The sequence below is a fragment of the Callospermophilus lateralis genome, chromosome 1, assembly GCF_048772815.1.
Source record: "Callospermophilus lateralis isolate mCalLat2 chromosome 1, mCalLat2.hap1, whole genome shotgun sequence".
NCBI lineage: Eukaryota > Metazoa > Chordata > Mammalia > Rodentia > Sciuridae > Callospermophilus > Callospermophilus lateralis.
Genome location: NC_135305.1, coordinates 33,549,358 through 33,621,446, shown reverse-complemented (window position 1 = coordinate 33,621,446; position 72,089 = coordinate 33,549,358). Strand labels below are relative to the sequence as shown.

Sequence of the window (72,089 nt, the reverse complement as noted above, 5' to 3'; positions counted from 1 at the left end):
GTTCTCTTAATTTGCTTTTCCTCCTCAAACCCTCACCCTCAATTGCTAGTAAAGCTAAGCATCTCTTTACATACCCATTAGCTCTTCGGATTTTTCATTTTGTGCTTTACTTCTCTAGCCACAAATTTGGGGTTCTTTATTTCCATTTTTAAAATGTCTTGGATATCTTTGTTATTATAGTTTTAGAGCTAGCATATATTTTCTTCAAATGACCTCTTTGACAGCTTTATCTTGGTGCTCTTCATTGAACAAAAATCTTTAATTTTTTTAGTTTGTGGCAGTATTATTTGTGCTTTGATTCAAGAACAAAATCGTCTGGATGAAATTAGAAAATATTCCTTTACATTGTATTTTTATCAGCATCATGATTTTACCTCCCACTTCTTGGTCTTCAATTCATTTGGAGTTCACTGTTATGTATGTTGTAAAGTAGAGGATTACTTTGTTATTCTCTGTATGGAAAGCCAGCTTAGACAGTATCATCTATTACAATTCTATGTTTCTTTTCTGATTAGTGATGCTTCTGCAATGATATATGAGGTTCATACCACAGGGGCCTGTTTATAAGCCCTCTGTTCAATCACAGTGGCCTATTTGTATATTTGTGTACCAACATCAAGTTGTTTGTATTATTCTGAGTCAGTGGGCATTGTCTTAAAGTCTAAGAGTATCCACCAACTTTTCTCTTCCTTTTGCAAAATTGTTCTAGCAAGTTGGGGACTTATATTCTTCCATATACATCTTTTATCAGTTGGTTAAAGCCTGAGAAACATCTGCTTAAATTCTTGTTAACATTTTCAGGTCATTATTAGGAGAAAAATGTTATCCTGTCATGCGATAAATAAACATTATCTATTTACTCAGATTTTTCTTCTGTATTTTTAAAAGTTTGAACATTTTGCATGCAGTTATATATATTTAAGTTAGTTCATAGGCTCTATAGTTTGGATTGTTACTGTAAATGCTATATTTTTCTTTTTGGACACTAGAAGACAATTGTGTTTATTACTCTTAATGTGTTTAGCTAAATATTGTTGGCTAAGAATTAAAATTTTAAACAGATTTCACTTGGCCAGTTTGCTAAACTCTCTTAACACTTCTAATATTTGTTTGCTTATCCCTTTGAGTTCTTCTTGTTGTGTTGTTTTTTCTGTAGCCATGAAAAATGGCAGTTGTTTGTTTTTTCTAGTTCTCTCTCTCTCTCTCTCTCTCTCTCTCTCTCTCTCTCTCTCTCTCTCTCTCTCTCTCCCCCCCCCCCCACCTCCCTCTCTTGGTACTGGGGATTGAATAACTGAGGGGCACTTGCCACTAAGCTGCATCCCCAGCCCTGTGCTGCTTTTTAGAGACAGGTTCTCACTGAGTTGCTTAGCGCCTTGCTTTTGCTGAGGCTGGTTTTGAGCTCTCCATCCTACTGTCTCAGTCTTTAGGCTGCTGGGATTATAGGCATGTACCACTGCACCCAGCAAGACAGGGTTTTGCTGTGTTACTGAGTGGTTTCTAACCGTGGGATCAAGCAGCCCTCATGCTCCAACCTCCCTAGCAGTTGAAGGTACAGATGTGTGTCACCATACCCAGCTCTTATTTTGTTTTTTAATGTTATGGTTTGGCCAGCAGTTCTCATATCACATCAAACTATCATGGTCATAGTAGCCTACATTCAAAGTTTCTTATTAAGTATAATATTGGCTGTAATTTTTTTTTATTTATTCTGATCTGTTATACATGATGGCAGAATGCAATTCACTTAATATTACATATATAGAGCACAATTTTTCAAGAGGCTGTAAATTTTTAATTGATAGATTTTAGTTAGGGAAAATAATTTCTTTCTAGTAACATGGTTATCAAATTTTTTCCACAACTAAAAGTCTGCAGATGTTTTCTCCTTTATTTCCTTAATATATAGATTTTATGTTAATACCTTTGCATTCCCAAGATAAAACTTGCTTAATTACAATGTTGCTCTTACAATACAGGTGGTCCCTACTACAGTTTGGGGTTAAGTGTTTCCTAGAGGCCCGTGTGTTAAAGGCTAGTTCCCCAGCTTGGGATTATCAGGAAGTGGAGGAAACTCTGGGAGCTGGGGCCTGGTGGGAGGTCCTGAGGTCCCTGGTGGTATACCCTCGAAGGTGGTAGTAAGATCCTGGTTTCTTTTGCTTCCTGGTAATGAAGTAAGTAGATTGTCTTTGAATTTTGAATTTTGACTTTTCCCCAGGCTAATGATGTGCAATGTGATATTCTCATGAGTAGCAGCTCCCAGTCAGCCAGGCCATCACCAGGGTGAGCAACTGACACGCTACAGGATACTGTGTTGCTAAACTAAGATGTCTGGGTAGGTTCCTTGCATTAAATGAATTTTCATATTGCAATGAGTTAATCAATATCAAACCTCACTGCCAGCTGAGGAGCATCAGTATCCATTAGCTAATTGCTTTATTTATATTTTTCTCATCAGTGCACATAATGAAGTAGACCTAGATATTTTTTCCTTGTACTATTTTCATCTGGATTTGAAATTCAAGGTATTACTGACTTTAAAAAAAAAAATTACTTAGCTTTCCTATTTTCCCCCCTCCCCTGGAATAATTCGTATAAAGTTTAACAGTTTTTAAAATAATTTAGTAAAACTCAACTCTAAAACTAAAATGCTTTGATTACCATAAAAATTTAATTGTTTTAGTCTGTTAAACTTTCCTATTTCTTCTTGTGCCAATTATACATTTTATGGTTTTTCTCAGAATTTATATATAATTTTACCTAATTGGATTTTTTAGCTTTTTTTTAAACATTATCTTTCTTTCCCTCCCCCTTTTGCTTTGAGTTTACTTCTTATCCCTTTCTAGCTTCCTCTGTTGAATTATTAGCTCATTTATTTTCAAACTTTCTTGTTTTCTGAAAATGTTTTTAATTTTTAAAAAAACTCCTCTATATTCCACATTAGCTATATTCTAATTGCCTCTTATATCCCCCATTGGTGAGAGAGGGAGCCCTCTGCCCTAAATGGCATGAGATGAACTAACATAGGAGCATGATATTGGACAGAAGAGATTGAAAGCATCATCTTAGTCACATATAATCTCAGCCTGGGAAAAGAGGATATCACAGGTTATACAGGACCACAAAAGGTGGTACTAAGGAATGGAGAGAATGAGCAGGGCAGTGGGAGGCAGGCTTTGCAGTAGCAAGAGGGTGAATGACCCTAGTTCCCGTAGGAGGATATGATTGGCTTGTTCAAATAATTTCCTGGGTTGACAGAGGACTGAAACCCATTGGACTGAAAACCAGTTGGGATGCAGGATCAGCTGATCTAGCAGATTGGGGAACCAACTGAGAAGTAGCCTTTCCCAGAGTGGTAGCATCATGCCTGGTGAGTGCAGGGCGACTCTTGGTTTCTTGTATCAGATGTCAGTGCAGCACATAAATACTGACTCTTAATTTCAAGTCTCACACTGCAAGTTATATCCTAGGAATTTTGATATAAGGTGATTTCTATGTATTTTATAAATTTCCTTATGAATGACTTCTTCTTCTTTTTTTTTTTTTTTGGTACCATAAGTTGAACCCAGAGGTTTGCTTAACCACTGAGCCACATCCCCAGCCCTATTACTTAGGGCCTTATTAAGTTGCTGAGGCTGGCTTTTGAACTTGCAATCCTCCTGCCTTAGGCTATGATTGACTCTTTAACTCAATAGTTGACTCTGTGTGTATGTGTGTGTGTGGGGGGGAGTATTAATCAAGGTTCTCTAGAGGGAAAAAAACCAATGGAATGTAGATATCATTATAAGAGCATCTTTATCATATTGGTTGACACAATCTGAAGATCAATAGTCTCAGAATGGCTGTCTGCATGTTGGAGAGCTGGAGAACCATGTAGTTGCTCAATTCAAAAAGCTGGAAGCAAAACAATAAAAAAGCTGGAAGCCTCAGAACACAAAGAGTCAATGATGCAGACCCAGTCCAAGGCTGAAAGACTACAAGCTCCCCAGAGAGTCATTGATGTGAATCTGATGTCCACAGGTAATGGCAGCAGCAAAAAACACATAGCTAAAGAAGAATCAAACTTGCATGCATGTCAGACTTCCTCCTTGTTCCATTTTTGTTCCATTCAGGTTCTACTGGATGGTGCAGCCCACATTCAGGATGGGTGCCTCCACTCAATTCACTTTCTAACACCAGTTGTCTCTGGAAACACCCTCATAGACACACACATAAGTGTCCTTTACTAATTTTCTAGGCGTCTCTCAATTCAAGTAACAAGATTAAGCATTAAATACAGACACACATATAGAGAGAGATTTTATGTGTGTGTGTTTGTGTGTGTAAATAAAGAGAAATTTAACATCTAAATTTATTCCATTTGTTGAGGAATTTGCTTCATTTATGGCATAATTATTTTTTGTGTTTCTTTGGGCTTTAAAACAATATGCATCTCTGTTTGTTGGATTTAAACTTATATAAGTATTAGTTTAAATTTTTGTTTAAGTCTTTTAAATCATTGCTCATTTTTGACTCTTGGTGGGTCAATTCTGAGATCATCATAGCAATTCCAGTTTGCTAATTCTACTTCCAGTGCTTTCATATTGGTTTGATAGGTCTTCTTTCAAGAGCTAATAATATTTACAATTGCTACCTTTGCCCCTCCAAAAAACAGGGGTAACTTAGTGTATACTCACTTTTCTCAGGCCACCTTGCTCCTGGCCACTTGGTAATTCATCTAACTTTAGTTCAGAATTCTATTAATTAGATATACATGTATCTCTTTGTACCCTTGCATTTTAACATGAAATCAAACTTTATTCTTATATGTCTCATATCATATATTTCTCTTTTGTCCAGAAATGTTTATCCAAGCACACATTTAAAAAGAATCTTAAGTTAAAAACTTTCTTATCCTTATATCACTATGAATATCATAAAACACTGAGTCCAAAGATCTTTTCCTTTAACACTTTGTATTAATTAGTAACATAAAACTCTATTGTCTTCTTCCTCTAGAGTTGCTGTTGAGACATTTGATAATAAGAGTTAACACTTGCAGAATGCTTATTTTGTGGAAGAGTGTATGCTAATAATTTACATTTATTAATTCATTTAATTCTATTATGGTAGTCTCATTCTTGTTCCTTTGTAGTTAAAATCCTCCCATCTGTCTTCCCTGACCCCCTGCACTTTGGAAGCTTATAAAATTTTTCTTCTCTTTTTGATGATCTTAAATAGGTTATTATGCCTAGGTATGGTTTTTTTTTTTTAATTTTACCTACCAGTCTCTGAGTTTTTAAAATCTAAGATTTTATATATTTCTGGAAATTTTTTCTTTACTATTTTCTCAAATATTTTCTTTTCTCCATTTACTTATTTCCTTTTCACAATAATCCTATTATATAGATCTTAACATTTTAGTTGTGGATGAACCTTTATTTTTATTTATTTATTTTTATGTGGTGCCAAGAATCAAACCCAGAGCTTTACACATTTTAGGCAAATGCTCTACCACTGGGCCACAACCCCAGCCCTAGATTTAAAAAAAAAGAAATAATAAAAATAAAAATCTGTCTTTTCTGTCTCTTACCTATGTTCCTTTATGTTCTCTTGCCTGATGCTTCCAGGGAAAGATCCCTATCTGATCATCCAGTGCACTAATTCCTCTTTGAATATATTGATTTTTTTTATTTTCAACTTTCATATTTTGATGCCCCATTTCTTTCACTAATTCATTCTTGTAATGATTTGTGTCTCTGTGTTCCCGATAATTCCCCTTATTTCCTTGAGGATTTTTATAATGCTTTTTTTTTTTTAAATTGTTCTATCTGGTATATTAACAGTGCTTCATCTAGCACAAATTGTTCATTTTGTCTTCTTTCATAGTTCTTGTACCTCAGAGAATTGCTACTTTGGCTGGTAATATTTCCACTCTGAAGCAGTAAAAGCCTAGGCCTTATCTGTGCCCACCACAGTGGATCCTCCTTGGTGTTATAATTCACTCTCTGTCACTCACTCTGCTGTTCTCCCCACCACCCACTAGGCAACCTTCCTTGAAAGCTTCCTACGGTTTGGCTGATGGAACTACTCTTTTTCAAGAGCTTCCTTTCTGAATCACAATCATCTATTACACAGGGTGTTGAAAAGAGAAAGGGAAAAAAGAGGATAGACTGCTTAGAGTCTGGCCTTGTTGCTCTCCTAAACTCTTATGCAGCTGACTGATCCAAAATTTAGCTCTGGAGGGCCTTACTCCAGGAACTGATACCTTCTGCCTCCCTAAGACCACCGTTTCCATGTGAGGTTCTCTGATTCCTCAAAATTCTGTCCCCCTTTCAGCATTCCGGGGGTAGGTTAGGAGAATATCACACCTCGAGTTAGTTCACTTTTTTGAGAGGACCAACCAATCACTTTCTGGAAACTTCTAGCTTTACATCAATCCTGGCCTAAAAACATACCTAATAAAACACATCTGCCCAGAAATATGTTACTGCTGAGTCTTCAACCCAGAAAGTCTTATCTCATGATAGAAAGCATTTCATAGACTTGTGGTAACAGCTTTGTGCCAAGATTTGAGAAAGAACATAGCTAGGGCCAGACAACAAGACAGTCTTCCACAAGTTTATATATTTCAGCCACATTTGTTGGCTTCCAGAAACTCTATAGACATATTTTCATTCATTTCCTCTCTCTTTCTTTCCTTCTTCTCTTCTCCTCTCCTCTCCTCTTCTTCTCTCTCTTTCTTTCTTTCTTCCTCCTCCTCCTCCCTCCCCTCCTCTTCCTCCTCCTTTTTCTTCTTCCTCTCCCTCTCTTTTTCTCAGCATGTAAAATAATCAGCAGCTACTTGCCCATCGGGAGATGTGAATCCACACAGTTGGGTGCAGGTAAAAGCAGATTTGCAGCAGGAAGTTTGGTGGAAGGGCAAAGAGAAACACTTTCCTCCATGGTCAAAGGATTATGTCTAGAAGATTATGTTATGACTAATCTGACTCTGAAATTAAAATGCTACAATGCAATTTTCCAGCAACAAAAGGTGATTCTTACAACCAAAACATTATTTGGTTTTTCTTTGCTTTTCTAATTATAATGTCCCCTCTGATTTCTACCACTAGCACACCTTTTGGCAGAAGCAAGCCATGTAATTGAATAAAGACAGCCAGATTAGTCACTCCAAATTACCTATAGTCTACAGAAAAAAATAAATTACCAGAAATCTACAGTCAATTTTTATTTGCTTCCAAAGTGAAAATGTGCTAAGAACGATTCAGAAAATGTTATTTTATTTGCATTCTGCATTTATGTAAATCCTCAAGAATAAGTGCTTTTCAATGACATCATCTTTCCTCCTTTGTAAGTAGATAATTAACTGACTGGTACACTTTCCAAAAGAAGGATTTCACCAAATTAGGGGCTTTGTGAATGCAAATGCACAAAGTGGCAAGCTGAATAGAAAAATAAATTTACCCCCAAAAGGGAAAGAATATACCTAAGTAACTGTGCCTCAGGAATAATAATGTTACTCATTCACTTAAAATTTTCTTGTTCAGATATTTCCAATGGCTTTACAAAGAAAAATGGTTTTAAATCGCAGGTCCAACTAATAAATTTGAAATAGGAGGGCAATAATCCTTGCTTCTGCTATGGCCTCTGCCTGGTATCACTCCTTACTCTCCATCTAGACTCTTCCATGGGTCAGCCAGGAAAATGGAGTTGTCCATCTATAACTCATTATATGAATCTCCCTGGGCTTCAAAATGCACCAAATAGCAGAGACAGATCCAAGAAGTAAATAGCAGATCAACAAATTGTCTGTCAAGACAGAATAAACACTAGGGACTGTTTATGCTAATAGAAGCAATTTTTTCTAGAGTTACACAGAGCTAGAATCAAAAGCTTTATGAGCAGTTTGGCAATAATGATCTATTGATTTATCTTTCCCTTTTGACATTACAAATACCTGTGTTTCCACTTTCATAATAAAAGCCATGCCATAAATTTAGCCACCACAGCTGTCTATTCAGCTTTTATTCCATGGTGTTTTTATTGAATGCACCCTCATTTCTAAACTCTGATGGTACCAATGACATCACTTTGCCCACACTTTCTTACCCTCTGCAAACTGGTGTCCTTTTCTTGCTCCTTCCACATACCCCCACACACATACGCAGACTTAAGCCTACTGTACTGAAACACTCAATGGTCATTAAAGATTTGTCTCTTGTAAAATCTAATAACAAATTACTTCATTGTCTTTTGCTTTGACCCATCTGTAATATTTGATACTGTAAATACATATCATATGTCCTGAAATAATACCTGCTATTATAACTAAGAGTTAACTGTATGCCATGCACACTAGTTCGCATTTTGTATGAATTAATTTTTACGTCTTTCCAATGGCCACACGAGTTGGAGAACTTGATTGCAATCAGTTAACAAATAAAGTAGTGAAGACTAGAGGGGTTAAGTCATTGTTCAAGGGTCCCAGGTAGGGAGGAAGGATTCAACCCTAGGTCATGTTGACTCTTAAGTCCCTGCTCTACACCCCACCTGCTCACACTGATGCACTCACTTCATACAATGTGCTTTTGGCCCTTCACATGTATGACCCCATTTTCCTTTGATCCATCCCCCATCCATATACATACTTCATATGTGGCATTTTCAGACACCAGCCTTGGCCCTCTGCTCTTCTTCTTCACTCTTCTTCAGCTCTTTCTAGAATTCTATCAGGCAACTCAGGAGGCGATCACAAAATAGCATAAACAACAGAAATAGCTTAAACAACAGAAATTCATTTTCTCTAAGCTCTAGAATCCAGAAGTCTGAAATCAGAATCAAGATCTGAGGTGAGGTCTCCCTGGCTTGTAGATAGTCACTTTTTCACTGTGTTCTCACATGGCCTTTTTCTCCCTGGGTGCTTGCGGGGGGTTTGAAAGAGAAAGAGATCAATCTCGGGCCACCATTCTTTTGGATCTCACCCTTATGGACTCATTTGATCTTAATTATCCCAACAACCCTATCTCAAAACAAAGTCACATTGTGTGGGGTGGAGGGTGGGGGTTGGAGGGAACTCAAGGTTTCAACATATACATTTGGGGGAATGCACTTCAATCCATAGCAAGTCATGACTGAAAATATCCCGCTGTCCTCTAATTCAAGCTTTCTCCTTATCTTCCTTAATTCCCTACTATCTCTTTAACTTCCTACTATATCTGCCCCCTCAAATCCTCCCCTATTACTTCAAATTCAATAACTATAAAATTTGGCCTCTTATTTTCTCTGTCATGGAAATACGACTGTTCCTCTTTTACTTCAGAGATAAAAACTGAGTACTCTTTGAAATATTCTATTCCACTCCAATATCTGTTATCACCAAAGAACTATTAATTTGTCCTTCAAAGAACTCCTCATAATCAATCCCTCCTTTCTTTCTATATCACTATTTCATCCTTGTCCCTACAATAGTTACTATTAATGCACAACAAAAACATCCCACAACTCAATCTTCAAACTATTATTTAGTATTCACTATGTATTTGGGGGCTGGCAGGAGGCTAGCTGATCAAGGCTGAGTTTAGCTGGGGCTCTATGGCTCCTCAGCTCTCTCCACAGGTTAACTCAGATGTGTTTTTCTCTTGGTGATGGCAGAAGTCAGCCCAATCACACAGGCACACAGTGCTTCTCAAGCTTTTTCTGACTTCATCCTCCTAATATTATATTGGCCAAAGTGAATCACATGACCAAATCCAGAGCTAAGGACTACAGTGCATGGGATGGTAGAAAAAGTAATAAATATTTAAAACAGCAATTTATCCTACCATGTCCTTTTATTTGGATATTACAGCACATCAACCTCTTGGTAGTTTTTGATGAAGCTTCCTTGTCCATTGTTTCCTGTATCCATTTCCTGGATTACTCTTCCTGAAACATCAGTTTTATCATGTCATGTATCTGTCCTGAAGTCATAAATGAGTCACTATTTCCAACTATAATCATGTTTAAAATCTTTCTCCTCTTTCAGAACCCTTCAGATTTGACCATTCATTTCTTCAACATATCCTCCCCTCTAATCAAGACATACTCTTCATTATTTCATGACCGTCTATCCTTATCTTGTTACCAGTTTCTCCAGTCCTAAACATTCCTTTATCTCCTCAGTTATAATTACTTCTGCTCCATAAAAATTTCCCCTAACTTATCTCTCTTTGGTACCACTGAATCAATGTATCACTTGTCACAGGCAGAGATTTTTCTGTTCATTTATTCATTCAACAAAGTTTTTCTTAATATTTACTAGACACCACCAGCATTGTACTAAATGTCGGAGATAACACAGTGAAAAAACTCGGTCTGTGATCACATGGTCATGACAATCTCTTGAAGATTATGATGTGATAGTGCTGTATGGGGTGAACATAAGTTATACAGGGGGGGATTTAATCCTGTTTTAGAGAACTATGGAAAGATACTTTGAGAACAAGTTATCTGTGGTTAAATCTGTGTGATGAATGAATGTTACTGCAGTGAAAAAAAGATTAGTGGAGAGTATGCAGGGTAGAAGAAACTAGGGAGAAAGGAAAGAGCCAGCATGTTTGGAGAGCTGCCCATGATTCAGAATGGCCAGTGTTCCATGAGAGATGGAATGAGATGATAGAATGCTTAGTATGAGTTGAAAGGCACATCAGGGAAGCAGGGAACTATTTTCATGTTTAAACAGGATCACATACTCAGACTAGTGTTTTAAAAGTTCACCAGCAGGCAGTGGATAAAAGAAAATCATGACAAGAAGCAAGAAGACTAGTTCAGGAGGCTATTATAACAATCCAGGAGAGACATGAGTGTGAATTAAACTAAGGTAATTGAGGAAAAAGTAGATGACTTCAGAGATATTTAGAAGTAGATTTAAATGAAATAAAGACTTAGCTATTAAACGAATAAGTACATGGGAGAGAAAAGTGGTGAAGTATATCCAGTTTCCTGGTGCCTGAAAGGGAGAGGAGGCAAAGTGGGGAAGTGTAAAGAGGGAGAAGATAGGATGAACAGGGAGATGATGGAGAGAAGGAGGGCATTGAAGCTTGATGCTAACTAAAGAATGATACTTGTTTTAGACATCACCAAGAAAACAGGTAAGGAGGATCTTCCAGCATCCATGAAGTCACTCTACTTAGGTAACCACCTATCCTAACCCCATGAAGAGGATAGATTCAAGCCAGATTGGGCCTGGGAGGAGTGGTAAGGTCAATGTTGTCTAAGATCCAGATCAGTCCAGTTGTTGTAACCACAGGTGGAAATCAATGTTGCTGAAATGGGATTATGAGTCTCTGAGTTCTCTCTTTATTGAGAGAGAATATCTCAATTATCACTATAGAATAATGATAATTACAACAGTTTCTCCTTACACCATATCCATGGAAAGGGGTTCTGAGAGATACAGCTTATTTCTGCTCATTTGATGATGCCAAACTAATAGTGCTCGATTTAGCAAGACATCAAAGAATGAAATTTAAAAGAATTACAGTCAATTTTGCACAAGAAATTTTAATTTAAAATTTTAAAATTTAATTTTAACCAATTTGAGGAAACTAAAATTAGTATTTGTTTCTTATGTCTTGACAAAGAAAGCTTCCTGTGCTGGCAGAATGATCAACATATATATTGGATCTTAAAAATGAAAGCAGATTTGTATGGTTTTTATATTAACATTAGTGATGTCAAAAGGTTCAGCCCCAAAGAATAGTGCCATAGGAAATGACAGTTACATTCTTGAGGGAGAGAACTGTGTACTTACTGGATGGTTTGCAATGTATCCAATTACCCGGTAGATCAGTAACTCAAGGCCCTTAGCAATGCAAAAGGTATTAGATCACCTACTGCTCCCCCACCCCCAACTAGGGTAGGATTCTTCTCTCTGGTGTGTTCATTAGGACTCTGTTCAGTCTAGTTTTAAAGGCCTTAAGCTTGGAAGCTTTAATCACCTCCTTTAGAAGACTCTTCCCTACTATCATAGGAAGTATGTCCTTAAGGGAAATTCACTGATACTTAACCCATATTTTACTTGTTATAATTTCCTATTACCCTAATTAATACCTTTCTCTGCACTGTTCCCTGTGACTCATCCACCATGTATCACCTCTTCCTCTGCAGTGTTTTTGCCACTCAGATCCCTTCCATGTGGACAGTTATCCTGTGTCTCTAGTCAGTGTTAATAGGTAGGAAATGTTTAAGCCTGTAGTGCTAATAAATCAGCTCAACATATAATTAGAGGCTTAACTCTGCAAAGAGAAGATGTAACCCATTTGTTAATAATATCACTTAGGTCTTTGAAAACATTCTTGCCTCAAATAACTGAGTCAAATTAGGAACTAGCCTTAAACAAAAGGAGGCTTAGTAGGATATTATGAGCTCCAATTCCTTCTCCAAAAGTGCAAGCTATGAATGCTATGTAGCTTTCTGCCAGTTATTCTAGAGGCAAGACTCTGCACTTCTCCATAGTTTGTTAAAATTCAGAGTGAATTAACATCACCAATGTACTAGATGCATTCGTTTATCCCCCCAATTATACTCATTTTATAGATGACTATGACAAGACTGAAAGAAGTTAAATAATGTGCCCAAAACCACAGGACACACCTAGGTCTTCTGTTTGTAAATCTTGAACTTTTGAAATGTCATTCACTTGATTATGACATGATACAATGATTACTTAGTGGGCTTGAGTCTCTCCAACACACTGCAAGGCCCTAGCAAAATAGCTTTCTATTTTCTGTTGCACCTTAAAGAATATGGGCACAAGAACAAGCATGTTCATGAATATATGTAAGAGTCATAAAATTCATATCTCCTTGTTCTAACCTATGTGTATCACTCTTTTCTCTATTTTTGTATGTATTCTTATTTTTCCCTTTGGTCCTATCATAACCACTTCACTGGGTACCACCTTAATGTGCCAGCCCAGGAAAAGAAAAGGTGAATGAAGACAAGGTTTTCTCCCTATTACCATCTCTGGATAAACCTTTTCTAGTGTCAGGAAGACGGAAAATATATCCATTTCTTTACACAGTGCAGAGAAGAGTAATCTTCTTTACCTACCCCAAAGGTATTCCACGTTCAGAGAACTATCCCTCCTGCTTCTCTGATTCCCAGTAGAATAAAGATTTGTTCACCTCAACCTTCCTGACTTTAATGCAGGAGGAGAAAAGGGGTAGGGTCCTGGGCAGCTCTTCTGCTGTGGCTCACATTGGGTCTGGGCTGGAGGCTCAGAGCCAGGATGATACTTCACGCTTAGCATCCGCAGGGTATATGACTATGATGTTCTGAGCTCCTGTGCCCCATGGCAAGGAGAGGGCGGGATTTAAGCAGCCCTTATCAGGGGAAACCATTATTTGCCTGGGTACCAGGAACCAGGTACACTATAAGGTCTGCTCCAATTCAACTAAATTTATTCTTATAAAATAACTTCCAAAACTTAATAATATAAACAGTGGAGTTGTTTTTTATGTTGGCATTAATTTCTAAGGTAAGTACATATTATAAGGCGAAGTATATCTCATACTTTTTATCATCAAAATTGGCTACCTTCAGTAACCCACATTAGAAATAAAAACTTCTTACATAGACTTTCCATCTTTGGATCATATTTCAATTTATTTAATTTAATATCCAGATGAGTCACTGGCTTACATCTAGGAGCCTTGTTATATGAAAAATGTATATGTTGAAGTACTAGGAATAACACAGGGTACACCAAGGCTTGGAAATTATGAGAGGCATAAAAGAAGTGAGGCAACCTGCGGGAAGAACACGTTCATGGTTTAGCTCATGCTTCCTCGAAGGCCTCCATTCACTGAGGAGAATGATGGATGGAATTGCTCTTTCTCCTTCCCTTTCTCTCTGTTTACAATTATCCCTCTATATCCATGAATTCTACCAATCATGGATTGAAAGTATTTGAAAAAACATTGCATCTGGACTGAACCTGTAGACTTTTTTCTTGTCAATATTCCCAATAATACAGTGGATCAGCTATTTACATAGCATTTACATTGCATTAGGCATTATATGACATCTAGAGATGATTTGAAGTATATGGGAAGATGTATGTAGGTAATGTGCAAATGCTGCATTATTTTCTATAACCCCAGCTTTGGGGGTCCTGGAACCAGTCCCCTACCGATACCAAGGGACAAGTGTATTTATTTTTGTCCTGAATATGTAAGTTGCCTTAAGTTAAATGCACACATGATGAAACCTCCCTATATATAATTTGGGTTCCTATTATTATTGACCACAAAGACACAATATTAGGCTAAACTCAACAACATAATAGCATGAAAATCAATATTCAATATTTAAACACTCTATGGTGTTTTGAGTCTTACCTTTTTTTCATTACTCATAAGGTATAGAAAACTTTCAGTAGAACCTAGAAGATCTAGAATTATGACAAAGCACCACTGTAAATTGTTGTTCCCTTCTAATCATGGTGCTGGTATTCCACTATCATCTGGGTTGACACAGGAACTGAGTTCATCTATTCCCACAAGATTTCCACAGGTTTGAAGTCAAATATTTTCTTGTCAAACATTTGTTTGACATTTATATGTTTCATTAAAGTCGATGGTCAGTTTTAATACTCACTATAATTCCCAAATTCTTACGTTTTTATTTATAAGTTTAAAAGATTATAAAAGGGAGAGTGAGAAAGAGAAAGAAGGAAGAGAAAGGGAATCAAGACTTACTGAATGTCTTATGTGTATTTGAGAAGCTTGGTCAAGGGGTTCCATAAATTCTTTACCTATCATGTTTGCATTATTATGCCCATTTTATAGATGAGGCACTACAAAGCCTTTCCCAAAAGTCAGGCAGTAGAAAGCGGCTAAGGTCAAAATCAAATTCAAGTCTCTCTGCCTTCAAAGTCTGCCTTATCCACTGAAAGGAAGGAAGCTCTACTTTGCTTCTTCATAATGATGTTGGGAAAAAATAACCAAAGAATAATTGCATCATGTTTTGAAAAGTAAAATTTGTTAATGAAGAACTGATAGTATCAACCTGTCCCATAGGAATTGTGCACATAATGAACTTTAAAACTGACTAAACCAGTTTTCCTGTGTGTAATTCCTCCCCCTGTCTCTCTCTTATATATGCAGTGTCATCTCTTAAGTAGTACAACCTGTGCAGGTGAGAACTCATTTTAGTGCTACTGCTGCTGGGATAAATGATGTTTAAAATTAAATTTAATATTTTTAATGAAGCGATTATGCTGAGTCATCAAATTTCAAGAGACCATTTAACCTACAGGCAGTACCTACAGTCAAGTGATCGAGGTCAACAGTGATAAGATGTGTTGACATTATCCTTAATATAATGAGATGAAAATGGCACTTTATCTCTATTGTCTTCTTTCCCAAACACACAGACCCAGACTATTCATGAGAAAAACCTCAAAACAACCTCAGTAGAGAGATTGCCTACAGGTTACTATATAAATATATACCTCAAAAATACAAGTGCTTCTCAAAACTGTCAAGGTCATTAAAAACCAAGAAAGTCTGAAGAATTGCCATACCTAAGAAGGCATAATCATGATGACCAAATGCAATATGATATCCTGGAGGGAACCCTGGGACAGATAAAGGACAGGGAAAAACTGAGTGAGTTTGAATAAATTATGAACTTTTAGAATAATGTATTGATACTGATTTATTAATTATGAATAATCAGATGTGGGGCATATGAGACTCTGTACCATCATCATAATTTTTAAACAATCTAAAATTATCCTAAAAAAAGAAAGTATTTTTTAAATTAAAACAAAAGGGTATGTAAGTAAGGAATTTGCTTTGAATAAATTTCTTAAAACATTTACTTTCCTTCGTATGCTTATATTTCTTGAAAAAAATCTAAGGGACAGAGGAAGAAAAGCATTTTTTAAAAAAGTCCATGGGAAGTGTGTGTTTATAAGTGTGTGTAATAGGTGTGTATAATAAGTTATCCTTCTCCCATTTTGTTTTCATAAATAGAGATTAAGAAACTCAGGGCTATTTTTCTTTAGTTTTTTTGCTAATCAATTATGGTCTTAAAAAAGTCATTTTACATTTGCAAAACAGATAAAATCCTACTTTGTGGGAGGCTTACAAAGGTCAATGAAATGAAATAGATAGTGCATAAAAATAATTACTTTAGATCTAATACTCTAACATATGAGCTTTTAAAATAAGCAATGTTAATCAATTTCAAATGTAGATGGGATTTGACTTGCCTGTCAATGAAGAGGCCTATAATGATTTTATTTCTTTTTAAAATTTTCTTCACACAAATGAGCACACACTGGAACTTTAATACCAGGACATGCTAACACAAGTCAGGGGCTGTCTTGCATAGATGGTCCACACCCTGGCTCCACTCAGTCCTCAAAATCACAGGACACAATGTGACCAATATGTACAAGTCTCTGCTTCATGAATCAGCCCCTCCATATGAGGGAAAACAGCTTTAGTGACCTGGCCATGCTCCTCCAAGGTGAGAGAAATGATTACCTAGGGAGAAGACATCAAGGTCACCACACTTACTGATTTGCTCTGCCCAAGATATAGGGAGTTTTGCTCTGCTTGGAATTAGCCCAAGAATTCAGAATTAAGCCAACTATAGCTTGCTTTTCTAATATCCTAACAATGCATGCTTTCCCTAAGATGGTAGGTGCTGTCTTTCTTATTTGTGTTAGCTTTGCCTACACGCACAACTACTGAGCCCCGGGTACTAACACTTCATTGCTTGATCTCTTCAGATAATGTGAGGTAAGTCAATCAGCTGTTCAACTCAAGCACAAGTGTGTGTGTGTAGTAAGAACTCCAAGTGAAATCAGAAACAGTTCCAAGACAGCAAGGGTGGCTGCAGGTTCTGAAAGGAGATGTGATTGGGGCTATGCCAGAAACTAGGCAAGGGCAGAGTGTGGTTATCACTTCTGTGATGTCATGGTTCTTAGGACTTGGGCCATTGGTGCTTGGTTCAAGAGAACTTCAACCTCTGTTAGCAACAGGAAACAGGAATGCTGTTCTTTTGTGGGAACTGCTGGGTCTAAGCTCCAGCCCAAGTGCATTTTCCCTTCTCTCACGTAGGCTCCAGGAACTCATGGTGATGAAGACTTACGACTCATGCTTGCTACTGACAAGAATTTTATAGGGCATAATTTCATCAGGTTCTATGGCTTGACTTCAAATACTGTGTGACTTGAAAGTTGTATGACCAGGTTCCACAGTCTGCATTCCTTCTCTTTCATAAAACTCTATTGCTTCTGTTCCTAGAGATTCTACTCCATACTCAATTTAAGATGGCTGCATGGATGGCAGTCCTAGTCTTTAATACCTTCTTGATAACAGTAGAGACAAGCATGTCATTCCCACTAAGTACCATAGGAATGCTGACATCAGAAAAGAAGGTAATAAGCACAGAAGTTGTAAATACTAAAAAACTATATAGAATTCTTTCAGTCATAGTCCCTAACCTGAAGCTGTGGGATGACAGACACCCTTTGGCTTTCAGTTCTTGTTCATAAGTATGAAATTCAGGATAAATAAGGGAAAATATTGACCAGGTTCCTATTTACAGGTAACATTTATCTTTCAGGAACTTCCAAGTATGTGTTACTAAACTCAGTGGGCATTTTTACAACATAGGAATCATTCCCCATGAATATATTTTTGGATTAATTACATTCCTATCCAGAATTCTCAGAGCATTATGGAGTTAATTGATCTAATCAAGATGTAATGAAAAAGAAGAATATGACTTCAAATCTTATTTCTAATAGCTGATTTGGAGTGCAATTACCTAGAATTCTACTGAGTGTAAATGTGACTCTGGAGCACAGTCACAAGGCTTTGTGGCCTTGTTTCTAATTTCCTTTCCATCCCTTTATTTAGCAATAATTCTTGGACTCAATGCTGGTCCAAGATTTCCTGCCCTATTCATTCCTCAGGTCAGAAGTTAATCTGACAGTTTGGGCTTACATTATCTACCATAAAGTTACAAGAATTATTTACGAAATTCTGATGCAAAGTATTTATACTAAGAAAGTTAATTTTCTTTTTTTAAAATGTTACCTTTATTTTATTTATTTATTTTTATGTGGTGCTGAGAATCGAACCCAGTGCCTCCCACATGCTAGGTGAGCAGCACTACCGCTGAGCCACAACCCATCCCCAGAAAGTTAATTTTCTTTTATCTCCGGATAACAACTTCAGAGATGAGCTCAGGACAGCGGTAAGCTTAATGACTATGAAGCCAGAGATAAAAAAAAAAAAAATAGAATGTTTTTGTTTTTAATTAAAATCATTAACTCATTTGAATTGTGCAAATTAATGGGTTTCTCTCTCACATATATGCATATGTGCATATATCATGTTCCATATCATGTTTTGATCCTGTCCACCCTCCTTTCTACCCTCTGATGCCTTCCCTACTCTTTCCCCCTCTCCCAAGTCTCCTTCCCCTTGCCTAGTAATTTCTACTCTAATTTCAGGTCTGTCATTCTGCTGCTTTTTCCAGTTTCTACATGAGAATTAACAGGTGATACTACTTCTGTGTCTAGCTTATTTCACTTAACATGATTATCTCCAATTCCATCCATTTTCCAGCAAATGCCATAATTTCATTCATTTTTTATTGATGAATAATATTCTGCTATTATAGTTCAGATGTGATGTGTCCCCTAAAAACTCATGTGTGAGACAATGCAAGAACATTCCGAGGTGAAATGACTGGATTATGACAGCCTTAACCCAATCAGTGAATTATCCCCTAGTGGGGATTAACTGCATGGTAACTGAAAGCATGTAGGGTGTGCCTGGAGAAGGTGGACATTGGAGGCGTGGATTTAGGGCTTTTATTTTGTATCTGGTGAGTGGAGTCTCTCTCTGCTTTCTGATCACCATGTGAGCCGCTTTTCCCTGCCACGCTTTTGCACCATGATGTTCTGCCTCACCTCAAGTCTCCAGGAAGGGAGCCATGGACTGGAACCTCTGAAACCATGAGCTTGCAAATAAACTTTTCCTCCTCTAAAATTGTTCTTGTCAGGTCTTTTAGACACAGCAGTGAAAACACTGACTAAAACATTCACCATGTATATATACCATATTTTTTTATCCATTCATCTGCTGACAAGCACCTAGACTGATTCCAGTCTTGGCTATTGTAGTATTCCCACAATAAACATGGGTATGCAGGTATCTTTTTTGTAAGCTGACTTAAGTTGAGAGTATAGGGTCTTGATTAACATCTGAACAGCCATCTTAAATGTTAAGCTACATTTTATGAGATAAGTTTCACTTTCCTGTACTTCCTCCTACCCAAACTCCTCCCACCCCCATTAGTGACCTACCCCATGGTACCACAACCCTAAGCCAATCCCAGAAGGACGTGACCCCTTTGCTCTAGAAAGCCCCTTGTTTCGATCAACCTAAGCCAATCCCATGCTATCGCCCACCCACCCAGCTCTGATGCAAGCACCCTTGAGCCTACCCTGTAGAGCCACAACCACAACTCCAAACCCCTACCCCACAAAAGCTGAACACCCAAACATCACAGGGCCTCTCTCCTCTCTATAGAGAGATGGACTTTATTTGTCAGCTTTGACAAATAAACTTTCGTGTGGCTCTCGGCCTGGTCTCTGTCCTTCATTTCTCGTTTGCCGTCTCTTGCTTTCTCTCTTTCCTTTCAGAGAGAATTTCCTGGAGTTTTCTTCCTATTATTATGTCATCCAGGAGCCCAAATATTACTGTCACAAATCTGGATGCCCTTAGTTTTGGGACATAACAAAATTTCTTACCTTATAACTATCAGTTTTCTGGATGTTATACGATTCCACATCTTTCAAATTCTACATTTTCACCCCTCATTGCAACTTTTTTACAACATTTGGGCAATGTCTCCGTTGAGTTTTATGTTCCATTTACTGACTTCCTATGGAAAGGAAGAATTCATGTACATAATTTACCAATGATTACCAGCCCTAATCAGATAAGATTCACCTTTTTTTGTTTTTGTTTTTTGCTTATTTTCTACTATTCGTCCTATTTGAGTCTGTTCTGTATAATCCAATTATTACAATAGTATATTCGAAAATAGCTTACTACATATTACATTTGTATTTATAACATCAGTTGACGAGGCTCCATGAGCACAGATAACAACAAAAATCATTAAGGATTTATTATTCATATAGGATAAACATTTCTTTGTTTCTCATTCTATTCAAGTGAATGGGAGAATTAATATAGGATGACATAATGGTAAGGACCTTAGCATTTTGTATTATCTAACAATAAATGAAGGGGTGCATTTGAACAAGCCTACCTGTGGTCAGTCATTATTAACTTGAGGTTTTAATTCGGAAGACATTTATTTTGTTCTAATTACAGTGCTTAAAAAAGTTTGACAGCAGAGTAGGTAATATGTAGAGAGAAAAAAATAGTATTCTAATTAGCATTTATAAACTATTAATATAGTCTATAAAACATTCTTGCCTAAGTTTTAAGTGAATCCTATGACTAAGAAATGGTGCCAGGACAATTGGATAACCACATGAAAAAGAATAAAGTTGGATTCGTATCTTATACCTTATATAAAAATTAACTCAAAATGGAGCATAGACTTTGATATAAGAACTACATTTTCATACTAAAAAAATGCAAGAGTAAAATCTTCATTATCTTGGATAGCAATTGTGTGTGTTGGGGAGGGGGTGCTGGGGATTGAACCCAGGGCTTTGTGCATGTAAGGAAGCACTCTACCAACTAAGCTATATTCCTAGCCTAATAGTAATGTTTTTTAGATGGGACCCAAGAGCCCAAGTGATAAAAGAAGAAGTAGATACACTAGACTTCAGCAACATTAAAAACTGTTTTGCTTCGAGGAACACTATCAAGAAAGTGAAAAGACAATCCATAAAATAGAGATATTATTTATAAATCATTTATCTGATGAGGGACTTGCATGCAAAATACATAATGAACTCTTAAAGCTCAACAGCAAAATAACCCAATTTAAAAACGAGCAAGGGCAGGTTGTGTTGGTACAAGCCTGCAATCCTAGTGACTCAGTAGGCTAAGATGGGAGGATCACAAGTCTAATGCCAGCCTAGGCAATTTAGCAAGACCTTGCCTTTGAATTAAAAAATAAAATAGAATAAAAGACTGGGGATGTATCTCAGTGGTAGTTCAATCCCTAGTACCTAATAAATAAATAAAAATAAAAATGAGCAAAAGAATTGAATGGACATTTCTCTAAAGGCAATATACAAATTTTCAACAAGCATATAAAATTAGTCATTAGGGAAATATAAATCAAAACTACAATGAAATACCACTTCACATTTAGTAGGATTGCTATAATCAAAAATGGACAATGACAAGTGTTAGCAAGAATGTGAAGAACTAGAACCCTGGTACATTGTTGATGGTAACATAAAATGATGTAATATTTTGAAAACAATCTAGCAGTTTCTCAAAAAGTTAAACATATTTCCAAAAAGCCAGTAATTCATTCCTACTGAACACCCTTATAGGTTTATCTTAACAGAAATGAAAACATATGTCATGCAAATTCATAGTAGTCAAAATATGAACACTATCCAATATGTACAGCAATTGATGAATAAACAAAATGTGGTATGCCCATACAATTGTATATTATTTGGCCATAAGATGGAATGAAATATTGACATGTACTACAACATGGATGAAACCTGAAATCATGCTAGGGAAAGAAGTTAAACCCAAAAGACCACATATGACTTCATTTATATGAAATGTTCAAAGGCAAATTCATAGAGATAGAAAGTACATTAGTGGTAGCCTAGGCCTGACTAAGGGGGAAGTAGGGAGGACTGATAAACAGTATTAGGTTTCTTTTTTACAGTGATGTAAATGCTCTGGAATTAGTGGCTATAACTTATAGCAAAATTGTAAATACAGTAAAAGCAAGTAAGGTATACATTTTAAAATGGCAAATTTTATAGCACATAATGTAGGTATTAGAACTAGTCACACTTTAAGGCAAAGAAACTGAATCAGAAGGGCTGAGGATTTATATTAAGATTGAAGGGAGGTGGTGATATGGTACCTTGATTAGACCAATGGTTCTCAAAATGTGGTCTAAGATCAGCAACAACGACATCACCTGGAAATGTGTTAGAGATGCACATTCTCAGATATGTGCACCATGTCTTCTGAGTCAGAATCCCTGGGGCTGGGCTCAGTGATCTATGTTTTAAAAAGCCCTGAAGGTGATTCTGATGCACATTCAGGTTTGAGAGCCACTGGGTTAGTTACAGTTTTAAGAGCCTAATTGTTCTTCCACTCACTAGGTTTGTAGCCTTTGGCAAGTTTCTTGACCTTTCTAAGGCTTAAATCATTCATCTGGAAAAATGATTCCTTAGAGGGTTATTGTGAGGATTAAACCTTTTAACACAAGGTAACATGCTTGGAAGAGGACTGGACATTTAATGAGTATTCAATAATTGTCAGTTAATATTCTGCAACAGTTCTGAGTTGATCTGGGAATCAAGTACAGATCCTCTAGCTTGGTGGAATGTAACATACTATATAAGTTTATATTTTCTAGTAGTCACATTTTTTAAAAAAATGTAAAAAGAAGAAATTTATCCTATAATTTTATTTAACCCTATCAAAATATTACCATTTCAATATGCAATTGACATAAAACATTTTGAGATAGTTTACATTTTTTTTTTTAGGCCAAGTTAGCAATCCAGTGTATTTTATAGTTGAGTATATCTCAGTTTGGATAGTCACATTTCACTTGCTCAATCTCTTCTTGTAGCCAGTGGCTGTCCTTTTGGATAGCTCTAACTCAAAAACTGTGCTCTTTTCCCTTGATAAAGTTAGTGAATATCCAGGGGTGTAGTCTCTGCCTGAGGATTTGGCCAGATGGGGACAGGTCATGAAGCATTGTTTTCTGACTACCTTAACAGGTGACACTGGGTTGCAAATGAGCCTCACACTGACCCATCTCCTCAGTCATTGTCATACAAGAAGTGAATTACTTAAGAGTAATCTTAATGGAGTTGCATATTAGATACCAGGCTCTTGTGTGTTGCTCACTGTTGTATCCATAGAGCCTAAAAATCATGCAAGGACCATAGCAGGCACTCAACAAAATTTTTTTTCAATTATGAATAAACACCAACAGTGATTTTCTCATTTAACCTTTAATAACCTTTTTTTCAAATATTTGATAACACCTAATAACTCCTTTAATATTATCATGACATCTCACAAAAAGATTCATTTTGTTCCTCTAAATTGATTTTTAAACTCCTAGTTACCTTTAAACATTTACGAAGCCCTTAGTAAAATCAGGTTTCATAGGACATGAACCTATAATAAAATATTATAATACTTAGGACTTTTTCCGTGACAAAATATATATTCCATATGTTTACAAACACCTACAGAGATCACAAGGATAATTTTGTTTGGATTTTTTTTTTTTGTAGTTGATATAAGAAGAAATGGAAGCAAATATTTAGAGTTCTAATATTTATTATTGTTCCCATGTTTTCATTGGCAATAACTAAACTTCATAATTATTTGGTTAGGACACAAGATACTGAATCATGTTGACATTATTAAAGATTACCTCTTGGACAATCTGAAGGGGCACACAGAAACACCACTGATATGCTAGCGAGTGGTTTCCCAGGAAAGCTGACACTTTACATGAAATAATTTCTTCACCGAGTTCCTTGGATTCTTGCAGCCAGAGGTTGTGGGTAGTTGTAGTAAAAGACAAGGTCATCCTAAATAACCTACAAAGACTCTTTGACGTCATTTCTTAATATTCTTCTCTTGTGTTTACTCCCCCTAGCATTCCAGCCCCTTTTTATTTCTCAAACATGTCAGTTGGCAGGTTTTCTTTTCCTGGAATGCTCTTCCCCCAGTATTCTCTTGGCTATCTCTTATCATTTCCTTCAAGTCTTGCTCAAATGTCTCTCCTCCATGAGTTTGACTCTGGTTGCATTATTAAATAACTCAATTTCACCCCTCCCTCCCTGTTGTTTATCTTTCCTCCTACCTTCCTTAGAACCACCTCATTACTTAAGATTTGGCATACATGCACACTACCCAAAATATACCTCAGCTGATAAGGCACTAAACAAAATGTGGTATGCCCACACTGTTCCTTACACTAGAAAGTAAGTTCCAAAGATAGATCTTTTGTTTTTTATGGGGTTTTTGTTGTTGCTCGGTTATGTACCCCACCGTAGAATAATGGCTAGAGATAAAAAGAATTTCATAAATCCTTGCAAAGTGAATAAATGAATGAGTTTACTGATAAACCAGTCTCTGTATTTCTTTTCCCTTTCACTTTTACTCCCGCGCTAGAATTACAATCAGCTGGGAGTTTCCACAAGCATGTCAAACTCTCCCAACCTGTTGGTTAGGCTTGCTCAGGAAAGGATCTTGTCTCTGGAATTTATTACTCTGGGCAGGTTGCCAGCGACTGAAGTTGTCATCTTTGGGGTATGATGCAAGATTTAGTTGTTTTTTTTTTTTTTTTTTTTGAGGGGCGTGTTTCAATTTTGGCTGACTTTATTGTTTTGTCTGGGGTTTTATTCTTGTGTTGAGTTCTGTTTGTCTGGGTTGATCAAGCAATTTAGCAACTATTCTTCACAGAGCTAAGGAGAAGAAATCAGAGCTGGAAAAAGTTCTCATGGTTGATCCAGGCCATCCCCCTTGCCATTAAGTCTTGTTCTCCACAATACAATGTCCATGGCTTTGTTCAATGAGGTTTTAAATATCTTCAGAGATTTCTATGGGCGCCCACTCAACAAACCTAATACTCCTGACAATTAACAAGAATTCTTGGTGTTTTGTCTAAACTTTTCCTTTCTTATTTTCAGTTTATTTCTCCTATTTACAGTCCAAGGGAGCAAGCCCTTTCTCTTTTGGCATTTTATACTTTCAGAGAGTTGTGGACTTATATTTCTGCTCTCGATTTTTTTTTTTTTTTTTTTTAGCCAAACTACACATGCGTTCCTAACTTAATCTTTCTTCCTTCTCTTTAATTTTGTTTTTGGTTATTGAATTCCTTCCAACTCCTCACCTTGATTTGCAGTATGTGTAATTTCACTAGTCACCCATTGAACGACTGTAACACAATGCTGTTCCTTCTGAAACCTTAAGACAAAACACTGCCGTATGAAGCAGAGAATATAACCAATTTTCTGCCATAATCGACCCAGGGTGTTTTTATTTTATTCATCAGAATATGAAGTAAGTTTTCTATGCAATGCTGTTCACTTAACTTGACTTTAAAATTTTGATGGTAATTGTGTAATATCAGAAAATGCACTTAAGCCTTTTGTATCTTTGTTTTTATATCTGCAAAAGGAGAGAACAACATCTACTTCAGTCTACTTGGCTGTAATCTTAAGAAAATAAATATGTTATTTGAGGGCTAGAAAGAGATGTTTCAGAGATAAAAACACCTCACTTCCCAGCTTTCAGACAGAATCACACAGGATAAATCATTCTCAATAGTACAAAGTTCAAATGACACTCTTTTTTCCTGGCTTGCAGTAATTTGTTAAATCAATGCATCTATATTTAAAAAAAGGGTAAATCTTTAAAAATTTTCAAACAACATGGACTGATTTTTATAAAATACAGAATCGCAGGGTTGGATGAAGTACAGTGTCAAACAATTGTAAAAGTTTCTAAATACTTACATTCTGCTTTTTGTAGTAGTTTTAGATGTACACTGGACTATCTGTGGACCCCACTTTGTGCAGCTCTATACTAGAAAATTACATTAACATATAAATATTTTGGCCTGTGGTGGTGGCTCATGCCTGTAATACCAGCAGCTCAGGAGACTGAGACAGGAGGATTGTCAAGTTCAAAACCAGCCTCAACAATTTAGTGAAGCCATAAGCAATTTAGTGAGACCCTGTCTGAAAATAAAAAAAACAAAAATGGACTGGGGATGTGGCTCCATGATTAAGCCCCCCAGGGCTCAATCACTGGTACCTATATATAAGTAAATAGGTTTTAAATATTTTTCAAGATAAGACTTTCTCTTCTAAAGAGTAACATTAAACTTGCTTTTACTTTTCAATTTCTTTTCTTCAATTTAAAATCAACTTAAAAAATAGAATAGTCAATCAATTAATCATTTCCCCCAAACATTTGGTTACCTGTTTCTCATTTGTCTTCACCATTTCCAAAGTGAGACAATCTCTAATTTATCTTATAAAATAAAATCAAACTGAAAATACTTTTTAAAAGTTTATAAAATATTATTAAATTGTACATATTTATAGGATATGGTATGACAATATGATATGAGAAACACTGGAGCTTCCAACTTGCCTATGAATCACAGAACAATCTTTTGGTCACAGCGATGACAGCTACTTTGCTTTTCAAATGGTCATGAGTTTCTGGTAATCCAAAGTCAGAACTAGGCTGAAGGCAGGCAGAAACCCACCTCCAAAGGAAGACAAAAAGAACCCAGTGTTTATTCCACCCTGGCTGGCGCTCTGCCATCAACCTGTACTTTTTGAATTTAAAACACAGACTATATATCAGTAATAACTGGAGTAGTTATTACATAAGCTGCTTATGGGATGCCATGTGCTTTCAACTGGCATTTTTTACTGTTTGAGTAGAAGAAAAATTTCAAAGTTTTAGAACTCTTTTCTGAAATAGGCTTCTCTTATTTTTAGTGGGTTTTAATTACTTTGAGAGGGAATTGAATAAAAATATACTGAAATTTCATTTTTCCAGGGAATTAAATAAAGTTTATGGGAAAACATGAAATGTGGGGAAATATTAAATACAGTAAACTGAACAAATGTAATGCGTAAGTTACACGGTGGGCTTTTTATGATCTAAAAATCTATTCCAAGAAAAAGAAAAATGGAAATTTGAAGACTTATGAGCTTGTTTTTAAAAATAGTAAAAATAAGTTCCAGCTGGTGTGAGAACATGGATAGAGTCCCACCTCACAGTCAAGGTACAACATAGTACCAGGGTAAATAATAGCACAGGATGGGTGAGGTGTTGGCAGAAGGAAACTTTAAATGCAGAACATTTTACACTGCTTTTCTAACGGATTTTTACAAAAGTAAGAAAACATAGGTATACACATATCAATAGCAGAGAAAATGTATTGAAACAATATATAAGATGAGGTTTCTCTTTACACAATTTTTCAAGAGCAAGCACATGGCCAATGTGGATTAATCATTAATGAATTTAATAAAGTGAACAGATTATTAGCTCCTAAAGCTAGTTATTTTGTTTTTTAAAATGTTTCAATATGCCAGATGTTTCATAAAAATAATTTTTATTATTTAAAATGATTTATGAAGCTAGAATGCTCAACTTTTATTTCAGTGTTAAAATTTAAGTGTTAAAAACCTTTAACAGACAAACAGAATTTACAGTTCAGTTAGCAGTCACTGAATGTGAAAAGAGTTCTTAAAACGCTCCTCTTCAGAGCCATTCTTGTTCCCATAGAAACCAATGTGAGATCCTGGAAAACAAGGTAAGTTCTAAAATAATCACCATTATAAATACCCATTATATAAATGTAAATACAGGCAATTGAAATGATTTAGATGATTTTGAAATTGCATATCATTTCCCAAACCATAATGATTCCTTCAGAGTGGTTCTTGTCTGTCATATAAATACAGCATTTACAAAATTTTAAAAATTCTTATGATTTACTTGTGAGACCATAATCGCCTTTTCAAACAAGTCTTGGGCATACAAATATCGATTTTTAAACATGTCTTTTGGTACAAGATGGGTCTTTTTGGGCTGGGTTTTTAACTATCTGGTAGATTAAGTATTTCTCATTATTAGCAATTGGATTTTATATAACAGTTTCCTTATTCATTACTAATTGTTCTACAGTAAGATCTACATATTGTAGATGGTTATTTTACAATTATGATTTTCAGGTTATTTTACCATTATGATTTTTTTTCATATTTTATTTGTCCAAGCATCTTGTCATGATAAAAGAGCCAAAAAAGCCTTCTTTTATTGGAAATTTAATTCTTCTCCTAAGTCCAGAATCAATCACTGGGTACAGAGGACTCATGATGTTAATGAAGCTGTGAATGTGAGTTGTTTGCAGGTGTGTATATATGTATGTATATGCAAACCTTGAAGAAGACCTAAACTTTCTGTTTAAGGAGTAAGAACATCTGCTGAGAAGCAAATATTTATACCTATTATGGCTGCTGAAAGAACCACAAGTTCTTAGTCACACAGTATTATTAGCTGAATGCATATATTTTCTTTTATTTTGATTTCCACTAAATCCTTGCTTTACAACATGTAGTCTCCAGTTCAGTAACGTAACATCAGCATCATTTAGGAACTCATTAAAAATGTAGAATCTCAGGCCATACATAATCCCACTGAATGAGAATCTGAATTTCAAGAAGATCATTAGAGAGCTGAACACACATTAAAGTTTAGAAACATAGCTAGCCCCAACTATTTGCTTTAGGAATGTATTAGAAGCTTATTCCAGATAGGATGATGGAAACTAACAGAATCCACTAGAACATAAACTCTAAGAGGGAAGGGGTCATATGTTCATGTGGTATCTGCAGTGTATAGTTCACAGCAGAATCCATGAATAATGTTTACTAATTCTGGGAACAGAGAAGGAAAAAAAATCTCTTTATTCCAAAACTGACATATTTTTAAGTATTATGTTTTTAAAAGAAAACTTTCTTATATTTTAACTGCCCCTTTCCCATAAACCAAGCCATTAAACACATTACACATCCCGAACAACCCAAAATGAATGAAAAGCTTAACTTTAAGACCTAACACTGTAAAACTCCTAGAAGGGAATATAGGGGAGAAACATTATAACATTGGTGTAGGCAAGGGTTTCTTGGATGTAATCCCAAAATCATAAGCAACAAAAGCAAAAATAGACAAGTGGGACCACAAACTCAAAAGTTTCTGCAAACAAAGAAAATAATCAACAGAATGAAAAGACAGCCTATGAAATGGGAGAAAATACTGGCAAACCATACATCTGATAAGGGGATATTATGTAACATACATAAAAAATTCCTACAATTCAGTAGCAAAGAAACAAATAGAATTTTCTCCAAAGAAGGCATGCAAATAGCCAAGAAGTATATTCTCAACATTGCTTAATCATCAGGGAAATGGAAATCAAAACCAGAATGAGATAATACTTCATGCCTGTTAGAAGTATTCATCGCTATTATTTAAAAAAAAAGATGACAAATGTTGGTGAGAATGTAGATAAATTTGAATATTTGTACACTATTAGTAGGGGTGGAAAATGAGACAGTGTCTACAGAATAGAAATTCCTCAAAAAATTAATATAGGACTATCATACGATCCAGTTATCTCACTTCTGGGTATATATCCAAAGAAACTGAAATCAAGATCTTGAAGATATCATCTACTGCCATGTTCAAGACACCACTCATAATACCCAAGATACAGTAACAACCTCAATGCCAAATAGGTTAAGAAAATGTGGTATTCACATACAACAGGAGATTATTCAACCTTAAAAAAAAAGGAAATCCTGTCATGTGTCCACATGAATGGACACAGAGGACATTAAGTAAAATAAGCTAGTTATAGAAAGACACACATTCCAAGATTCCACTTAAATGAGATGTGTTAGATTTCTGTTGCTATGACAAAATACCTGGGAAAATCAATTTAAAATAAAGATTTATTCTGTCTCATGGCTTCAGAAATTTCAAGCCATGGTCAGTTGGCTCTGTGGTTTTGGAGCCTCTGGGGAGGCAGAACATCATGACAGAGAGTAGGAAGTATGGCAAAGCTGCCTACCTCATAATTGAGAAGAAGAGAGAGAAGGGGCCAGGGTCCCAATATTTTCTTCGAGGGAACACCCCCAATCCTTAATTTTAACTAGGTCCTATCTCTTAAATTGTGGGAGGCCAACCTTACCGGTGACTGAGTTACACTCCCCAGCTGGGTGTTGAGGCGTTCAATCACAGAAATGGGTGTGTCTTGCTACAGCCCCATGGGTGAAGCTATGCTCACTTGTTCCTTTGTAATATAACCCCTTGCCCTGTTTAGGATAGAAGCTTCCATGGAAGTGCCTTGTGTGTGTCCCCTTCTCTTACTGTACCCTTGGGTGTGGCCTACCTAGGTGTCAGTCAACCTGGTGACAGTAGACGTCATGAAGATAGACTCAGCCCCCTGAAACCTGACCCCTTGCCTAATTTAAATAGCTTCTCCTCAATAAAAGGGGTCAGTGCTTGATCTCACTCTCTTTCTGCGGACCCTTAAGGTCAGAGGAGCCGTCAGAGCGACCCCAAAGAAAAAGGTATTTGTGTCTCTTGTGTGGTTATTTCGTGCAGCCCAGTTAGCCCAGTTTAACTAGAGTGACCCCTGAGCCTTTTAGTCGAGAGAACAGAAACCCGGCATTAAATGTTCCATCATCTCCCAGCAGGATCACAGTCTGGCAACCAAGACTTCAGCAAAAGGGGATTTGGGGGGACATATTAGATCCAGACCAAAACAGGTACCCAAAACAGTCAAACTTAGAAAATAGAATGGTGTTTTCCAGGAGATGCAGGGAAAGGAAAATGGGAGTCATTGTTCAGTGATTATAAAGTTTCAGTTACACAAGATGAGTAAGTTCTAGAGATCTGCTGAACACAGTAGTTCCTATGGTAAACAATACGGTAAGGTGTACTTAAAATTTTAAGAGGTTAGATCTCACATTGGCTTCTTACCAAAATATTAGAAATAATAATAAATACATAAACAATAATAATAATAATAATAACCTAAAACACATCATAGTAGGGTTCAGAGCTAGCTTCACATATCCAGAGTCTACCTGCATAGCCATTGTCCACTTTTCTTAAAGTCCTCAGGATCTCTTTAGAGGGATATAAGTAAATTTTAAAGATCCAGAAAGAAAGAAAATTTGAACAGGAAGCTATGGGTTTGTGTGAAATAAGAGATTTCCTATAAAAGATAGCCTAGTCTCTACTTTCTAATAATCCCTCCTTTATATTCTTCCCTTATTCATTCCCATGCCTGTAAATTACATTTAGATTGGTTTTCCCAACCCTTTAGAATTTCTATTTGCCCCTAACAGAGTTATACTTGCATTTATTGCAGATACATATGGAATTCTGATGGTAACACTGACAGCTGCCTAAATTCTGTGATCTAGTGAGGGAAAGAGGTTTTCAAAAAGTGTTCTGCTGACCAGTTTTATGGATATAATCTCATTGAGAACCTGTCCTTTGGAGACTCAGAAAGAAGCAACAACAAATGCGTGTGTTCTGGGGATTCCACGAGACAAATAAAAAGGTAGCTATAGTATTCACCATAACAAATGTTCAGTACTTCTTGACAACAAGAATCAACACTGTTGAAAATAGTCAACTTCCCTTCTAAATTTGAAGAATTTTATGCATTGCTGCAGGGTGAGAATAAGTATTATCATTCTCTTTCCACTTCAACTACAATTATTGTGTTCCATCATATGCAGGTCACCATTCTGAGTGTTTTCCTAATTTAATACAGCAACCTTATGAGGAAGGCAATTTTATTATTCTACTTCAAAGATTGGAAAACTGAGGCAAAAAGGAAAATGTTCTAGGAGCACACAACCTAGGTGACTCTGAAGTCCAAGCTTTTTACATATTCTGAAAGGAGGTCAGAGAAATTGTGTGTAGGTCAGTTTTCATAAAACTTTATGGCTAATTAGCTCTACCCTCCTGAAATCAAATTGAAGATACTTTTGATATCAGTTTGTCCTCAACACATAGACTATTTAACAGCTTCTCATCATTTTTCCTTGGATAGACATAGAGACAAAAAAGTAAATCTGATGTGTTCCATTCTTCCTGATGACTAAATGGTCTATTCCAAATTTAAGGATTTAGGTACCTGTGATGTAATTAACATCATGGGAATTTCCAATGAAACTTTCATTAATAAAACAGATTTACTTGTGACAAAAAAAACTATAAAATATGCTGCTAACTTGATTTCCTAACTGTAAAGTTAAAACTGATCAATTACAGACATTATATATGTAAGTAAAATCAAGTTTTGACCACAAATGCTTCTCATAATAGTTTTAGGTTGGGCATGGTGGCACATATGTATAATCCCAGTGGCTAGGAAGGCTGGTGTTATTGGGACAAAATTCTGCCTCTTTCCATATTGGGTTTGTTTTCTATCCTTTAGGAAAGCTGTTAGAATATAATAACTCGACCACTTGTTAGCATTTGATGTTGGCTACATAACCAAGCTCTCTATGGTTCAGTTCCTTCCAGTATAAAAAAGGATTTAATTGTATTCACTTAATAGGGCTGATGTGCAGAGGATTAAATGAGTAAATACACAAATACCCAGTACCTAATACAAAGTAAATACTAACTACAAATTATTATTATTAATTTATTATTAGAGTGGGAAGGGACTAACTTCCTCAGAAAGTATCAACAAGATTGCATCAAGGAACCAAAACCACACTTGGAGACTTTTAGGATTGGTAGGAAGGATTTGAGATTTTAAAAAATTTAAATCACTTATTTAATGCAGTTATCATGTATTGATCTCTTAATAGTTACCAGGCAGGCATTGAGCTAGGTATGTTATGATAATCTCATTTAATCTTAACTCTGGCACTGCAAACACCAAAATATACTACAGAGAAGTTAATTTGTCCACTCTTTAGAAGGAATTGGGCCTAGATTTTTATATTGCTCTCTACAAATACATATTCTTATATGCTTAATTTAACTAAGCAATAATGCCTCTCACACTTTAATATCTATCATTTTCCATAGTTTTTCCATTTGCCACAATAATTAAAATGAGAAGTAATTTCAGCAGTCCAGAATTTAGGAACCAGTACAGTTGTTGGACTGGCAAATGTGGCTTGTTGTCATTGCCCAGTAAGCAGGACAGCATCTTACTACACATTGTTAGTCCAGGAGAAGGCCAAAATTCAAATCTCACAGTATGATTTCTACTGAATGCATCTCACTTCAACATAATCATAAAGTTGAAAATCATTAATTTGAGCCATCAAGTCAGAGACTACCTGTATATTTATGGTATAGAACACCATGTTCTGAAATATTATGAAATGGCTAAATCAGGCGAATTAAAATATGCAATCCCTCTCATACTTATCCTTTTATCTTTTTAGTAGTGAGATACCAATATTTTCAGCAATTAATATATGCAATCCCTCTCATACTTATCCTTTTCTTTTGTAGTGAGATACCAATATTTTCAGAAATCAATATAGTATTATAAGGGTAAGGTTACTTTTTAAAAAATTATGTCTTAATTGTAGTTCTCATCTAAATTTGTCCTTTAGTTGATTCACTATCTATTATCCCATACACTCTGTTCATTTCTCCTGTAATTTTATTTTAAGATGGAGATTCAAATGGATTACTGTTTCATTATCATTTATCTGTTTAAATGTCTTTGAAAAGAAAGAATATGAACTCCTTGAGGAAAAGGACCTTGTCTATACATGTTTGATACTGATAAACAATGCCTGGTAAATGGTATAGACTAGTTATTGAATGAAGAAATAGAATTTAAACTTTTTTTTTTTTTTTTAATTGTGTACCAAAGTTTACAAAATATCTATCTGGGGTTGTGGCTCGTGGTAGAGTGCTTGCCCAGCACTAGTGAGGCACTGGGTTCGGTCCTCAGCACCACATAAAAATAAATTGACATTGTGTCCATATGCAACTAAATTTTTTAAAAAAAAATCTACATATATATTTCATATTCATCCATAAATTCTCGTTAAATACGGAGTTCCAGACAGTTCAACACCATAATCAAAATGATACTAAAAAAGTTCCAAATGACACATTTTAAGCAGTATAAAATGTTAGACCGAATCCATTTTTACTTATTGTTTTATAATAATCTTCAAACTAGAGTTCTACGCACACCCACAAACTCTATTAATAGGCCATTTGCCACGAAGTAATCCCCAAGTTTGGAGATTGGAGTCAGGCAAAGAAATTTGCATTTGGATTTCCTAGCACTACCTGAGCGACGGTGCCGTTTCTGAATGTTCCTTTTTGAACCTGAGTGTTCTGTGATGCGGAGATACTTAACGCCAAGTTTAGGGGATTGGTTCAAAGACCGCAGTAATGCACCTTAAGGGTCCCGCACTTGGAAGGCTGATGAATGTTAGCAGTCGTTCTACATCTTTACAGAATTCCTAAGTCGTAAACTAAGTAAAGGTGTTTAATACTTTTTACACATTTTGAATCTTTTCCAATCAGGGAAATCTAAACTGGTGTCCACTCGGTCAATTCCGAGTCCGAATAAGATAGTAAAAACAAAAACAATCTACGTAAATCGGAAGCCCAGCTAAACCCGCAGGAAGCGCTGGGAGGACCTCGGTATCCCAGCATCCCTCGCGCTGGCCTCGTAGCTCTTTCCCCGAGTCTCTGTGGTAGCGCCGGCGTCGACTGCGGCGGTAGCGACGGCCGTTGAGGAGTGAGGGTTCCAAGTTTCGTACCGCTTTGGGCGGTATTGGGCTTGGAGGGTCGCGATGTCAGAGAAAAAACAGCCGGTAGACTTGGGTCTCCTAGAGGAGGACGACGAGTTCGAGGAGTTCCCCGCCGAAGGTAACCGGCTGAGTGCGCCGGCTTCTAGGCCGCGCGGACGGTGACTCAGGCGTCCATCGGGATCCTGGGCCTGTCTCGGGGACGCCGCAGGAAGCCTGCATCCCTGCGGCCGGCACTGGAGCCCCTGACGCGCGACCTGCCGTGTGCCACGGCTTCGGGCATGGGGTGTCACGATAGGACTTGGCGGCGAGACCCACTGATTTTGCTTCCTCCATGGGAGGAACCGCGGTGAAGCTAGGCCCCTTACCCGGGGTCTGGGATGGTTGGGTCCTTTACTTTTCATCTTGGTTACCACCACCTCGTTCATATAAGAACCCATTTTCCTTTGGTTTAACAGCCTTCCTGTGGCTTTAAATTTTTTCCAAAATTAAATTGTCTCTAGTCTGTCATTGCTACTTACTCTTAGGACGTTACAAATGAAGCCTGTTAGGTAGGATGTCAGGACCATGTGTTGGGTGCATAGTACGTGTTATTGATTTACTCCTGTTCCTCGTCAGTTTTGGTCTCTTTGACTTGAGAAACGTTTAGGCTTTCTAAGGCCCTAAAACTTACACGATTTTATTAACTTAAAAACTAAAGAGGAACTTTATTTCTCTCATTGTAGGTAATAGCATATAGTTAATATTGAGTGGCTGCTGTGTTCTCAGAAACATAAATGCTGTGCTTGTATTAACACTCTATTTTTCACAAATATAGGAAGATGATACTGGTATTGTCATTTTCTTCAGCTAAGTAAACAAAACCCTGGAACCATTAAGGAACAGGCCCAGTGTCTCCTAACTGGCTGGAAATGATCAACCTGGAATTGACCTGTTCAAACTAAAGCTGTTACACCTTCTACTTGCTAGATTGTTTTTGCCAGTTAGGTTTTAAAAATTGGCTTCTTTATTGGCTAATGGTTATGAGTAGGATTTCCATATATTTATTTTATAAGAAAAGGAGGTTACTATTATGTAGGCTTTCTGGAGGTGATAAGAAGAGAATTGTGGTTGTTCTCTGGAGTAACTTGTAGTTTAGAGTCTATCACATAAAAATTGTTATTGAAATTGTGTATTCATGGTTTAACTAATTCATTGTCCAACTTTGGGGAGTATTGTTGCTACATCTTATCCTAGATAAGAATGTATTTGGTAGAATGTCAATTTAGGGATTTTAAAGAAAGGGGATTTTTATTTTAAAAAGGAAATTAAGATATGTTTTTGTGGAGGCCTCATTGTTTATTCTGACTAGCTCTTTTTTGTTGTTAAGTATAACATCTGGAATGATTATCTAAAGGTACAAAGGAGCAAATGTTCCTTTTATTTTTTCCCTCCCATTGTTTGTTCTGAATCTGTTACATTGGCAGTTTCTCACACTAATGGAGGGGGGTATGTAATATATTGGTCATTAAGCAGGAGAGGTTTTAAAAAATCATGTTTAGGACATTTGTGAGTGCATTCTCCAACTTCTTGACTATTTTGTTAAACTGAGAAAATACTTTGTTAGGGAGATATTCGAAGTCTTCGGCATGATTGATATTTTGCGGGCTTTGACATGGTTAGAATTTTAGAACCAGAGAGCAGCTTAGCCTAGAGATTCCAGTTTTCATCATACAGTTACATTAGTAGCAGAGTGGGACCTAAAACTGAAGTACTCCATAATTTATTTGAAACTTTGAATATTTTTTCATATCAGACAGATATTGAAAGAATGTAATAATATTTTTATTAATTTCCTTTTTCTGACAATTAGACTAGGATGAAAGTAAAAGTGGAAAGAAAATAAGTGGTCCTTTAGATTCTTTTATTCTCTTCTATGCCAGCAAGATTGTCTTGCTTTGCTTTTTTAGGATATTTAAAATGAAATTGAGTTTGCCAAAGTAGTACTAGTATTTGCAAGAGAGTGCTATTATAAAGAATTCTATAATTTTTCTATAATCAGTAAAACTACTGTATTATCTGAAGAAATCAGGAATAGAATGCTATCTACCTCCCCATCTATCCCTGACCCCTTTGAAAAATTCCTGGATAAGACACTATTATTTTGGGGAATCTTTTTTTTTTTTTTTTTTTTTTTTTGAGGCGCACAACAATCTGGTGATCCCCTAACAACAACAAGCTGCCAGTTTTCTGGAATAACTAAGGCTCTCTCACTTGTCCCTACCAAAGCAGGACATCTTAAACAGTGGTCTAAACACGAGGGGGATGTTTTGCAATGTCATATTCACTTGACAGGTGGGAATGAAAAAACTGCCAGCATTTAGTGTGTTTATACTATATTCATATATATATATAGTATAAACACACATAAGATATGTATGTATATAGCATGTCTTGTTTAGGATGCTAGTGGGTAGAAGTCAAGGAATATGTGCTCATGCATAGACAGTCTTGCAGAAGGACGAATTGCCATTGAGAATTATTTATGTGAACATTGTATACTAACTGGAATAGATAATCAATAAAAGGGTTCTTTAGAATCATATAGAAGATAGACAGGAGCAATATCAACTCAGATACTGTGCCAGTTTAACTAGTGCCACAGGGGACTTTGCAGTTTGCCATTATTAAATGTTATAATGTGGACATATAAATAGTATCCCAAACATTTAACATTATCTCCGTTAGTTACATGGAGAGAATTCATGTCATTAAAATTTTGAAAGAAAAAACTAGTCATCATCATGAAAGGCAGAGTACCTATTAAATGTCTGTTATTGGTAATTGTATGAAAGAAGAAGGTTTTTGAAACCCAGGTTATGGAATAATAAGCATGATAAATGTAGATCAGACCTATGTTCAAGATCTGTTCATAAACTTTTAGCTCATTGACTCATGTTAATTACTTAGCTACTTCTGTGAAAGTACATTATATAGGATAATTGTACATTTGAACATGAGGGAATCCCATCAAACTGTCAGCTGTGTCTCTTTGACATGTCCCCCTCATTCTTTCTGCATTTCCTAGCATTCTGACACAGGTGTTACAAGCTAATCTTGCTTTCCCTGCTTCAGCCCTACAATCAGCTGTTTCTGCAGAGCAACTACCTTTTAGTAGAGAATGATATTTAGAAGACAAATCTTGATGCCAGTTATGCTCACTGCTTTTAGGATATTCCTGCTCCCAGACCATCTAAGTGGAAGAAACTAGAGAATATAAAGAAGTGGGTGTGTATGTATAAAACCATGAGTTCACACAGTCATCTCTAATTTCATATCAGCACCACAGGGTTCATTCTGGTCCCCCCCCCCCCTTTTACCTTTGTAACTCCTCCTTCAGTGGTGAGAAACCTGGCTACTATTTTTTTTTTTTTTTTTTTTTAAGAAAGAGTGAGAGAGGGAGAGAGAGAGAGAGAGAGAATTTTAATATTTATTCTTTAGTATTTGGCGGACACAACATCTTTGTCTGTATGTGGTGCTGAGGATCGAACCTGGGCCGCACGCATGCCAGACGAGTGCGCTACCGCTTGAGCCACATCCCCAGCCCCCCTGGCTACTATTTTCTTAAATATATTGTCTCTTTGGTTATCCTCCTCTTTACTTAGTTTTTGCCACCCTCCTTACCTTACTTAGTCTCAGTATTCGCCAGGCCACCCTTTTTCCTTTCATATAGTGTGGGTGACCTCTTCATCCTCTCAGGTTCTTCACATCACACCATACTGCCCTCCACAGAATGCTCGATTGGCTTGGGAACCAGGCACATTTTAAATTTTGACATATATTCTTGAATTGCCTTTTAGAAGGATTATGCTAATTTACATTTCTATCTACAGTTCACTTTTTCTCTCAAGCATGCTTACACATTTGAGTTATTGCCGACCTGGTGGATGCAGGTAGAAACTGCATTGTTTTAATGTGGATTGATTTCTTTGAGGTTGATCATTTTATTTCTTCTTTGAATCACTACCACTTAATCTGTTTCTTTATCTGTTATTTATGGATAATAATGTTTGAGTCATGAAAGAATTATGTGATTGTGTTCATCTGCTTGGGCTTCCATAACAAGATAATATAAATAGGGTGGCTTAAACAACAAAACTTTTTTTTTTCCTCATTGTGAAGGCTAGGAAGTGCAAGATAAAAGGTGTCAGCAAATAAAGTTTCTGGTAAGGGCTCTCTTTCTTCTGCCTTGTAGAAGGCTATTATCTTTCTGTGTTCTCTCATAAGAGAGAGAAAATGATTTCTCTGGTGTCTCCCTTACAAGACCACTAATTCTATCATGAGGGGCCCACTTTCATGACTTCATCTAGTCCTAATTACCTGTCAAAGGTCCGTTTCCAAAAACCATTGCACTGGGAGAGGACTGGCTTCAGCATATGAATTTTGGTGTGATACATTCAGTATAACAGTGATATATGTAAAATATATAAAATGCCTCACATAGAATTTGGTACAAAGTGTGTATTCAATAAACACTAGTGCTTTTTCTTCATTCTTGTAATGTACTTAGGAGTTTGGATTTGTATGATGTTTGGTATTTATTTAGAATTTGAGCTATCTATGACATTTCCATTACTAATTTTGGGTGTACCCAAAATTAAACTTGTTGATTTTATAGGTTAATTGATAATTAATTTTTTAGTATTAGAAAATTCTAAGTTAAAAAATGAAATACTGCCATTAGATGTTTTTCCAGAAGTGCTTTAAACAGTAACAATAGTGTAGTCATTCATACATATAGTGTAAACACACATAAGATATGTATGTATATAGCATGTATTGTTTAGGATGCATACAGATCAAAATGAAAAATCCCCAGATCTAGATTCTGATGGTTGGGAGTTATTAAGCAGTAAAATTTTTTGAAAAACTAATTGATTAGTTATTTTGGTGGTTCTGTGGAATGAGCAAGTGATTGTGATTTAAATAGTGTTTGATATTACTACTTGGTTATTAAAGATTATTCATTGAAAGATGTGATTGAACTGTGAAAACATTGAGAAAAAAATAAAAATTTCAAAAACTACATACTTTAAGTATTTAAAATTCACCAAATATCTTTTTCCAGTTGTGTGCTCTATTGTAATGTTTTGACAAACTATTATTGTTTTTATTCTAGAACACGTTGTTCTAATATCTTCCTCACCTCTTAAATTTCTTTGTGTAGTAGTTAGTATATAATAAATGATTAATTCATTTGATGGATATTTGGGTCTGTGTGTGTGTGTGTGTGCGCGCGTGTGTGTGTGTGCGCGCGTGCCAGGGGTGCTTAACCACTGAGTGACATCCTAAGCTTTTTATATTTGATTTAGAGACAGGGTTTCACTGAGTTGCTTAGGACCTCAGCCTCCTGAGCTGCTGGGATTATTGATTTGTGCTACCAAGAAAGAGAGAGAGAGAGGGAGGGAGGGGAGAGAGAGGGAGGGAGGGAGGGAGAGAGAGAGAAAGCTAGAAAGAAAGAAAGAAAGAAAGAGAGAGAGAGAGAGAGAAAGAAAGAGAGAAAGAAAGAGAGAAAGAAAAGAAAAGAAAAGAAAGACTCATCTAAGGTCACAGTTAACTAGAGGGTATAACAAATTTGGCTCCCTATGTATTTCTTTGAAATTAGTAAATAATATAAGTGCTGAGGAGATAAGTATCAGTGGTTTTTGCACCAACTGAAGATCTTTAGTATTTTGAAAATGGTTATCCTGGATTGAGACTCTAAATCTTTCCCTTCTCACCCCAGTGCAATTTTGTATTTGTCTATCTCATCTGTTGGGCTTTTGAGTACTTTGGTTTTCTTCTGTGTGTATGTGTGTTTGTTTGGGAGGGGGAAGTTAAACATCTGATGTAAAGTCAGCAGCAGCAGTTCAAAAGAAAGAGAAATTTATTTCTATTTATTTACTATGTGAGGTAGCACTATTGAAACAAAGCTGTGAAAAAATAGAAATCCAGGAAAGGGGATTCCAAAACAAGGAAGAAGTATTTTTGTTTGTTTGATTGTTTTGCTTATGACAGTGATATGTGAGTTTTCTTTCAGCAGTAGGCTGTTTAGGGAACATTAACCCAGCAGAATTAATATGAAAAGATCAGAGACCACAGTCCAGTAAACTGGTCAACAAATTGTTGAAATAATTCAGATGAGGTCTAAGGTTCATTTGAGGTTATTATTAGGAATGAAGTGAAGAGAGTAGTAGCACAAGAATAACAAGGGAGGTAGAACTGATGGACCTTAGGCATCTAGCCTCATATGGTGTGTTGGGAATAAGAAGAAAATTGGGTTATGATTTTGCACTTGCATGTCTTAAGTATAAGAATGGTAGTGTGCAGATTGGATACTATTGAACAATGTGAAGCAGGGTTAGAATGAGGAAACAGATGAGTTTAAGGTATAAAGGCATGGAAAAGATGAAAGTAAGGGCTTTTGTTATTTTTATTGAATGAAAAATAAAAGGACTAATTAATAAAGAACCAAAAATGTGGAAACATTATGTTTTCACTGATGAAAAAGAATTGGTTTTGAATTTTTTAAATACAGGAATAATTATAAATGGTTATGCAGGTTATTTTTAGCCTTGGTTTTATATTGTTTGCCACCAATAACTGAAAACTTACCAATGGCCTGGTAGCAACATCATTTATTACTTGTTTCTGCTTGTCTACTCTTGAGTTCCCCGCTGACAATTTGGTCCTTTCTAGAGAAAATACAGTAGTACAGTTGTGCTTTACTAAGTACTGATTTCTCAGCTGCTAAATAGTTACTTGATATGTAAGGTATAGGTGTGTTTGCATTGGGATAATTTGCAGAAATGAAATCTTAGAAAAAACTAATATGCTTTATACTTTAAGCAGGAACAAGTGTAAATTAATCTCAGAATGGTCAGATTTGGTTTGGTTTTATTGTCATACTGATGAGTGTAATTAAAACTGTTTGTAACTGTTGTTCTCTTACACTTTCCTATGATGGTATTTGGTGTAGTGTATTTCTCTTCATCTAATGTTCTGCATATATGTGCACATTTTTATTTAAAGGAAGTTGATTTGTTTATATTTAGAGTAACTTTATTGTTATAGAATGAGAGATTGATGCTTCTGAAAATTGATATAGAATTTTACTTTTGCAACCCTATTGTAATAATTAGAATTTCCCCTGTACTTTTCTCTAGAGTGCTATACTTCTTGCCTTTAAGAAGTGTGGGGGGCTGGGGATGTGGCTTAAGTAGTGGCGCGCTTGCCTAGCATGTATGAGGCACTGGGTTGGATTCTCAGCACCATATAAAAATAAAATAAAGACATTGTGTCCACCTAAAACTAAAAAAAAAAAAAAAAAAGTGTGGGGATGAGTATTAAAATATTTTTAAGTTGAGAGAAAACCCTTTTTATGCTTAAAGGTCAAGGTGATACTTAAGATGAAGTATGTAAGAGCTTTGATAGCTTGGATTTTTGAAATTTAAGGCTAGTCATGGTTGTAATTTTTCACTGGCAGATGTGAAGAAAGCTAAGTTTAGAAGAAAAGTCTCAAATAATTTAGAATTACTAGAAACATATATTAGGTGTCTGTTATTGGTTATTTGCAATCTGACTTTAAAATATGGTACTTTTTTTTTTTCTTACCAATACACATCTGGAAGGCCAACGACTTGAAGCTAACACAGGTGTGCTTATTTAATTGATCATCACAATTCTGGCAATGCATTTAGTGTTAAAGGTAAAGTATATATTTTATAAGGTCCCTTACTTATTTATTGAAGGATGGCATTAGACATGGATCATGTATCTTGTTCATTTTTTTTTTTTTTTTAACAAGCTATTTCTGGACCTAAGGCTGTAAAAATGAGTGATTAAATAAAATTACTTGGTTATCAATATTGTAATTGAAAACCAAAACAAAATCTAGATATTATTATGAGATATCACCTAACTTTAGTAGTTAAAATAGTCATATAACTTTTTATGTTATGCACTCGCTTAGAGTTTAGAGGTATTATAATTTACACATATTGTAATGTTTGTGTAGTATGGAGGATTGTTGGATGTGAGTGTTAAACCATTACTTAACCTTTTTATATAATAAATTCAGTACATGATCCTAGTTAATAAATTAAGAAGAATATTTAAAGTTTCCCTCTAAAGTAGATAACACATTCTGATTTAATATGAACATTACTTTTCTTAATGATAAGTGTTCTTATTAAATAACTTTAAATGCTTAATAAGTGGTCACTCATAAGAAAAGTTATTTTTTGGTTCTTTATCTATGGCAATTGGGAGAATGGTATGGTACTATTTGACTACAGTGCATCTTATTCCTAGGATAGGAATTAAGGTTAAAAAGTATATTCACATTTATAAGATGATTAATGAACAATTTAATCTAGCATTTCTACCTTCATGTAATAGAATCATAGTTACGGCATACTGTATAATAATGCCAAAGAAGTGTAAAGCTATTGTTATAAATAATTTTGTGTGCACTCTTCCTAAAACCTTCCCCAGTGTTTTTCCCCCTTTCATGAGCCAGTTTCTTTTTTTTTTAGAATGCAACTTTTACCTGTTTCTTTCCTTTTCCTGTCAAAAAATAGTACCAGATTATTGTTAAAGGAAGAAGAGATGCTTTATATATATATATGCCAAATAATCATCGAAATACAGCTTGATGAACTAAAAATTGCAGCAACCTTAAAAGGGAAGAAAAGGAGTGGGAGAGAATAGAGAAGACACTCATTCCTATATTGTTAAAAATTTTGACTTTTTCAAATTAAGTAGCCACTCTATAAAACAAGTTATTGGCTCAATTGTATTTCTTTTTTGGTACTAGAGGTGCTTAACCAATAAGCCACATCCCTAGCCCTTTTTTTAAAATATATTTTATTAGAGACAAGGTCTCGGTGAGTTGCTTAGGGTCTTGCTAAATTGCTGAGACTGGGTTTGAAATCGGAATCTTCTTGCTTCAGCCTTCCCAGTCACTGGGATTACAGGCTTGTACCACAGTGCCCCACTTCAGTTATATTTCTTGTTGGTGATTTTCTGAGGCATTTCGTTCCAAATTAGCAAGTTTCTTTTTCTCTCATAATTAAAACAAATAAAAATAGCACAGAGACATTTAAATCAATAATAATATTGAAGTCGGCATTTTTTTTTTCAAAAAAATAAAATAAAATCATGATTAGATTAAAAGTTTCTGGGACACTATGATTTCATTGTTTCCAAAAAGGCTTTAAAAGACATTTAAGGCTCTACAGTATTTTTTCAAAGACCTATAAGGTTAGCAGAAAATTGTCAAATATATTTCAAACTCTAATCTGTGACATGATCATTTACTTTTTATATATCATTACAGATGAGAAACATCTGTAATGATATATATATATAACTGTTACCTAGTTAACAGTTTAGGGAGCCTGTTTAGTTGGTAGTGGTTTAGACTTAGAATCTTAAAACAGTTCCTATCTTGACTGTCTCATCCCTTTTACTCAAGAATGTAAATACAGTCTTTATTCAATATTTTTTGAACATTAAACTCCTTTAGATATCTTTATAAAGACTCCTTAGATACTTTTATGGAGACTTCCTGTTTCTAGGTTGAACCCAAGTAGCATATTTATATAAACCTGGGTTTGAGATTGGGAAACGATGGTAGAAAAAATGTTATAAAATATTTTCTTATCTGTTTTCTGACAGTGATAAGGGTGCTAGTCCCCCCCCCACCCCCGCAAAAAAAGGAGTATGATAGAAAGTTCTCTCATTTTATAAAATGTTTAAGTATAAAGCCAAACTTTGCTCTAATGGCAATATAAAATGCACTTTCTATATAGGAAAATTTTAGTGTTATTAAAACTAAAAACATGTAACCTGAGCTGTCCAGTAAAATTATTAGCTGCAGAGCTATAGGTTATAGCAAGAGTGGAGGAAATTAGCAGGAAGTATCATAACTACTCGTATCATAAATGCTATTTTGCTAAAGGATTAATAGTGCCATTACAAGTTTGACACACAAGAATCTATATTTCTTTTAATAAAAAATAAATTTGAAGGGGCAGGAAAGATGGTGGAATGAGATGAACATCATGACCCTAGGTACCTGTTTGACTGCACTGCATGATCATCTCTACATTGTATAAAACCAGAGAAATGAAAAGTTGTGCTCCATTTGTGTACAGTGAATCAAAATGCATCATGTTATCATGTATAACTTATTAAAGAGTTAAAAGAATAAATTTGAGATTATTTGAAATGCTTTATTCATTTTTAACTTTAAAAATTAAAATATCTTGTTGGTTTAATGTTGCACAGAAATACATCTACTGTCTTATATAAGGCTCCTTCTTTTTTTAAAAAAAAAAGAGAGAGAATTTTTTAATATTTATTTTATAGTTTTTTTTTTTTTTTCTGGCGGACACAACATCTTTATTTGTACGTGGTGCTGAGGATGGAACCCAGGGCCGCGCGCATGCCAGGCGAGCGTGCTACCACTTGAGCCACATCCCCAGCCCAAAGGCTCCTTCTTAATTTGAAATTTCATCTTGGACTGTACCCCCATACTGTCTTTACTTAATGTTCCTCTCATGTATACATAAAACTGGAACAGAAAAAAGACCACACAAAGAAATAATCTCAAATTGATAAAGTAGCAGTAAGAACAGAGATGAAGTGAGAAACTGGGGATGCATTGAAATAGAAATGCCAAGACAGGAGAAGAGTTTAGAATCAGTCTCAAAAATGGCAAGATGCTAAGCAACTCAGTGAGACCCTGTCTTTAAATAAAATACAAAATAGGACTAGAGATGTGGCTCAGTGGTCGAGTGCCCCTGAATTCAATCCCTGTTACCAAAAAAAAAAAAATCATTGATTGTGATAGTTGAAGGGCTTCCAGAGTTTTTCTTTTCTGGCTTGGGAGACCAGGTAAATGGAGATACTTCTATTTTTAAATGATGATGATGATACCCCATTTTTAAAATTTTTGTTAAATATATAATGTAACTGAAATAAAATGCCCATATTATAAACCATGAAGTAGCTCAAACTCTATGTGTATATAATAATAAAAGCCTAAATCATACCTTTTGTTATTTAGTTATTTTTCCTTTAACATTGAAATGTTTATAGCTATGTTTCTAATAGGTAACTACTAATATGAAACTAATGGCTTAGAGTGTATAACTCATAATTACTGGAGGGGAGAGGAGTCAAACAAATATTCCAAGATCTGATTTTATTGTTAATTGTGATTTAGCCATCTTTCACAACCATGTTGTGCATGTGCTAGGTACTGTTTGTAATTTAGGATTCCAAAGATAAGATAGAATTATTATTCTGAAGAAACTCAAATGGTAGTGATGAACATAAACATATTGATTGATAATTATGATTTTATAATATTATTAGTGTTGTGATACAGAGATACACAAAACAGAGGGAGTGGTTTCCAGGCTGATTTTTTTTTTTTTTTAAATCAATTTCCCCATATTTAAAATTTGAAACTTAACATTATGGAAAAGTTAAAAGACAACTAACACCTAGATTCATGAATTTTTGTTAATGCTTTGCCATATTTTCTCATGTTAGAAAATATATTCAATAATAAGTGTTTTACACATGTATAGATTTATATATAAAATATACATATTTGAGAACTATTTGCCAAGAAAGCTGTTAACAAAATGACACTTGACTCAAATGTTTTAGCTTGAATGCTTAGAGTTAAGAGCATTCTTCTCTAGAATTATTTCACAATCATGATTAAGAAAATTAACATTAAATCATTAATATCATCCAAATATACACAGTCCATATTTAGATTTTGTTAATTGTTATAAGTCATATTACTTTTCCTGTAGCCCTGTGGTCAGTTAATTTGCATATTATATTTATATTATATTTGATTGTTACATCACTTCAGTGCTTTTAAATCTAACAGTTGCTGTTAGATGTTTTTTTCTTTTTTTATGACATTGACTTATTTGAACAAGCTAGTTTGTAGTAAGTCCCACCTTCTGGTCCTACGATTTCCTCATGATTAGATTCAGTTACAACTTTGCTAGCCAGAGTACTACAGAAATGATGAGTGTTTCTTATTACATGACATCAAGGACCCGTGTCAAGTTGTCCCAGTTATTAATGATGCTAAGCTCACTTGGTTAAGATGATGGCCACTATGCCTTTCCATTTCTTCCTTTGTAATGAGTAAGCTGTCTATCCTGTTACCCAACCATTTTTCACCCTATAATTTTAGTATCCATTGTTGATCTTTACCTAAGTTTCATTGAGAGTTTGCAGATGGTGATTTTCTAATTCTGTCACTCTTAACATTTATAGTAGGTATAAACACGAACAGTCCTATCTTCTCTTTGTCTCTTTAGTATTGCTATAGACTCATGGATTTTTTTTTTTTAATATTCAATGTGTTATTCCTTTAAATTGGTTTCTATACTACCATTTGATGTGCTTTCTGGCATTGCCTTGGAAACTAAATTTTTATCATAGAGTAGAAGCAAGACCTGTTAGAATATGCCAGTATGTATATGAGAAAGGATGTGAATGTCTAATTTAGAGCAGAGGTAGTGGGGATAGACAGGAATAGATTTGAATATCATTTACGGAATGAAATGGACCAGACCTGGTCATGATAGAGAAGGAAATTTGGGGTGACTTTCCTGGCACATGGTAAGACTGAAGGAATGCTTCTGTGTTTTTCCAGGGAAGTGTATTGGTTGCATGTGAGGATAACTGAAGAAAGTTAAATTTTTGTTCTGTTGAATTTGTGTCCAGTGAGCAATTGTATGTAGAATTATAGTGTTCACAGGAGGGTTCTGCATTCAGATTTGGAGATGAAACATGTAGTCTTAAAAAAAATATATTATTTAGGGAAGCACTGAGGGAGGAGGGCATGGACTGGGAATGCGTTCCTAATCCAGACATTCTGTTATAAAGAATTAGTGTTTAACAGCATAAGGAAAGGAATATTGGGAGACAACTTACAATTCCCTATGTGCCCATTTATTTATTTATTTATTTACTTATTGGTACTAGGGATTAAATCAGGGGTGCTCTATTACCAAGCTGTACCTTTAACCTTTATTTAGTTTTTGAGATAGGGTCTCACTAAGGTACTAAGGCTGGACTCAAACTTGAGATCCTCTTGCCTCAGCCTCCTGAGTCATTGCGATTATGGGTATATGCTGCCACATCCAGCTTGCTGCCTTGGTTTTTGATATAGAAGTAATAACTAGACATTAGGTTGTAGGAGAACCACCTTATAGATAGATATTCCTTTCTTCTTGTGTACCTAGTGGTTGAAAACTTCTGTGTTCTTAGTGTTACTTTCCCAATAGATATTCCTTATTTACAGCCTAGAATTCCTGAAGGTGTTAGTTTACATATGTATTTTCTGGCCTTCTGGCCATTATGAAGAAAAGTTGAAATCTTAATCTGAATCACTCCTACCACCAAAAGGGAAGAAAGATTTTGAAAGATTGTAAAATAGGCCTTATAAAAATGAGTTAAAATAAAAATCAGTGAAGTAAGCATCCTTCTGAAATTAAAAGTTTTCATGGCAAGTAGTATTTTTTTTGGATTACCTGCAATTTTAAGAATTGAGAGAATAAAAGCAAAAGATTTAAGGAGAAAGATTTCTATTTTTCATAGAAATGTTATTAACAGTTTTTGAATTGCAAGAATGTTAAGTGACACACTTTCTGAAGTTTTCATTTTGTGTAAATAATGTATGAGAGATATTTGACATCTGTTTCTGTTTTTAGACTGGGCTGGTTTAGATGAAGATGAGGATGCACATGTCTGGGAGGATAATTGGGATGATGACAACGTAGAGGATGACTTCTCCAATCAGTTACGGTAAGTTTTAAGCCAGATTTTTTATTATAGCTTGGTATTAATTTTGAGTATAGAATATATAACTTATGTAGATAATTGACCTCTCAAAAGATGCTTAATCTTTATTACATTAACTTTGAGGTTTATAATTCAGTTCATTTAGTACATTGACAATATTGGGCAACCATCACCTCAGTTTATTTAGTTCTAGTATTTTTAGTATCCCAAAAGAAAATACCATACTCCTTAAGCAGTAACTATGCAGAGTTCCCCCTCCCTTACCAATTGCTAATCTGTTTTCCATCTGTATGGATTTGCCTGGTCTGGACATTTCATATAAATAGAATCATACAATGTGTTCTTGTGTGTTCATCTTTTTCACTTAGCATAATGTTTTTAAAATTCATCCACATGATTGCATGTATCAATACTTTGTTTTGTGGTGGAATAATACTCCATTGTATAGATATGCCATATTTTATAGATTTTATCAGTTGTTGGAAATTTTCTACTTTTTATTTCTTATGAATAGTGGCTGCTGTGAGCATGGATATACATGTATTTATCTGTTTTCATGTTTGGAGGGTATATACCTAGAAGTGGTGGAATCATTGGGTTTTATAGTAATTCTAGGTTCAACTTTTTGAAGAACTGCCAAAATGTTTTCTGCAGTGACTGAATAAGTTACATTTCTGCTAACAATGTATGAATGTTCCAAATGTTCCACAAAATCTTGTTGTTTTTAATTTCTTAAAAAATTACAGCCATCTTATAAGTGAAAGCTGTGAAGTGGAATCTCATTGTGCCTTTTATTTTCTTGATACCGGGGATTGAACTCAGGGGCATTCAACCACTGAGCCACATCCCCAGCCCTGTTTTGTATTTTATTTAGAGACAGGGTCTCACTGAGTTGTTTAGCACCTCCTGGTTGCAGAGACTAGCTTTGAACTCATGATTCTCCTGCCCCAACCTCCCAAGCTGCTGGGATTACAGGCATGCACACCCCCACACACACACACCCTGAACCTGGCCTCATTGTGCTTTTGATTTTTATTTCTCTAAATTACTAAGCTTCTAGTGTGCTTCTTGACCATTAGCATTGACCATTGACCATTTTTGGAGAAATGTCTATTCAAATTATTTTCCCATTTTAAAATTGGGTCATTTGTTGTTGAGTTGTAAGACTTCCTTTTGTATTCTTGGTAGTCAAGTTTTATAAGATGCGTGATCTGCAAATACTTTTTTTCTGTTGGGTTGTCTTTTCTTAGTGTCCTTTGCACAAGTGTTTCATTTTAATGAAGCCCAGTTTATTTTGTCTTTTGTTACTCGATGCTTTTAAGACTTTCCCATTTAAGAATTCATTGCCAAATTCAAGATAATGAGGATTTATCCCTGTTTTCTTGCAAAAGAGTTTTAGCTACATTTAGAGCTACAATTCATCTTGAGTTAATTTTCGTATATGATATGAAGTAGAAGTCTCATTCTTTTGCATGTGAATATATTTGGCTGTCCTCACACCATTTGTTGAATAGACATTTCTTTTCTTTCTAATTTTAATTTTGATTCAGCTTATATTTATCTGTCTTGACCATAAGGATATCTAAATCTGTCACATGCTTTGCTCAAAACAAGATGTAGAAAGAAGGTCTCTTGTTTATTTGAAAGGAAAGTAAGATAACTTTATAATTAATTTTTAAAAATTATTGATTGATTAATTTATTTATGGTACTGGGAATTTAATCCAGGGTGCTTTACCATTGAGCCACATCCTTAGTCCTTTTGAGATTTTTATTTTGAAACAGAGTCTCACTACATTGTTAAGCCTGGCCTCAAACTTGTGATCCTTCTGCTTGTGTAACAAGTCTCTAGGATTATAGGCATGCATGGTCATTCCCTGATTTAAAATTTATTTATTTATTTATTTATTTTTAAAGATAGAGGGGGGGTGGAGATAGAGAGAGAAAGAGAGAGAATTTTAATATTTTATTTTTTAGTTATCGGCAGACACAACATCTTTGTTTGTATGTGGTGCTGAGGATCGAACCCGGGCCGCACGCATGCCAGGCGAGCGCGCTACCACTTGAGCCACATCCCCAGCCCCTAAAATTTATTTTTAATAGTGATACAACATTGCTTTTTGTGCAATGCAGTTTTTTGTTTTGTTTTGTTTTGTTTTTTAATGGGTTCAAAACCCTTACATTCTAAAGGCTCTTTAGAATTTTACTGAAGACTAATAACAAATTTATCCATTTCTTTTTTCTCTTTTTTGGAAATAGTACAATTTACTTTTCACTGTTATTCTAATATGTTTATAGTTCTCCATGATTTCTCAAAGATCGCTGACTCAGGTTTTTAATTTTATCTTTTTATTCTGCCAGTATAAACTACTTTTATACAGTTTGGAGTTATTGCACTTTGGTTTTCAATTTTGTCTTAATAATGTTTTTCCTTTTTTAGTTTTATGGACAAAATAAGAATGATAGCTGTTGAACAGTCTTGCTTTTTCTCTAAAATCTGTTAACATTACATTATAGGTCCTTGGACCTGTCTTTTCTCATTCTCTTTTATCAGTATATGCCTCTTAAAATAGCCCTTTTTGGTCTTTTTATGAATCTCAATCCATTCTGAACTAGAGTTTATTCTATATATAGGAGTTTAGATGCCTTCTTTTTGCATTAATCTTTGTTTTTATACCTTTTAAAACTGAACTATATTAGAGAATGCCTTGCCACTTTTCTTGTACAGTAAGCACCTTCCATTTGGAGTCATATTATCCTATTAGAATGCTTATTTTGAGGCTTTCCAATGCTGCTGAGCTGTATTCCATGTTCTTAATTATGTAACAGTTTTTCTTTCCTGATAATTTCTAGAAATTTAAAAATTTAAGGCTAAATGACTTTTTCTTCCTTTGTCATTCAAAAAGATCAGATATCATGAGATTTTGTTTCTTTTCTATCTTTCATTAGTCATTTAATAACATCTTTTATTTAAAAAGTTTAAGACTGGTGAATATTATAAGGGGTTTTAGTAGTAAATGTATCAATAATTGAATTTTTCATCACTATCACCTCTTGCCCTTTTTTACTGGCTTAGAAACATTATCCATATATTCTTACTCTTTATGACTTACTATTTTTATAATATGCCTCCAGGTGCTCCTATTTTCTCTGTTGTGTTTTTGCCTTTTGTTTTCTTATTTTCCGTAAGTATATAAATTGTGATATGACCACTAGTGATAAAGTGTTTTTATTTCTCCATTTGAATTATGAGTTTTTTCCCCCTACTAAGGGGAACTTACATATAATAATGGAGTGTTCTTTGAGCTACACAATCTAGAACAGAAGCTACTAGTCACATATGGCAATTGTGCATATGAAATCTGGCTAGTACAGATGATGAACTAAATTTTTAATTTAAATAGTCACTATGACTATTATATTAAATAACACAGATAATCTTTGTTTTAAAACTTTTGTTTTAATTAAGAAGTCTCCTGCAAAAATGTTATTTTTGGTCTTTGTAAAATGCATGGAGAATCTCAATGTATCATGAATCATGGTAAAGGACACATTTTACTATTTTCTATCATTGTTGAGCCCTAATCCCATCTAACTTTGAGAGGCAGTTTAGACTTTAGATTCATTCATACTGCCTATATTTTCCTATGCTGGAACTGCCTCTTATTTAGCTACATGGTTACATGGACCCTGATCAAGTCATTTAAATTTCCTCTGACTCAACTTTTCTCAGATATAAAATGCAGATAATAATTATTACTTCACTCATAGGTTTATTATAAATTAGTTAATATATGTAAAGTGCTTATGGTGTATATTAAACAAAAACTCAATATAGTAGTCCTACTTTCCATGTTCCTTTTCCTCTTTCAGTCTGATGACTTTAAACAAATAGCATAAGGTCATCTTTGTCTCCAAAATAAGAGTCATTGTATTTTTTTGCTCCTCCTGACTTTATATAATTTCTCCATCTATCAGTAAAAATAGATTGTATCATGAGGTTTTTTCCAGTCCTCTATCACCTTATATGAAAATCCCAAGAAGATTCATAGTTCCTGAATGATCAGAAATAGCCACTGTAATAAAGCTGAAAACCTAATTGTTGTTATTAGTCTTTTTTCATGTTTGGTTTGCAAAAGGAATGCTATTACTGCGTGTTTTAAATAGTCTATATTCACTGTGTGTTCTGTAATATTCCAGTTGTGCAGGTTTCTTTCCCCCCTTTTTTGGTCTCTGTTGGATTTTTCCATTCAGCAATCTCATGCTGTTACTGTGTTGTTGTTTTATACTTAGTGACCTCAATTTTTTTTCTTCTGGCTTGTTACACTTTTAAGTTCTTAAAGAATTTTGCATATTCTCTAAGAATTTCATTTATAGGGTTTTCTCAGCATCTGTGTTCATAAACAATTTTATAAATATAATTGATGACCACTTCCTATCAGTAAGACAGATAGACATGAACCTGAAGGATACATTTTGTGTACTTGTTATTTAAGTCTTAGGTTGAACTCCCAGGGCTTTGTTGTTATTAAAGTAAGAGAAAGTGATTAACTGATAGTGATCTTGTTAAAAAGGAATAGAAAACTTAATTGAGTTTTAAAATTATTTCCATTTTAAGTCAGAAAAATATTACATTTTAGAATGATATAAAATTCAAAGATAATCACGTTTCTTATAGAATTATAATAAGAATCTTGTAGGAAACATTTGAGGAGCTTTCTGTGATGAGCAAAAATAGAAATCTTTAGCTTTTTCCTTCAACCTTAGTATTTATGTTAATGCTATATTACATTTGTATAATTTTCTCTTATTTAACCTTCAAAGCAAAGGAGATATGATGTTATATATAAAGGATAGATATTATAATCTTCAGTTTCCTAATGGAAAGGGAAAGAGCCCAAATGAAGCAATTCAGTTAAGACTTCACAAAAGTAGGGCCAGAGTTAGAGACTTGCACTGGGCTCCTGATTTCTAATTCAGCATTTATGTCACCAGCTCACACTATACTCTACACCTAAGCAGAAGACAAGATTCAATCATTTGATGATCTCTGGTCTTAATATAATTCATGGAAATAAGGTCATCATTTGTATTATAAAATTTTTAAGTAAAGGAATTTTGGAAATGAATAATAAATATTATACATCATTTTAACCATGTGTTTTTTTGCATTGTGGTTACATTGGACAATATAATATTATCTAAGCCATATTACACAAGATAACATTTTTTTTTCTTTCTGGATATAATGATATAGAACATATTAACCATACTTTACATTTAAAATGTTATATCAGACTGTTCCTCCAATAATTTTATCACAAATTTTATAAAATCTGAATTGTGGTAGGAAAGTTACTGGTAATATTTGGAATGGTCACTTAAATAATTAAAGTTGATTACAGGATTCAACTTTTTTTGTGCAAATGTTTTATAGAAGGATAATCAACAATTGCAGTTGATATTCTCTATGACTAATATGTCAAGTTGGATAAATTATTTAAAATGACAAGCCAGACATGGTGGCACACACCTGTAATCCCAGTGGCTCAGAAGGCTGAGGCAGGAGGATCACAAGTTCAAAGCCAGCCTCAACAACTTAGCGAAGCCCTAAGCAATTTAGTGAGACCCTGTCTCAAAAAGAGTTGGGAATGTAGCTCAGTAGTTAAGTGCCCCTGGGTTCAATCCCCTGCTACCAAAAATAAATAGATAAAATGACAAAAAATGTTTCTTTAATGTGTGTTCATTTATACCAATTTAAACTTGAGATGTTCACTCACATTTAATATTAGGAAAGTAAAGTCTAACATTTTATGACATTTATAATACAGAAAATTCTCACACCCTTAAATTTGATTAATTTTCTCCTATGTTAGAACAATTGATATGATATGTCAATATGGAAAGGAGTGTGTTTATTCTCATGTATATACAACTTATGATGATGATTATAGGTTAATTATTCTAAGAATTTGTTTAAGGAGCTAAGAATGTAGTTCACCATTTTTGAGTCCCTGAGTTTAATCTCTAACACCACCAAAACACAAGCAAACAAAAATGTATTTTTAAGTATTTGTTAGAAACAGAATATTTGTGGGGTATATGGAAGGTATTTAGGGGATAATAATAAATCTCTCATGTTTCTCCATAAATGATATGTAAGAAAATTAAGGAAGATAAAATTAACTAATGGAAGCAAAATTTTATTAGTATTATGTGATCCACATCCAATTTCCTTCTTACAGGTTTATTTTTAGTGTCTAAAATAAAGCAATTTGGTAATATTTTAAGCTAATGCCCCATTTTAACTCATTTATTTATTAATGGTATTATTTCTTATCATGTTTCTTTGATTTATTGTGAAAAATGCCTACTGATGTTTTGTTCTTTGTATTCTGTTACAGAGCTGAACTAGAGAAACATGGTTATAAGATGGAGACTTCATAGCATCCAAAAAGTGCTGAAGTACCCTACACTTGAACTGTATACTAAATTCTAGAACAGAGAACCAAGGACGAAATACTTTAAGAAAATGTTTATTTCATTATCTGCTTGGATTTATTTTTGTTTTTGTAACACAAAATAAATGTTTTGATCTAATCTTGATTTGGTTCAGACTTCTTGATGTTTTCACTGTAGTCTTGATTTTCCAGAACCTTATTATTGTACTGAGACATTAAAATTTCATATTATGAACTGAAAAAAAAAAAATTGGTTCACTGAGAATCAAGTTAAATGAATTTATCTGGTTCCCAATCCAGTACCTTCCTTAAGCCACATCAATTAAATGTTAGTTCAATTTTATGAAGTACCTCTTACATATTACATTATTCTATATTTTGATAGCTTAAGCAGTATTCACTGACATTTATAAGATCACCTCTCAGAACCCATGTTTCTAAAATATTAGTCATTTTAAATTGCTATAATTTATGTAGTTCCTGAGCCATCAATATTATTAATGGTTTACTATTTTTAGTATTTACATTCCATTGAATATTTGATCACAGTTGTAACAATAGTATCTTCTGTTAACATTTGGGAAGTGGGCTCAAAATACTTTATCAACATATGTATATTCTCAGGTACTGCAGAGAAAATTCTACAAAGTGTTGCTGTTACTATACTGTTGTCAGTAGGATATTCAGTTTGAAAAGGATTTTTTTTTTTTCTGATAAAACTTAAACTAACACTAATGTACAGGGTTTTTTAAAGGAATATTTTTAAACTTGTGTTACTTCAATAGAATTACTACTGTTGAGTGATATCAAATGTAAAGCATATGTAACTCAATGCAGTAAACAGACACCAAGATAGGACCTAAAAATATGTTATGCCTCAAAATTATTTTGAATATAAATATGTTTTCTCTTAAGATAGAATAAACCTGCCTTGTCTCCCTGACAGAACTACTAGATGATTAAGTAGAATGTGGAACTCAGAAGAACTTTGGGAAGTGTAAAAGTTCTGTACAGATAAGTTATGTTTTTATAAGTATAGTGAAGCACAGTCATGTTAATGTGACAACAATCTAAGAAATATTTTGAGGTCTATATTTTTGGTGTTCTGGTTAGCGGATAGTGTCACCGTTGGATCTCATAACAGTGGTCACCTTGACAACGTCAGATCAGGACCCAGAGTAATGGTTACTTTATGTGATTTCAGTTTAAATTGATGAGGTATAATTTTGAAACCTCAGAGGAATTGGGCAGAGACTTTAATGGGTTATCTGTATTTATCCAAGGTGTTTTATCAATAATATGGTTTCATCAATTTTCTTTTTTAAGGATTGGGTACCTGGAAATTGGTATTTGGCATCAGGATGGTGAAGCATATCAGAGGTAGGAAGTGAGACTAGTCTGGCATCTGAAAAAAATTATGGAATTTTATAGTTTATAGATTTCTTTAACTTTTGATCTTCACAATAACCCTGTGAAGCAGGCAGGAGGAACCTATTATTTCTATTTTAACAAATAGACAACAGTCTCACAGACACTAAGGAAGTGAAAGGACTCAGGATTGCCTAATTAGCAATCCTGTACATATAGAACTAGAGTCCACGTTTCCTAAATATTTTGGAAAGTACAAGAGTTCTGGTGTTACATCAAGATTGGAGGCATAATTAGTCCACTTATTAGCTTTGTGTTCTGTTGAGCAAGCTTCAAAACAACTGGCAACAGTTTTCCTATTCTGTAAAGTGAAGTACTTGGGGTTTAACTAAAGATTAAATTACATTCGATGATTGATTGATAAGTTCTTTGGAGTTTTTTTGTTTTATTTTTAAACCCATACATGATACTGCTTATATGGAAGTTTCCTTACCTCCCCATAATAATTAATGCTTTCATGGTGTTTACTATGTATCAGGCATTGTTCTAAGTTTTTTATATGTCTTAATCTTCACAACTCTGAGACAATGTCATTTGTATTTCACAAATAAGGAAATTGAAGCACCAAAGTGAGTAGTTTGCCCATAATTTCACTCAGCTATGAAATGATTAAAAACAACCCAAGGATAGTGAATATTCTATAAATTTTGTATTTCTTTCAACAGCATTATTATAGTCTTTTAAACATAAGTGCTTAAATTTTAGCTGAGTAGATACAGAAGAAATGTTTATTGCAAATTTGCTCCATTGTAGAAGTTTTTATTGACGCAGACATAAATATTTCTCTTACTGATGACTCCCCTTTTGCCTTATAATTTTTCTAACCACTTCCCAATAATTTTCTGTTAATTCAATTTCATTTGAAATCAAATTGTAGATGTAATTATTGCCGTTTTCTCTCAGTCTTGGCTTAGAGGTGGCAAAGGATACTATATTCTTTTATCCTATTCCCACTAAATGTTTAATTTAGAGGACTATCCATAATGAACCAACTCCTTTTTGAAAGATTATTTGATATCCTACTAATGTCTTGCTTTTTATGATGTGTTTTGGACTACAGTGAATTTATAAAGTTTACTCAGAGCCTTTCTGTCCTACACTTCCATGTTGAGAGGAGCAATGAATCTCACTCTTTTGGCAGGGAGCTGACAATTTCACCACCCTCCTTCTACCCACATATATGATACTATGTGTGGGTTTGGTCTTGTGTTTTGTTGTACTTTGAAGTGTCCTGTTGTACTCCACCTCTACATCTTGATTCTAGGCTTGTTTAGACTGTCCTGAATTTACTTCTTGATTTATCCACATGTTCTATAGTCATCGGTGTTAATTGTTTTTTTTAAAAAAAAACATACATGATTTCAAATCCATCTTCTCAGTTTTGGCCTGTCCCTGAAACTCCAAACTATATCCAGCTAATAACTTTGATTGCCTCTGCAAAGTCTAGTAAGTATCTTAAAGTTAGCTTGTGAAAATAGAATTGATTGTCCTCAAACCTGATTTTTTCTCTAGACTTCCCCATGTCACCTTTTATATCCAGTTGTTGAAGCAAAAAAATATAAGAACCATTTTTTAATCCTCTGTTCTGTTTTTTTTGAAGGGGTGGCGGAGTATAAGGGATTGAACTCAGGGCACTTTCCCACCAAGCTACATTCCCAGTCGTTTTAATTCTTTATTTTGAGACAGGATCTAAGTTGCTGAGGCTGACCTCAAAATTGTAATCCTTCTGTCTCAGATTACAGATGTTCCACACCGTTCCTGGCTTTCTCCATTTTCTTTGTATCCAATCCATTGGCAAACTCTGTCAACTCTTACCTCCAAAGCATATGGTTAATAATAGCACTGCTTGCCTATTCAGCATCCATTCCCCCTTTCTTTTTCTTAAATCTTTTTATCCACTTAGGTATCCATCCTTTCACATAGGCCACATGATATAAAACCATTCCCAAGTCTGGGTGGGACCTACTTTATCTTCAGCCAATTCTAACAACCATCACCTCCCTTGCTAGTGTTTGGATAAGGGATGGAGCAGAGAACAGATTTAAGTATCTCTGGGCCAGTGGAACTAAAGAGGTGTTAAAATCATTTGGCAAAAAGGAGTCTTACCTCATAAAATAGCTATATGAAGCCAACCCTCTCCCTCTAAATGTAAATAAGAGGGCATTTAGTCTTCATTGTTAGTGGTTATCATCTAACAACCCTTCCAGGATGATAATGAGAATGATTAAAAAGTTTGGAAGTACAAGATTGTTTGAGGATGTCATTGAGCCGGCTCTATTTCTTTAAAATATATAATACCCTTAGGTTGGATATTTGGTTATTTATATCCAGAAATATTTTATCTGATTTATCCAGAATTAATCCCTACTACTAATATCCTAATCTAACCATCATCACTAGGTTCTATTCCAATGATCACTTACTGTTTTTCCTCTCTATAATCTGTTCTGGAAAAAAAAAATGGTGGGGGTCTTTCTGAAATTTAGACCATGTTACCCTTTTTCTTAAATGCTGTCAGTGCTTCTTAAAGCAATAGAAACACCAAAACTGTTTATAAGAGCCATATTCTAGCTTCAGACTTCCGTACTGTCTTAATTTGATCATTTCAGAAGAGTAAAACATAAATTAGTAAACAAGTCACCTGAGCAGAAAGTGAGTAAACTCACAGCAACTCAAATACCTAGTTGCTTGAATCAGGTTTTTGTACCAGTTTTTCCCTGGAATGCCTGCTGTCCTCATCTAGTCTAAGATGCTACTTCATGACACATTGTTTTCTGGGAAATGTTTAGCAATATTACCTGTTTTTATTGTTGTTCATTACTGTTGCACTGTAAATGAACTTCCTTCATTGTCAGAAACCAACAAATGATGTTCGTCAGGTTATTGATTTCATCTTGTTCTTCATATAGTTGCATTGGAGACTAATGAAATATCAATAGTTTGATATAAGGAAAAATTTCACTTTATAGCACTATATATGCGTTCTCTAATCAGGTAGAATCAATATATTATTCTGGTTTCCCTTTTGTTTCATAGCTGTCATGAAATTGAAACTTGTAATACTCCTACCATTGTTGTTACCTTTTTGCTATGGTCCAGAATTCTGGAAGTATTAAAACAATATGGCATGGCAACAAGGTAAAATGGCTTCTTAATCAAGATAACTGTTAAAGGTAGTCTTGCAGCTTTTCCCTAGTGAGAATAATATCTAAAATTATGGGAAGGACCATTAGCCAACATTCCAATGATACACAGCACATTTAAAATTGCAATATTATCATCTTCAGTTGGGCCAACACCTGTATTTACATGTTAAGATTGTGTAGTTCTTTTATTACTTTTATTGTCGGTTTGTAGTATTTATTAGTGGCTTCCTGTTTCAGAGTGAAATTCTTAAAAGCAGAATCCAAATTGTATTCATCTTTAAATCCCTTTGTCTTAGTTCGGATTATCTTAGAAGTAAACTTAGAATAGAGATAGGAGTCAATGTAGTTTTTTACAGAGGTGATAGATGAGTGAGGAAGGCAGGAAGGAAAAAGAAAGAAGCTAATGTGTATCCATGAAGCAAATTACCATTTTAGGCAATTATACCTTACTTCTACCTGAAACTTTGGGAGGCCATATACAATATAACTTAGAGTTATCCCATCCAAGGAGCTAGTGTATTTACCAACTTCAGTCAGTCATTGGTGGAGGGTTTCTCTGAGAAGGAAAAATTACCCCCAGCATCTTCTGGTATGGCCCATGTAAAAGCAGAGTAGGTTCTAGCTGCCAGAGAAAGTGTTCAGGCAGAAACTTAAAATTGCTGACAGTTGAAAGTGGAGCTCCTCTCCCTGGAAAGGGTAAAAGGATGGATTTGGGGCAGGACATCAATACCATTTGTTATATCCCAAGGCTATACTTGGTATATCTTAAATATTTGCTATAAAGTGACTCTTAAAACCAGGAGACCAAGAAAATTTGGCAGAATTAGTATAGACAGGAAAACAGTGAAGACCTTTTATAACAAAAGAGATGGCTTTTGCCTTCCTTCTTATTTGTAAGGCACATATTCATATAACAAGCCATTTCATATCTAATTGGTTGTACCTAGATAATTCAAACCTTATGCCTTGCCAAAAGAGGTTAGTAGGATTCCTAATGACTATGAAGTATACTTTTGTTGCTGCCTGTGGTGAAATGTCTCAGAGAAAAATCATAGCTTTTTACTTTGACCAAAATATGGCATCATTAAAGCTCAGTAACTATTCAACAAATTGATCACATGGTTCTTGTTTATATTTTCAAGCTTAATCCCTTAAGGTAAAACAATGTGCTTTTATCTACATTAGTACCGTAAATAAAGATGACTTTAACAAGGATAAGACTTTAACAAGGAACAAAGTTCATTCTCAAGGACTCATTGGTGTTTTGTGTGAAACCCTAGTTCAAGTTAGTAGTATGGGTCTTAATGATTTTGATGATACTTACAAGTATAGGAATGGGTAGAACACTGATTTTATAATCAGAGCAAGTGTTCATTTTTGCTAAGGCCAAAAAGTCCTTACCATGAGCCAGAGAGGGTCATGTCATTTAATATTTTTTAGAAAAGTTCTGACTTGATGATTTTTAAAAGGCCTCATATGAAACTACTTTGGCTTCAGAGGTGTATGCATCATTTCTCTGAAGTAGGACTATAGAAAAAAATTATATAGAAAGATGATTTATTAAAATCTCAGTACTAGGGATTGAACCCAGGAGCACTCTACCATTGAGATGCATCCCACACCATTTATTTATTTAGAAACAGACTACACTAAGTTGTGGAAGTTGACCTTGAACTTGCGAATCTTCTGCTTCCGCTGTGCAAGTTACTGGGATTACAGGTATATGTCACCATGCCTGACTTAATATACTAAAGTCTGTCAAAATTGTAAACAAAATTTAAAAGCTGTTGTTTTATATGTTGCAGTTTTCTTTATATTTTATAATGTGTTAAATAAGTATATTTAATTTGTGTTATTTTTGGGGATTTGGAACCAAAATCTTAACTTTAATAAAATAGTCTACATATTACTAGTCAGTAATGTAGGGGTTTAATTAAATATTGTTAGATTTTACTTTGTTTTTCAAGTTAAAATTGTTGATAGATCCACAAAATTGGCTCTACTTTCCCATGGAAAGCTTTGATTTAATTTCTTGTGTGAATGAAATTGATAATCTCATCTTAAAATTGTTTCACAGTACAGAAAAATCTAGGGATGATCAGGAATTAGATGAATGATGACAACAAAGGATATTGCCCAGAACTTGTAAGAAAAGGTACAAGACTAGGACTTCAGGCATACCTCCTTTGTTTCATTCAGAGTACTTTGACCTTTATTTGTTTTAGACATTGGGATTCAATGTAAGATTTCATTTGAAAAATTGATTCTGCTGCCCTTCTTTTAAAGTTTGATAACAGTGATCTAGATTTTCTACAATATTGGCAATTTCTCCTAAATACCACCAAGAAAGTTAGGTTTTACTTTCTTTCCAGATTCAGGGTAAAGCTACTTCATACTGTGAAAATTATAAACATTTTTTCTAAGTTTGTAAAGTCTCTGTCATCTATATATTTGTGACCATGATGTTAGACTTACAGAATTCAGCAGATTCTTTAAAAGCATCTACCTCTACCACTTCATTTTATAGATGAGGAAATAAACCCAAATGGTTGTGGCCATTACCAAGGTCACATTGGGTAGAAGCAAGAAAGGATTCTAATATAGCACTCTTCCCACTGCATTAAGCATTGTCTTTTAGTGATTTCTATTTTATCAATTTTGAATACAGAATATATGCTAGATATTAGGAAATAGAAATGACATAAAGGAGAGGATGAGAATAATACCCATTCAATAAATACTTATTGAATAGCTACCATGCATCAAATATTATACTACTTACTGAAACTCGTTTGGTAGTTTACACATGAAAAATCTACATGTGATTTATGTGATGTTAATGCTGAATTTAGTAGAAGACTCCTGGCCTTTAGGGTTAAAACAATTTGTTTTGATACCATAATGGACATTGGTTTCATCTTGGCTACCAGGGACTTATGTTGATAATAACACCCTGCGTTCCTTAAGAGTAATTAACACTACCTCCCTTCCCCATTCTATTCCTCAACACCCTTTCTTCGGTAATGGTGAGGCTAAAAATCAAGGTCTTTTATCCAAACCTGACCAAAGAATGAAGGCTTATGTATGGTAGGCCAATTAAACTTTATCGTGAGACTTTCTTTCTCAAATGTAAGGATTCAAATATGGAGGAAAGTGTCAGAATTCATTCACCCCAGACCACTGAATAGTTTCAGAGCCTTTCCCCACTAGATATCTTGCATCCTATTCTTTTCAAGTTGATTCTTCAACCTCATCACCAATTCTCATAATTCTTACTTGCAATAAATTCCCATCTTTAAAAAACATCAAAAAAAAAAAAAAAAGAAAGAAAAAAAGAAAAGAGTGAGGGTTGGTTTGTGTTGCTTGCAAACAGTTAACCCTCACAGATCACCTATGTCTGTCTGTGATTCTGCAAATCTTTGTTTGAAGTGACAACACAAACTTCTAGAGAAGAACAGAATCTGTGAGTCTAGGCTTTTTGTTTCAAAGTCCCAAACCTGAGTTACTGTACCAAAAAAACATAACCCTAATCCCCAAGTGAACCTTTTAACTCTTTGTTAAATTAATAAGCTTAGTATCAGGAGACCTGTTATGCAATAAAGATAATTTCCTTTCCTCGCTTATCTTCTATCCATTTAGAGACGACTTCCTAAGAAGCTGTCCTGGGCCTCTTAGGGCTGTGAAGCACTGTCATCCTGTTGCCAGTGTTCATTTTGATCTGCTAAAGTACCATTGCACTGGCCCTCTGCTGAGTGCTGTTGACCTTGTTCACTGATTGCTTTTAGTGATTCCCTTCAATGATTGATGGAACAGACTGGACAGTAATGAAAACAGAGCTGATTCACTTTATCTTAGCAGGATTAAAGCCTGAAAACAAATCTAATTTTCTTTTATAGGGAAGGGAAATAGGAACAAAAGATTTTGATCAGTGTCTTAAAGTAACATGAAAGGAAGACTGGAGAATTTAATGTGGTAAAAGGAAACTGTGTAAAGGAAGGGAAGCATAACTGTTGGATTCCTAATGGAAGGAGCAGTGACTCTCTAATTTCCTTTTTAACAATAAATGTGTTCACTCCTAGGCATGGTATATACTATCCCACATTACCTCTGGATAAATTTGTCATCTAAATCAGGAGAAAAGGACAAGGGAAATGTAAAACAATCATGAGAAAACTGAATAGGTAGAATAAGGCACTGGGTAGCATAATTTGAGATCTTTATCTTTCTATAACATCTCTAAAATTGGAAAATGTAGCTTGAAGGAAATTAAAGGAAAGTTCTTATGTTTTTTCCTTAAGCCAGTGTGTGAATGTAAAGGGTTAATTCATAGCAGCAGGTATTAGATAGTTGTAAAGATTTTTTAAAATTAATTTCCAATTCAAAAATAATTGAAGGCAAATTATAGGTAACTGAGATTGTGGTGGGCCCTATCATAGGAAAATGAACTGTTGCAAGAACAGTTTCCTTCTTCAATTACATTTTCTTTGCAGGAATATCTAGGTAGTTCAATCATTCAATCAATAGGCAAAGAGATAGGCAACAGAATAGCCATGCCATATCATAGTTATCATTACTATAATCATAGTTTAAGTGTCAGTGACTGAATCTTTAGGCCTTTGTTTCACAGCTGGAAAGTGGGACTGTGTCAGTAGGGGCAGCACCACTTCCACCCTATGCAATGTCTCTCTGTACATTAGAATATGTCTTTCCTTCATTTAGGAAAATGTAATCTACTTGAATTTGGCAAGTAGAGCTAGGATAGATTTCAGTCCCTGTGGATTTTGTTTGTTTGTTGAGTTTTTGCTGGATTCTCTTGTATAGAGTACAACCTTCATAACTATGTATAGCAGCTCTGGTAGGATCTACTTAGAAAAATGACCAGTAAGCTTCTCTGAGGATCAGAGGAGTCATAATCTCAGATTAACAAGAAACCTGTCAGACAAAGGGATGGGGCAGGTGGAAATTGGAGAAGGGAGAGGCAATGTGAGGTTCAGGTGGAATTTAAGTGCTTTGTACTTTTCAGGATGGACTAGAATTACTCTGGTAAAAAGCAGCACCCATATCATGATGGTTTGATACCTTAAAGCTTATTGTTTACGCAGTTTCTTCTAGGTAACTGTGCTTTTTTCGTAACTTAGTCCAATAGAGGAACCCCCATCTCCACATGTGTCTACTCTGGTGTCCTTCAAAAGCGAAGGACATGGAATGCTTTTCTGTTATTAATAGACCATTGACATGACTGAATTCATGGTACCACATAACTACAAAGGACTGGGATGCACAGGGAGGAGTTAGTCAGCAGTAGTCATTTCTATCTCAAAGTGCATGAAAATGAGTCTGCAGGTAGGATTATGGTTAGCATAAGAGGTCATAATACTTCCTGCAGCCTTGTGGAAGAGGGTTACTTGTGGAAGAGGGTTACAGCCTTGTGGAAGAGGGTTACTTGTTATTGTTCCAGTCACCAGAGTTCAGTAGAAAGCCATATCTTCTTTAAAAACAACAATAATGATAGACTTCTAAATTTTAGAGTCCTAGATAGAAGGCAAAGAACTAGTAACTTTTAATTAATTATTATGTGTAATAACTGTAGCATATAGTTAAATAGCATATATAGCTATATATAACAGTATATACTAACCCATATTACCTCTGGATAAATTTGTGATCTAAATTAAATTTTATTTAATTCTAAGTATTAATATTCCCTTTTTGCAGATGAGGAAGCAGGCAAACAGGATAAGTAATTTAATTCAAGTCACACAACTGGTAAGTAAAGAAGCTGGTGTTGAAACCCAGGCAATCTGACTCAGGTGAACCAAAATTAAATTTCATAATCCAGCCATTCAAGAAAGGTAAATAAAAGGCACCAAAGCTGGACTTGGAATCTTATTGCCAACTTTCACTTCTAACTTGTTTTAAAGCAGGTTGTCTATTTTAGGTGTCTTAGTTTGTCTAGCTGCAAAATAGCTATAAATACTGTGTTCATGGAAATCCATGAGTCCTGCTATTCTTAGTGTTTGCGGCTTAATCAATGCAGAAGCGAAGACCAAAAGCCTTGGAGCAGTTGAACTGATTTGACATTTTCCTACAATCAACAGGGAGTATGTATTTCCATGTGGTAAGCTACTGAATTCCCTCCCCTATATTTCAAGTTATAAACACATTTGCCCCATTGACATTTATTAGAAAGTAACACAAAGCAGATTGCTAAGTTTGCATTCTGTGAACATTGTATATAGGACATATTGTATGCTCTCCTTGTGCCAGTCATGATGGCATCCTTGCAGGTTAAGCCCTCAAATCCTGTTCTACCATTTTAATAATTTTTTCATTGACTTAACCTTTATATAGATTAAGTATAATTTCCTCAAAGAATACCTTGCTCTTCTGTGTGTGCTGCAAGAATTCTTTAGGTTAGAAATTCAGTCTGATCTGTCAGGTGATGATACAAAAGGCTTAACTTAAACACAAACACTAGGTTACATAGAGACAGGATCCAGATGGTTTTGTATTTGATTACACCATCCTCCATCTCCCTGGCATCTAGATCCTTTCTTCTCTTTTCTGCCATCTGTCAATACATCTGAATGAAGACTTTAATCACCCATGCTATCAACAGGTTTAGTGTTGTTGTTGTTGTTGTTTTTTTAACATTCTCTTTCATTGGGTGTTAAGAGTATAATATAAAACACTATGTAGTTTTATATTGTATTCTGTTTTTCCCAGGGCTAAGTAGTATTTTAAGACTAAGTTTAGGTCATTTGTTCACATAATTCCAGTATTTGTGACAAATAAGTAAAATTTTTATTTGATCTAATTTAATGTTAGAATGTGTTATATTTTTTTTCTCTTATTGTTATAAATTATAGATTCTATTAATTATTAGTAATAAGGTTGTGGATTTTATTGTTAATTTTATGTTCTTGACAGTAGAAATTTAAAATTAACCCTAAGAAGAAATTAACAATAGTATAGATAGTGGTTTATATAAGAAACTGTGATGTTAGAATCATCTGATTCATTTCTGGCTCTTTTATGTACTAGTTGTCTGGCCTCAGGCACATAACTTTTCTAAGCCTCATCAGAAGAAAGGGGCTAGTAATTTGTAGGTTATTATAGGATTAATGAGATAATTGTGTACAGCATTTAGCAAAATGTCTGTCACTCTATAAATTTTCAATAAATGGTGATCCTTTTTGTTATTCATATTTATGCTCCTACAAACTTTGAATGCTAGAGATAAAAGTAATGAAATGAAGTTTTTAAAGACTACTAATGTTGTTTACATTTGGAAATATTATTTCAGATGATTTTATAAAAAACAAATGTTTTTATTTTAGAGAGATACCCCTCAGTGAATACAATAATTATCACCCATAATAAGTCAGGTTACCTAACTCAGGTATCCTTAGTAAAAGGCTGCATATTACTTTTCTATGATGCTTTCTATCAGGTGCATCATACTTGTCAACAACTTGGAAAAGAGTTCAACAAATAGCACCTGCAAACCAAATCCAGACCCCATTCTGGTTTTGTATGGCCTGGAAGCTAGGAATGGTTTATACTTCTTTTTTTTTTTTTTTTTTTTTTTGTGGTGCTAGGGATCGAACCCAGGGCCTTGTACATGTGAGGCAAGCACTCTATCAAATGAGCTATATCCCAGCCCTGGTTTGTACATTTTTTTTAAGTGTATTTTGCGATTCAGGAAAATTATATGAAATTCAAATTTTAGCATCCATAAATAAAATTTAACGGAACACAGCCACATTCATTAATTTATGTGTTGTTCATGGCAGTGTTCAATCAGCAGGAGTTGAATATTTGTGACAGAAAATGCATAACATGCAAAACCTTACATATGTTATATAACTCTTTAGGGGAAAAGTTTAGAATACAAAACCTGAGTTAGAATACAAATATATTTCCAGATGAGGCTTTAATAGTCCAGCACTTTCAATTGAAAAATAGGTGCTTTAGTTTCCTAGGTCTGCCATAACAAAGGATCACAAATTTTGGTAGCTCAAAACAACAGAAATTCTGACAATAATGGAGATTAGAAATCTGAAATTCTAGAATTCTGAAATCAAGGTGTCCTCGGGTCATGCTCTTTTCCAGACCTGTAAGGGAATCTTTTCTTGCCTCTTCCAGGCTTCCAATGGTTCCCTAGCAGTCCTCAACATTCTTGGCTTGCAGCTATGCAAGCCTTTGTTGTCACATGGCATTCTCTCTGTGTGTCTCTGTTTTTACATGAACATTTTCTTATAAAGACAACAGTCCTTATATTGCATCAGGGAACCAATCTACTCCAGTATTACTTCATTTTAACTAATTATATCTGTAAGGAATCCATTTTCAATGTCTTAAACATTCTGAGGTACTGGGGTTAGAATTTCGACCTACCTTTTTTGGGTAAAGGGGGAGGGAGGAAAACAATTCAACTTGTAATGATGAGAAAACTGAATCCCCAAAATATTAAGTGACTTATCCAAAGTTACACAGAGTTAGTAGCAGACTAAGACCTTGGGATGCTGAACCTACAACTTATTGATGATCTGATGATCTACTATGCCACATGAGTTAAAAATGAATTAATATTTCCATATCTAATGTTCATGAAATACTTTACTGAGTCCTTTTTGGACATGTCTATTTAAGCATTAATAAGGGAACCCACTCTTTAAATTTGTGGACTATAAGTGGCTAAAATCCCCTGTACTGTAATTATTTACAGCAGGAAAGAATGAGTACAATGAAGTTTCTTCCCTCCTCCTTATTTCTTCTTTTTTCTATTTCAGTTGTCAGTAAACCATTCTAAAGCCAGAATTGAATGTATTCATAATTTACATATGTGGCAACACTTTAATATATTTTACTAAACTGTCAAGAGCTTATATTCTTATTCAGAATGACATTCACAAAGCAATACAAAAGAGGAAAAATCTAATATAAATAATAACTTGTTTAAGTACCTTTAAATATATCTGATAAGGGAAGAATTTTTTTCTTTTCTCTAGGTATAAGAACTCAAGCTTAGTTATTTCTTTCTCAAAGTTACTCCAAAAGTACTATTTGGTTCCCACTTCCAATAGGTTTGTTAATAGTTGTAGGCAAGAAGCTAATAGAATTTCTCAGTATTTAAATATCATTAAAATATGGAGTGTAAGTAATAGCAAATAGCAACAGGTCTGATGAAGATAGATTGGTGGTATACAAGGATAGGAAGAGGAAATGGAAAACTTTTAACCAGTGTTGTTTACCTGTCATTCTCAAACTATATTCTTTACAGTATTTTGCAAATGGCAAAAGCTTATTTTATGGGGAAGTCTGAGTGGTTGGAACTAAAGAAAGCCGCCAGTGTGATTCAGCAATGTTGTTCTCTTGGGCTGAATCCAGGCTTTTTGGTTTAATGTTTTGGAAGATGCTCTTGCTTCCCTCGGCCAGCATTAAGGCAGTTGGGTATGTGGCTCAGAGACCCCAGAGAAAAACACCCCTGAATGAAACTCCAGCTGTGACATTTAGCCATCCAAACCTAAAATAATCCCAAGATTAAATGATTACAATGTGAAGGAAAAAGCTGACAATAGCATTGTTACTGCATAGAAAGTTCCAAGTTTATGTGGCTATGGGGTAATTAATTGTTCTTACATATGCCTTTGAAGTAAATGGAAGGAAGGAAAAATTACCCCATTTGACTGATAGAAAAACTGAGACAAGGGCAGCTAACTTGCATGTGGTTACCCAAGGAATAGTTGGCTGAGACTCCAGGATTCCTGACTCCAAATTCATTGCTGAAACCACCAGACTGAAACCAGTCACCAAAGGCTATAATTTGGTCTTGAGGCTGTGGCCATAGTTTATAACCACAGTAGTGAGGGAAACACACTTTAAGGAGGACCTTGAAAATCTCTCAAGAGAATTATGTCTCTTTATCTATGTTGATTATGCAATGATTGGAATAAATGAGAATTCTGCCCCCACCACATTTGTGGCTTTGGGTTAGGTCAGGTCCCTCTGAGGAAACTGGGAAGGATTGCCTTACCCTTCAGCCCCAATTTTAAACTAATTGTGTTGAGTTTATGATGCACAAATCAATGTGTTAACATTGTGCTTTATACTTGGCAGAAGTCATAATATGTATTGTGATGGAAAGATTAAGTTGGGCAGAGAGGAGAGAACTGGAAATTTGGAAACTGAAAAAGCATTCTTCTTGGGGCCACCTGGGTGATCTGGATAGGTCCTGAGATGTATGACCTGCAAGGATCTAAATGGACATGGCCCCTGCATCAAGAAATCCTCCAGTGTCTCTAGGAAGCAAACAGGAGGAGCATGGTAAAAGAGAATGGAAGAGGTATGGTCTGACTATGAGTATCAGACTGCCATTCTGAAAGGAAAGCCTCAGGCATCACACGGTTGGGCTGTACATCTTTGGAGTTAAGACTCAAAAATTAGGTTTAAATGGCAGTAGTCTGGCTGTTTTTCAAAGAGTAAAGCAACAGTCTTACTTACAGGACAGCAGGTGAAAACAAACATATTGATTTTTAAAATCATACCGTATCTACTTTTTTCTCCCCCAGTATAGGGATTGAACCCAGAGGCACTCAACCTTTGAGCCACATCCCCAGCACTTTTTAATAACTTACTTAAAGATGGGGTCTTGCTGAGTTGCTTAAGGCCTCACTAAATTGCTGAGGCTGGCTTTGAACTCACAATCTCCTACCTCAGCTCACCAAACCACTGGGATTACAGATGTGCACCACCACACCTGGTTACATATACTTTTTAGTGAGCACGCTATGATCTGGATATTATGTTATTTTTTAAAATTTTTTACCTTTTCATTACTCATTATAACTCTGCAATGTAGGTTTTAACTTTTACATTTTATAGATGTGGAGACTCAAAGGGGTTCATTGACTTACCCAATGTCACAGTGATGCGTTAGATGAAGAAGGCATCAAACCTGGGACTCCCAATTCCATTACACATGTTTTATGTTCATTCTTACTAAGGTATGGAGCACATCAGGGCCTTAGTTTATAGGCATAAGTCAAGAATTCAGTTTCCAGATCAAAGGTTCAATGCTGATAGGTGTACTGGGTAAACTTTTAATGTGGCTTTCAATGTTAAGATTGGTCCTAGAGATTAAGATGTGACTGTGTCTTTGAGTAAGAATGTAATGGCTCTAGATTGGGAAATTGAAGTTGCTAAGCAGGTCTTTATCCATGTTTAATTTTGTCCTTCCCCACAATGACAGCTTTTCCTCACTTACTGGTGGTTAAGTGCATGGACTTTGAAGTCATATGGACTTGATTTGAAATCCTGTTTCAGATTCTTACTAGCTGCATGGTTATGGGTAAATTACTTAAACTCTCTGAGCCCTAGCTTCCTCATCTGCAGTGCTGGCATCTCATAGGATTGTTGTGAAGAGTCATGAGGACCTGTGTACACATATTCAGGCGTTGTTAATAGTTTTCAACCTTAGTAGTACATTAGAAGCACTCAGAGTGTGTTAAAACTCCTGATGCTCAGACAGACATATTTGAAAAAATTAATTCAGAATGTTTAGGCACAGGATACATATATCAGTATTTGTTTAAATCTCCTTTTATTAATCAATGCGCAGCCATTGTTAGGGACCAACACATAAATAATGCATAATATTGTTCTCTTTTTTTAGTGGAGATGATTCTGATCTTCCATATAGCAAATAATTGGAGAAATTCCTGAATAAAAATAACTATAGTAAATCTTAAGTATGAAAAGATATTTTCCTGTAATCCTAGATGCATGAGTGGCAAAGGCATGAGGATCGTGAGTTCAAAGCCAGCCTCAGCAAAAGCGAGGTGTTAAGCAATTCCACGAGATCTTGTCTCTAAATAAAATACAAAAAAATAGGGCTGGGAATGGGGCTCAGTGGTTGAGTGCCCCTGAATTCAATCCAGTACCACCTCACAAAAAGTATTTTCCTATTTAAAGACAGTTAACTGTTTATATTTACTCTCCCCAAAGTTCAAAGCTCCTATATTACACTTCCAGTTTACTATATAATTTGAGCAGTGAACAAAAATGGGAATCCAAGTGCAGGATTTTTTTTCTTCTCTCTCTCTCTCTCTCTCTCTCTCTCTCTCTCTCTCTCTCTCTCTCTCTTTTTTTTTTTTTTTGTACCAGAATTGAACTCAGAGGTGTTTAACCACTTAGCCACATCCTAAGCCCTTTTCAATTTTTTTTTAATTTAGAGACAGGGTCTCACTAAGTTGCTGAGCCTGGCTTTGAACTTATGATCCTCCTGCCTCAGCCTCTTGAGCCACTGGAGTTACAGGTATGTACCACTGCACCCAACCCTAGTGCATAATTTTAAAGTGGTTATATACATTTACAATATATCATCTTTTATCTCTTTTTGCCTGAAACACCACTACCACATACACATTTTTCACCCTTCAGTAAGCTCTCAGGTTGCAGAGAAGTCTATGATAGAGTTATTTCTGATTCCACTATTTGGCAGGCCAGGGGGCTGTCCAACCTGAAGGCTGGGCTAGCAGCTGGCTATGAGAGGGAGGCTGGGGGAGAGGTACCTTTCTGAGGGAGAGCCAGAGGGAAGATGGAAGCCAACACCTGTGAAGTC

General features: G+C 35.1%; 1 protein-coding gene across 1 annotated transcript; it reads left to right on the top strand.

The window, feature by feature from the left end:
- Positions 1-34,504: 34,504 nt before the first annotated feature.
- Positions 34,505-55,035, top strand: Sem1 (SEM1 26S proteasome subunit). The gene is made up of 3 exons (XM_076833906.1): positions 34,505-34,685; positions 48,340-48,433; positions 54,834-55,035. The coding sequence occupies exons 1-3, from the start codon at positions 34,610-34,612 to the stop codon at positions 54,874-54,876; spliced, it is 213 nt and encodes a 70-aa protein (XP_076690021.1). The 5' UTR covers positions 34,505-34,609; the 3' UTR covers positions 54,877-55,035.
- Positions 55,036-72,089: the final 17,054 nt, after the last annotated feature.

Excerpts from the sequence above, each read along its gene's own strand:
- Sem1 (XM_076833906.1), top strand. The coding sequence starts at position 34,610 with ATGTCAGAGAAAAAACAGCCGGTAGACTTGGGTCTCCTAGAGGAGGAC. Across the intron at positions 34,686-48,339 it reads CGAGGAGTTCCCCGCCGAAG|ACTGGGCTGGTTTAGATGAA; the intron begins GTAACCGGCTGA and ends TTCTGTTTTTAG. Across the intron at positions 48,434-54,833 it reads GACTTCTCCAATCAGTTACG|AGCTGAACTAGAGAAACATG; the intron begins GTAAGTTTTAAG and ends ATTCTGTTACAG.